The sequence below is a fragment of the Rutidosis leptorrhynchoides genome, chromosome 2 (genome assembly GCF_046630445.1).
Source record: "Rutidosis leptorrhynchoides isolate AG116_Rl617_1_P2 chromosome 2, CSIRO_AGI_Rlap_v1, whole genome shotgun sequence".
Taxonomy (NCBI): domain Eukaryota; kingdom Viridiplantae; phylum Streptophyta; class Magnoliopsida; order Asterales; family Asteraceae; genus Rutidosis; species Rutidosis leptorrhynchoides.
Window position 1 is genome coordinate 339,895,919 of NC_092334.1, and position 72,089 is coordinate 339,968,007.

Here is a 72,089-nt window from a genome sequence, read left to right on the forward strand (position 1 = left end):
TGTTTACACACGACCATTACATAATGGTTTACAATACAAATATGTTACAACAAAATAAGTTTCTTGAATGCAGTTTTTACACAATATCATACAAACATGGACTCCAAATCTCGTCCTTATTTAAGTATGCGACAGCGGAAGCTCTTAATAATCACCTGAGAATAAACATGCTTAAAACGTCAACAAAAATGTTGGTGAGTTATAGGTTTAACCTATATATATCAAATCATAATAATAGACCACAAGATTTCATATTTCAATACACATCCCATACATAGAGATAAAAGTCATTCATATGGTGAACACCTGGTAACCGACATTAACAAGATGCATATATAAGAATATCCCCATCATTCCGGGACACCCTTCGAATATGATATAAATTTCGAAGTACTAAAGCATCCGGTACTTTGGATGGGGCTTGTTGGGCCCGATAGATCTATCTTTAGGATTCGCGTCAATTAGGGTGTCTGTTCCCTAATTCTTAGATTACCAGACTTAATAAAAAGGGGCATATTCGATTTCGATAATTCAACCATAGAATGTAGTTTCACGTACTTGTGTCTATTTTGTAAAACATTTATAAAACCTGCATGTATTCTCATCCCAAAAATATTAGATTTTAAAAGTGGGACTAGAACTCACTTTCACAGATTTTTACTTCGTCGGGAAGTAAGACTTGGCCACTGGTTGATTCACGAACCTATAACAATATATACATATATATCAAAGTATGTTCAAAATATATTTACAACACTTTTAATATATTTTGATGTTTTAAGTTTATTAAGTCGGCTGTCCTCGTTAGTAACCTACAACTAGTTGTCCACAATTAGATGTACAGAAATAAATCGATAAATATTATCTTGAATCAATCCACGACCCAGTGTATACGTATCTCAGTATTGATCACAACTCAAACTATATATATTTTGGAATCAACCTCAACCCTGTATAGCTAACTCCAACATTCACATATAGAGTGTCTATGGTTGTTCCGAAATATATATAGATGTGTCGACATGATAGGTCGAAACATTGTATACGTGTCTATGATATCTCAAGATTACATAATATACAATACAAGTTGATTAAGCTATGGTTGGAATAGATTTGTTACCAATTTTCACGTAGCTAAAATGAGAAAAATTATCCAATCTTGTTTTACCCATAACTTCTTCATTTTAAATCCGTTTTGAGTGAATCAAATTGCTATGGTTTCATATTGAACTCTATTTTATGAATCTAAACAGAAAAAGTATAGGTTTATAGTCGGAAAAATAAGTTACAAGTCGTTTTTGTAAAGGTAGTCATTTCAGTCGAAAGAACGACGTCTAGATGACCATTTTAGAAAACATACTTCCACTTTGAGTTTAACCATAATTTTTGGATATAGTTTCATGTTCATAATAAAAATCATTTTCTCAGAATAACAACTTTTAAATCAAAGTTTATCATAGTTTTTAATTAACTAACCCAAAACAGCCCGCGGTGTTACTACGACGGCGTAAATCCGGCTTTACGGTGTTTTTCGTGTTTCCGGGTTTTAAATCATTAAGTTAGCATATCATATAGATATAGAACATGTGTTTAGTTGATTTTAAAGTCAATTTAGAAGGATTAACTTTTGTTTGCGAACAAGTTTAGAATTAACTAAACTATGTTCTAGTGATTACAAGTTTAAACCTTCGAATAAGATAGCTTTATATGTATGAATCGAATGATGTTATGAACCTCATTACTACCTTAAGTTCCTTGGATAAACCTACTGGAAAAGAGAAAAATGGATCTAGCTTCAACGGATCCTTGGATGGCTCGAAGTTCTTGAAGCAGAATCATGACACGAAAACAAGTTCAAGTAAGATCATCACTTGAAATAAGATTGTTATAGTTATAGAAATTGAACCAAAGTTTGAATATGATTATTACCTTGTATTAGAATGATAACCTACTGTAAGAAACAAAGATTTCTTGAGGTTGGATGATCACCTTACAATATTGGAAGTGAGCTAGCAAACTTGAAAGTATTCTTGATTTTATGTAACTAGAACTTGTAGAATTTATGAAGAACACTTAGAACTTGAAGATAGAACTTGAGAGAGATTAATTAGATGAAGAAAATTGAAGAATGAAAGTGTTTGTAGGTGTTTTTGGTCATTGGTGTATGGATTAGATATAAAGGATATGTAATTTTGTTTTCATGTAAATAAGTCATGAATGATTACTCATATTTTTGTAATTTTATGAGATATTTCATGCTAGTTGCCAAATGATGGTTCCCACATGTGTTAGGTGACTCACATGGGCTGCTAAGAGCTAATCATTGGAGTGTATATACCAATAGTACATACATCTAAAAGCTGTGTATTGTACGAGTACGAATACGGGTGCATACGAGTAGAATTGTTGATGAAACTAAACGAGGATGTAATTGTAAGCATTTTTGTTAAGTAGAAGTATTTTGATAAGTGTATTGAAGTCTTTCAAAAGTGTATAAATACATATTAAAACACTACATGTATATACATTTTAACTGAGTCGTTAAGTCATCGTTAGTCGTTACATGTAAGTGTTGTTTTGAAACCTTTAGGTTAACGATCTTGTTAAATGTTGTTAACCCAATGTTTATAATATCAAATGAGATTTTAAATTATTATATTATCATGATATTATCATGTATGAATATCTCTTAATATGATATATATACATTAAATGTCTTTACAACGATAATCGTTACATATATGTCTCGTTTAAAAATCATTAAGTTAGTAGTCTTGTTTTTACATATGTAGTTCATTGTTAATATACTTAATGATATGTTTACTTATCATAGTATCATGTTAACTATATATATATCCATATATATGTCATCATATAGTTTTTACAAGTTTTAACGTTCGTGAATCACCGGTCAACTTGGGTGGTCAATTGTCTATATGAAACATATTTCAATTAATCAAGTCTTAACAAGTTTGATTGCTTAACATGTTGGAAACATTTAATCATGTAAATATCAATCTCAATTAATATATATAAACATGGAAAATTTCGGGTCACTACAATATGTACCTAGTAAGACGTTGTTATAACGATAATCGTTATATATATCGTTTTCGAGTTTCTTAAATTAATAGTCTCATTTTTATGTATATAACTCATTGTTAAAATACCTAATGAGATATATACTTATAATAAAATCATGTTAACTATATATATAACCATATATATGTCATCGTATAGTTTTTATAAGTTTTAACGTTCGTGAATCACCGGTCAACTTGGGTGGTCAATTCTCTATATGAAACCTATTTCAATTAATCAAGTCTTAACAAGTTTGATTGCTTAACATGTTGGAAACACTTAATCATGTAAATAACAATTTCATTTAATATATATATAAACATGAAAAAGTTCGGGTCACTACAGTACCTACCCGTTAAATAAATTTCGTCCCGAAATTTTAAACAGTTGGAGCTGTTGATGTATCTTCTGGAAATAAATGCGGGTATTTCTTCTTCATCTGATCTTCACGCTCCCAGGTGAACTCGGGTCCTCTACGAGCATTCCATCGAACCTTAACAATCGGTATCTTGTTTTGTTTTAGTCTCTTAACCTCTCGATCCATTATTTCGACGGGTTCTTCAATGAATTGAAGTTTTTCATTGATTTGGATTTCGTCCAACGGAATAGTGAGATCTTCTTTAGCAAAACATTTCTTCAAATTTGAGACGTGGAAAGTGTTATGTACAGCCGCAAGTTGTTGAGGTAGCTCCAGTTGGTAAGCTACTGGTCCGACACGATCTATAATCTTGAATGGTCCAATGTACCTTGGATTTAGTTTCCCCCGTTTACCAAATCGAACAACGCCTTTCCAAGGTGAAACCTTAAGCATGACCATTTCTCCAATTTCAAACTCTATATCTTTTCTTTTACTGTCCGCGTAGCTCTTTTGTCGACTCTGGGCGGTTTTCAATCTTTGTTGAATTTGGATGATTTTCTCGGTAGTTTCTTGTATTATCTCCGGACCCGTAATCTGTCTATCCCCCACTTCACTCCAACAAATCGGAGACCTGCACTTTCTACCATAAAGTGCTTCAAACGGCGCCATCTCAATGCTTGAATGGTAGCTGTTGTTGTAGGAAAATTCTGCTAACGGTAGATGTCGATCCCAACTGTTTCCGAAATCAATAACACAAGCTCGTAGTATGCCTTCAAGCGTTTGTATCGTCCTTTCGATCTGTCCATCAGTTTGTGGATGATAGGCAGTACTCATGTCTAGACGAGTTCCCAATGCTTACTGTAATGTCTGCCAGAATCTTGAAATAAATCTGCCATCCCTATCAGAGATAATAGAGATTGGTATTCCATGTCTGGAGACGACTTCCTTCAAATACAGTCGTGCTAACTTCTCCATCTTGTCATCTTCTCTTATTGGCAGGAAGTGTGCTGACTTGGTGAGACAATCAACTATTACCCAAATAGTATCATAACCACTTGCAGTCCTTGGCAATTTAGTAATGAAATCCATGGTAATGTTTTCCCATTTCCATTCCGGGATTTCAGGTTGTTGTAGTAGACCTGATGGTTTCTGATGTTCAGCTTTGACCTTAGAACACGTCAAATATTCTCCTACATATTTAGCAATATCGGCTTTCATACCGGGCCACCAAAAATGTTTCTTAAGATCCTTGTACATCTTCCCCGTTCCAGGATGTATTGAGTATCTGGTTTTATGAGCTTCTCTAAGTACCATTTCTCTCATATCTCCAAATTTTGGTACCCAAATTCTTTCAACCCTATACCGGGTTCCGTCTTCCCGAATATTAAGATGATTCTCCGATCCTTTGGGTATTTCATCCTTTAAATTTCCCTCTTTTAAAACTCCTTGTTGCGCCTCCTTTATTTGAGTAGTAATGTTAGTGTGAATCATTATATTCATAGATTTTACTCGAATGGGTTCTCTGTCCTTTCTGCTCAAGGCGTCGGCTACCACATTTGCCATCCCCGGGTGGTAACGAATCTCAAAGTCGTAATCATTCAACAATTTAATCCACCTACGCTGCCTCATATTCAGTTGTTTCTGATTAAATATGTGTTGAAGACTTTTGTGGTCGGTATATATAATACTTTTGACCCCATTTAAGTAGTGCCTCCAAGTCTTTAATGCAAAAACAACCGCGCCTAATTCCAAATCATGCGTCGTATAATTTTGCTCGTGAATCTTCAATTGTCTTGACGCATAAGCAATCACCTTCGTTCGTTGCATTAATACACAACCGAGACCTTGCTTTGATGCTTCATAATAAATCACAAAATCATCATTCCCTTCAGGCAATGACAATATAGGTGCCGTAGTTAGCTTTTTCTTTAATAACTGAAACGCCTTCTCTTGTTCATCCTTCCATTCAAATTTCTTCCCTTTATGCGTTAATGCAGTCAAGGGTTTTGCTATTTTGGAGAAATCTTGGATGAATCTTCTGTAGTAACCAGCCAATCCTAAAAATTGACGTATATGCTTCGGAGTTTTTGGGGTTTCCCACTTTTTAATGGTTTCGATCTTTGCCGGGTCCACCTGGATACCTTCTTTGTTCACTATATGATCGAGGAATTGAACTTCTTCCAACCAAAATGCACACTTTGAAAACTTAGCGTACAGTTTTTCTTTCCTCAATACTTCTAGCACTTTTCTCAAATGTTCTTCGTGCTCTTGATCATTCTTTGAGTAAATAAGTATGTCATCGATGAAAACAATGACAAATTTGTCAAGATATGGCCCACACACTCGGTTCATAAGGTCCATGAACACAGCTGGTGCGTTAGTCAATCCAAACGGCATAACCATAAACTCGTAATGACCATAACGCGTCCTAAAAGCAGTTTTTGGAATATCATCCTCCTTTACTCGCATTTGATGATATCTAGAACGTAAATCGATCTTCGAATAAACCGACGAGCCTTTTAGTTGATCAAATAAGTCGTCAATTCTCGACAGTGGATAACGGTTTTTGATGGTAAGTTTGTTCAACTCTCTGTAGTCAATACACAACCTAAATGTACCATCTTTCTTCTTGACAAACAAAACAGGAGCTCCCCATGGTGATGTGCTTGGTCGAATGAAACCACGCATTAATAGTTCTTGCAGTTGGCTTTGCAGTTCTTTCATCTCGCTGGGTGCGAGTCTATAAGGAGCACGAGCTATTGGTGCAGCTCCTGGTACAAGATCTATTTGAAATTCAACAGATCGATGTAGATGTAGTCCTGGTAATTCTTTCAGAAATACATCGGGAAATTCTTTTGCGACGGGAACATCATTGATGCTCTTTTCTTCAGTTTTTACTTTCTCGACGTGTGCTAGAACAGCATAGCAACCTTTTCTTATTAGTTTTTGTGCCTTCAAATTACTAATAAGATGTAGCTTCATGTTGCCCTTTTCTCCGTACACCATTAAGGGTTCTCCTTCTTCTCGTACAATGCGAATTGCATTTTTATAACATACGATCTCTGCTTTCACCTTCTTCAGCCAGTCCATGCCAACTATTACATCAAAACTCCCTAACTCTACTGGTATCAAATCAATCTTAAATATTTCGCTACCCAGTTTAATTTCTCGATTCCGGCATATATAATCTGCTGAAATTAATTTACCGTTTGCTAATTCGAGTAAAAATTTACTATCCAATGGCGTCAATGGACAACTTAATTTAGCACAAAAATCTCTACTCATATAGCTTCCATCCGCACCCGAATCAAATAAAACGAAAGCAGATTTATTGTCAATAAGAAACGTACCCGTAACAAGCTCCGGGTCTTCCTGTGCCTCTGCCGCATTAATATTGAAAACTCTTCCACGGCCTTGTCCATTCGTGTTCTCCTGGTTCGGGCAATTTCTAATAATGTGGCCCGGTTTTCCACATTTATAACAAACTACATTGGCATAAATTGCTCCGACACTACTTGCTCCGCCATTACTCGTTTCGACACCATTTGTTCCTTTCGTTCTGTTAACCCCTGGTCCGTAGACCTCACACTTCGCCGCGCTATGACCATTTCTTTTACACTTGTTGCAAAATTTAGTGCAGAACCCCGAGTGATACTTTTCACACCTTTGGCATAGCTGCTTCTGATTGTTGTTGTTGTTGCGGTTATTATTGTTGTTGGGATGATTGTTGTAGTTGTTGTTGTTGTTGTTGTTGTTGTTGTTGTTGGGCCATTTGTTGTAGTTGCGATTGATGTTGCGATTGCTGGGATAGTTGTTGCGATTATTGTTGTAATTGCTGTTGTTGTTGTATTGGTGATTCTTATCACCGTTTTCCTCCCACTTTCTTTTGACTTGCTTCACATTGGCCTCTTCAGCAGTCTGTTCTTTAATTCTTTCTTCAATCTGGTTCACTAGTTTGTGAGCCATTCTACATGCCTGTTGTATGGAGGCCGGCTCGTGTGAACTTATATCTTCTTGGATTCTGTCCGGTAATTCTTTCACAAACGCGTCGATCTTCTCTTCCTCATCTTCGAACGCTCCCGGACACAATAGGCATAATTCTGTGAATCGTCTTTCGTATGTGGTAATATCAAATCCATGAGTTCGTAACCCTCTAAGTTCTGTCTTGAGCTTATTGACCTCGGTTCTGGGACGGTACTTCTCGTTCATCAAGTGCTTGAATGCTGACCACGGTAGTGTGTAAGCATCATCTTGTCCCACTTGCTCTAGATAGGTATTCCACCATGTTAACGCAGAACCTGTGAAGGTATGCGTAGCGTACTTCACTTTGTCCTCTTCAGTACACTTACTTATGGCAAACACCGATTCGACCTTCTTGGTCCACCGCTTCAATCCGATCGGTCCTTCGGTTCCATCAAATTCTAAAGGTTTGCAGGCAGTGAAATCTTTGTAGGTGCATCCTACACGATTCCCTGTACTGCTAGATCCAAGGTTATTGTTGGTATGTAGGCAGCCTGTACTGCGGCTATGTTTGAAGCTAGAAAAGTACGGAATTCCTCTTCATTCATATTCACGGTGTGTCGAGTAGTCGGTGCCATTTCCTTCAAAATAGTCAAATGGAACAAGTTAATCATACAGAATATTAAGAGTAGTTAATAGTATTTCGTAGCATAATATGAACTCATTTATAAAAGCTTTTTCTTCATATTAGCGTTTTATAAGTTTAAATTCGGGTAGTACCTACCCGTTAACTTCATACTTAGTAGCTAATATACAATTCAACTACTACAATTCTATATGAAAAACTGATTATAATAATATTTCGCGTTCAAACTTTTATACAATATTTTACAAACTTACAATACCGCGTATTTTACATAAAGCATGAAATATAGCACACAATAACTTTGATACAAGATAGTTGTGAATATAATTCTAGCTAGTACACAAGTCGTTCAGCAAAGGCAATAAAGACACGTAATTCATACGTCCAGAAACAAGTCATGCATTCTGGTTTTACTAGGACTACTTGAAATGTCCCGTTCTTATTGATTAAAAACGTTCCATATTAATTGATTTCGTTGCGAGGTTTTGACCTCTATATGAGACGTTTTTCAAAGACTGCATTCATTTTTAAACAAACCATAACCTTTATTTCATCAATAAAGGTTTAAAAAGCTTTACGTAGATTATCAAATAATGATAATCTAAAATATCCTGTTTACACACGACCATTACATAATGGTTTACAATACAAATATGTTACAACAAAATAAGTTTCTTGAATGCAGTTTTTACACAATATCATACAAGCATGGACTCCAAATCTTGTCCTTATTTAAGTATGCGACAGCGGAAGCTCTTAATAATCACCTGAGAATAAACATGCTTAAAACGTCAACAAAAATGTTGGTGAGTTATAGGTTTAACCTATATATATCAAATCGTAACAATAGACCACAAGATTTCATATTTCAATACACATCCCATACATAGAGATAAAAATCATTCATATGGTGAACACCTGGTAACCGACAATAACAAGATGCATATATAAGAATATCCCCATCATTCCGGGACACCCTTCGGATATGATATAAATTTCGAAGTACTAAAGCATCCGGTACTTTGGATGGGGTTTGTTAGGCCCAATAGATCTATCTTTAGGATTCGCGTCAATTAGGGTGTCTGTTCCCTAATTCTTAGATTACCAGACTTAATAAAAAGGGGCATATTCGATTTCGATAATTCAACCATAGAATGTAGTTTCACGTACTTGTGTCTATTTTGTAAATCATTTATAAAACCTGCATGTATTCTCATCCCAAAAATATTAGATTTTAAAAGTGGGACTATAACTCACTTTCACAGATTTTTACTTCGTCGGAAAGTAAGACTTGGCCACTGGTTGATTCACGAACCTATAACAATATATACATATATATCAAAGTATGTTCAAAATATATTTACAACACTTTTAATATATTTTGATGTTTTAAGTTTATTAAGTCAGCTGTCCTCGTTAGTAACCTACAACTAGTTGTCCACAGTTAGATGTACAGAAATAAATCGATAAATATTATCTTGAATCAATCCACGACCCAGTGTATACATATCTCAGTATTGATCACAACTCAAACTATATATATTTTGGAATCAACCTCAACCCTGTATAGCTAACTCCAACATTCACATATAGAGTGTCTATGGTTGTTCCGAAATATATATAGATGTGTCGACATGATAGGTCGAAACATTGTATACGTGTCTATGGTATCTCAAGATTACATAATATATAATACAAGTTGATTAAGTTATGGTTGGAATAGATTTGTTACCAATTTTCACGTAGCTAAAATGAGAAAAATTATCCAATCTTGTTTTACCCATAACTTCTTCATTTTAAATCCGTTTTGAGTGAATCAAATTGCTATGGTTTCATATTGAACTCTATTTTATGAATCTAAACAAAAAAAGTATAGGTTTCTAGTCGGAAAAATAAGTTACAAGTCGTTTTTGTAAAGGTAGTCATTTCAGTCGAAAGAACGACGTCTAGATGACCATTTTAGAAAACATACTTCCACTTTGAGTTTAACCATAATTTTTGGATATAGTTTCATGTTCATAATAAAAATCATTTTCTCAGAATAACAACTTTTAAATCAAAGTTTATCATAGTTTTTAATTAACTAACCCAAAATAGCCCGCGGTGTTACTACGACGGCGTAAATTCGGTTTTACGGTGTTTTTCGTGTTTCCAGGTTTTAAATCATTAAGTTAGCATATCATATAGATATAGAACATGTGTTTAGTTGATTTTAAAAGTCAAGTTAGAAGGATTAACTTTTGTTTGCGAACAAGTTTAGAATTAACTAAACTATGTTCTAGTGATTACAAGTTTAAACCTTCGAATAAGATAGCTTTATATGTATGAATCGAATGATGTTATGAACATCATTACTACCTTAAGTTCCTTGGATGAACCTACTGGAAAAGTGAAAAATGGATCTAGCTTCAATGGATCCTTGGATGGCTCAAAGTTCTTGAAGCAAAATCATGACACGAAAACAAGTTCAAGTAAGATCATCACTTGAAATAAGATTGTTATAGTTATAGAAATTGAACCAAAGTTTGAATATGATTATTACCTTGTATTAGAATGATAACCTACTGTAAGAAACAAAGATTTCTTGAGGTTGGATGATCACCTTACAAGATTGGAAGTGAGCTAGCAAACTTGAAAGTATTCTTGATTTTATGAAACTAGAACTTTTGGAATTTATGAAGAACACTTAGAACTTGAAGATAGAACTTGAGAGAGTTCAATTAGATGAAGAAAATTGAAGAATGAAAGTGTTTGTAGGTGTTTTTGGTCGTTGGTGTATGGATTAGATATAAAGGATATGTAATTTTGTTTTCATGTAAATAAGTCATGAATGATTACTCATATTTTTGTAATCTTATGAGATATTTCATGCTAGTTGCCAAATGATGGTTCCCACATGTGTTAGGTGACTCACATGGGCTGCTAAGAGCTGATCATTGGAGTGTATATACCAATAGTACATACATCTAAAAGCTGTGTATTGTACGAGTACGAATACGGGTGCATACGAGTAGAATTGTTGATGAAACTGAACGAGAATGTAATTGTAAGCATTTTTGTTAAGTAGAAGTATTTTGATAAGTGTATTGAAGTCTTTAAAAAGTGTATAAATACATATTAAAACACTACATGTATATACATTTTAACTGAGTCGTTAAGTCATCGTTAGTCGTTACATGTAAGTGTTGTTTTGAAACCTTTAGGTTAACGATCTTGTTAAATGTTGTTAACCCAATGTTTATAATATCAAAAGAGATTTTAAATTATTATATTATCATGATATTATGATGTACGAATATCTCTTAATATGATATATATACATTAAATGTCGTTCCAACGATAAACGTTACATATATGTCTCGTTTCAAAATCATTAAGTTAGTAGTCTTGTTTTTACATATGTAGTTCATTGTTAATATAATTAATGATATGTTTACTTATCATAATATCATGTTAACTATATATATAACCATATATATGTCATCATATAGTTTTTTACAAGTTTTAACGTTCGTGAATCACCGGTCAACTTGGGTGGTCAATTGTCTATATGAAACCTATTTCAATTAATCAAGTCTTAACAAGTTTGATTGCTTAACATGTTGGAAACATTTAATCATGTAAACATCAATCTCAATTAATATATATAAACATGGAAAAGTTCGGGTCACTACAGTACCTACCCGTTAAATAAATTTCGTCCCGAAATTTTAAGCTGTTGAAGGTGTTGACGAATCTTCTGGAAATAGATGCGGGTATTTCTTCTTCATCTGATCTTCACGCTCCCAGGTGAACTCGGGTCCTCTACGAGCATTCCATCGAACCTTAACAATTGGTATCTTGTTTTGCTTAAGTCTTTTAACCTCACGATCCATTATTTCGACGGGTTCTTCGATGAATTGGAGTTTTTCGTTGATTTGGATTTCATCTAACGGAATAGTGAGATCTTCTTTAGCAAAACATTTCTTCAAATTCGAGACGTGGAAAGTGTTATGTACAGCCGCGAGTTGTTGAGGTAACTCAAGTCGGTAAGCTACTGGTCCGACACGATCAATAATCTTGAATGGTCCAATATACCTTGGATTTAATTTCCCTCGTTTACCAAATCGAACAACGCCTTTCCAAGGTGAAACTTTAAGCATGACCATCTCTCCATTTTCAAATTCTATATCTTTTCTTTTAATGTCAGCGTAGCTCTTTTGTCGACTTTGGGCGGTTTTCAACCGTTGTTGAATTTGGATGATCTTCTCGGTAGTTTCTTGTATAATCACCGGACCCGTAATCTGTCTATCCCCCACCTCACTCCAACAAATCGGAGACCTGCACTTTCTACCATAAAGTGCTTCAAACGGCGCCATCTCAATGCTTGAATGGTAGCTGTTGTTGTAGGAAAATTCTGCTAACGGTAGATGTCGATCCCAACTGTTTCCGAAATCAATAACACATGCTCGTAGCATGTCTTCAAGCGTTTGTATCGTCCTTTCGCTCTGCCCATCAGTTTGTGGATGATAGGCAGTACTCATGTCTAGACGAGTTCCTAATGCTTGCTGTAATGTCTGCCAGAATCTTGAAATAAATCTGCCATCCCTATCAGAGATAATAGAGATTGGTATTCCATGTCTGGAGACGACTTCCTTCAAATACAGTCGTGCTAACTTCTCCATCTTGTCATCTTCTCTTATTGGTAGGAAGTGTGCTGATTTGGTGAGACGATCAACTATTACCCAAATAGTATCAAAACCACTTGCAGTCCTTGGCAATTTAGTGATGAAATCCATGGTAATGTTTTCCCATTTCCATTCCGGGATTTCGGGTTGTTGAAGTAGACCTGATGGTTTCTGATGCTCAGCTTTGACCTTAGAACACGTCAAACATTCTCCTACGTATTTAGCAACATCGGCTTTCATACCCGGCCACCAAAAATGTTTCTTGAGATCCTTGTACATCTTCCCCGTTCCAGGATGTATTGAGTATCTGGTTTTATGAGCTTCTCTAAGTACCATTTCTCTCATATCTCCAAATTCTGGTACCCAAATCCTTTCAGCCCTATACCGGGTTCCGTCTTCCCGAATATTAAGATGCTTCTCCGATCCTTTGGGTATTTCATCCTTTAAATTTCCCTCTTTTAAAACTCCTTGTTGCGCCTCCTTTATTTGAGTAGTAATGTTATTATGAATCATTATATTCATAGATTTTACTCGAATGGGTTCTCTATCCTTCCTGCTCAAGGCATCGGCTACCACATTTGCCTTCCCCGGGTGGTAACGAATCTCAAAATTGTAATCATTCAATAATTCAATCCACCTACGCTGCCTCATATTCAGTTGTTTCTGATTAAATATGTGTTGAAGACTTTTGTGGTCGGTATATATAATACTTTTGACCCCATATAAGTAGTGCCTCCAAGTCTTTAATGCAAAAACAACCGCGCCTAATTCCAAATCATGCGTCGTATAATTTTGTTCGTGAATCTTCAATTGTCTAGACGCATAAGCAATCACCTTCGTTCGTTGCATTAATACACAACCGAGACCTTGCTTTGATGCGTCACAATAAATCACAAAATCATCATTCCCTTCAGGCAATGACAATATAGGTGCCGTAGTTAGCTTTTTCTTCAATAACTGAAACGCTCTCTCTTGTTCATCATTCCATTCAAATTTCTTCCCTTTATGCGTTAATGCAGTCAAGGGTTTTGCTATTCTGGAAAAGTCTTGGATGAACCTTCTGTAGTAACCAGCTAGTCCTAAAAACTGGCGTATGTGTTTCGGAGTTTTCGGGGTTTCCCACTTTTCAACAGTTTCTATCTTTGCCGAATCCACCTTAATACCTTCTTTGTTCACTATGTGACCGAGGAATTGAACTTCTTCCAACCAAAATGCACACTTTGAAAACTTAGCGTACAATTCTTCCTTCCTCAATACTTCTAACACCTTTCTCAAATGTTCACCGTGTTCTTGGTCATTCTTTGAGTAAATAAGTATGTCATCAATGAAAACAATGACAAACTTGTCAAGGTATGGTCCACACACTCGGTTCATAAGGTCCATGAACACAGCTGGTGCATTAGTTAAACCAAACGGCATGACCATAAACTCGTAATGACCGTAACGTGTTCTGAAAGCAGTCTTTGGAATATCATCTTCTTTCACCCGCATTTGATGATACCCGGAACGTAAGTCAATCTTTGAATAAACAGACGAGCCTTGTAGTTGATCAAATAAGTCGTCGATTCTCGGTAGTGGGTAGCGGTTCTTGATGGTAAGTTTGTTCAACTCTCGGTAGTCGATACACAACCTGAATGTACCATCTTTCTTCTTGACAAACAAAACAGGAGCTCCCCACGGTGATGTGCTTGGTCGAATGAAACCACGCTCTAAAAGTTCTTGTAATTGGCTTTGCAGTTCTTTCATCTCGCTGGGTGCGAGTCTGTAAGGAGCACGAGCTATTGGTGCAGCTCCTGGTACAAGATCTATTTGAAATTCAACGGATCGATGTGGGGGTAATCCCGGTAATTCTTTCGGAAATACATCGGGAAATTCTTTTGCAATGGGAACATCATTGATGCTCTTTTCTTCAGTTTGTACTTTCTCGACGTGTGCTAGAACAGCATAGCAACCTTTTCTTATTAGTTTTTGTGCCTTCAAATTACTAATAAGATGTAGCTTCGTGTTGCCCTTTTCTCCGTACACCATTAAGGGTTTTCCTTTTTCTCGTATAATGCGAATTGCATTTTTGTAACAAACGATCTCCGCTTTCACTTCTTTCAACCAGTCCATACCGATTATCACATCAAAACTCCCTAACTCTACTGGTATCAAATCAATCTTAAATGTTTCGCTAACCAGTTTAATTTCTCGATTCCGACATATATTATCTGCTGAAATTAATTTACCATTTGCTAATTCGAGTAAAAATTTACTATCCAAAGGCGTCAATGGACAACTTAATTTAGCACAAAAATCTCTACTCATATAGCTTCTATCCGCACCCGAATCAAATAAAACGTAAGCAGATTTATTGTCAATAAGAAACGTACCCGCAACAAGCTCCGGGTCTTCCTGTGCCTCTACCGTATTAATATTGAAAACTCTTCCACGGCCTTGTCCATTCGTGTTCTCCTGGTTCGGGCAATTTCTAATAATGTGGCCTGGTTTTCCACATTTATAACAAACTACATTGGCATAACTTGCTCCGACACTACTTGCTCCGCCATTACTCGTTCCGACACCATTTGTTCCTTTCGTTCTATTAACCCCTGGTCCGTAGACCTCACACTTCGCCGCGCTATGACCATTTCTTTTATACTTGTTGCAAAATTTGGTGCAGAACCCCGAGTGATTCTTTTCACACCTTTGGCATAGTTGCTTCTGATTGTTGTTGTTGTTGCGGTTATTATTGTTGTTGGGATGATTGTTGTAGTTGCTGTTGTTGTTGTTGTTGTTGTTGTTGTTGTTGTTGGGCCGTTTGTTGTAGTTGCGATTGATGTTGCGATTGTTGGGATAATTGTTGCGATTATTGTTGTAATTGCTGTTGTTGTTGTATTGGTGATTCTTATCACCGTTTTCCTCCCACTTTCTTTTGACTTGCTTCACATTGGCCTCTTCAGCAGTCTGTTCTTTAATTCTTTCTTCAATCTGGTTCACTAGTTTGTGAGCCATTCTACATGCCTGTTGTATGGAGGCGGGCTCGTGTGAACTTATATCTTCTTGGATTCTTTCCGGTAATCCTTTCACAAACGCGTCGATCTTCTCTTCCTCATCTTCGAATGCTCCCGGACACAATAGGCACAATTCTGTGAATCGTCTTTCGTACGTGGTAATATCAAATCCTTGGGTTCGTAACCCTCTAAGTTCTGTCTTGAGCTTATTGACCTCGGTTCTGGGACGGTACTTCTCGTTCATCAAGTGCTTGAATGCTGACCACGGTAGTGCGTACGCATCATCTTGTCCCACTTGCTCTAGATAGGTATTCCACCATGTTAACGCAGAACCTGTGAAGGTATGTGTAGCGTACTTCACTTTGTCCTATTCAGTACACTTACTTATGGCAAACACCGATTCAACCTTCTCGGTCCACCGTTTCAATCCGATCGGTCCTTCGGTTCCATCAAATTCCAAAGGTTTGCAGGCAGTGAATTCTTTGTAGGTGCATCCTACACAATTTCCTGTACTGCTAGATCCAAGGTTATTGTTGGTATGTAGCGCAGCCTGTACTGCGGCTATGTTTGAAGCTAGAAAAGTACGGAATTCCTCTTCATTCATATTCACGGTGTGTCGAGTAGTCGGTGCCATTTCCTTCAAAATAGTTAAATGGAACAAGTTAATCATACAGAATATTAAGAGTAGTTAATAGTATTTCGTAGCATAATATGAACTCATTTATAAAAGCTTTTTCTTCATATTAGCGTTTTATAAGTTTAAATTCAGGTAGTACCTACCCGTTAAGTTCATACTTAGTAGCTAATATACAATTCAACTACTACAATTCTATATGAAAAACTGATTATAATAATATTTCGCGTTCAAACTTTTATACAATATTTTACAAACTTACAATACCGCTTATTTTACATAAAGCATGAAATATAGCACACAATAACTTTGATACAAGATAGTTGTGAAGACAATTCTAGCTAGTACACAAGTCGTTCAGCAAAGGCAATAAAGACACGTAATTCATACGTCCAGAAACAAGTCATGCATTCTGGTTTTACTAGGACTACTTCCCATCCTTGGTCTTGTGCAACATAACCGTTATGGCCGTTGATAAGACAGCGTGTTGTAACGTCATCAAAGGGACGAGGGTTACGTAATGTCCAACAGTCCCGTAATAATCTAAAAACCTCATTTCTTACCCCAATTACCGACTCCTTCACTTGTGGAAACGTTTTGTTTAATAGTTGTAGCCCGATGTTCTTGTTCTCACTTTGGTGAGAAGCGAACATTACTAATCCGTAAGCATAACATGCTTCTTTATGTTGCATGTTAGCCGCTTTTTCTAAATCACGAAGTCCAATATTCGGATATATTGAGTCAAAATAATTTCTTAACCCGTTGCGTAAAATAGCATTTGGGTTCCCCGCAATATATGCGTCAAAGTAAACACATCGTAACTTATGGGTTTCCCAATGTGATATCCCCCATCTTTCAAACGAAAGTCTCTTATAAACCAAGACATTCTTGGAACGTTCTTCGAATGTCTTACAAACTGATCTCGCCTTAAATAGTTGTGCCGAAGAATTCTGGCCGACTCTAGACAAGATTTCATCAATCATGTCTCCGGGTAGGTCTCTTAAAATATTGGGTTGTCTATCCATTTTGTGTTTTTAAACTGTAAAATAGACAAGAGTTAGATTCATAAAAAAAAATACTTATTAATACAAGCAATTTTTACATATATCATAAAGCATAAGAACACTATATTCCATATATTACACCACACGAATACAACTATCTTATTCCGACTCGCTCGTTTCTTCTTCTTCGGTTTTGGTTCGTTTTGCCAAGTTTCTAGGGATATATGATGTTCCCCTAATACGAGCCGTCGTTGTCCACATTGGTTTAGAAAAACCTGGTGGTTTAGAGGTTCCCGGGTCATTGTTACAACTTAAGGACTTCGGGGGTTGACGATACATATAAAGTTCATCGGGGTTGGAATTAGATTTCTCTATTTTTATGCCCTTTCCCTTATTATTTTCTTTTGCCTTTTTAAATTCAGTTGGGGTAATTTCTATAACATCATCGGAATTCTCGTCGGAATCCGATTCATCGGAGAATTGGTAATCCTCCCAATATTTTGCTTCCTTGGCGGAAACACCATTGACCATAATTAACTTTGGTCGGTTGGTTGAGGATTTTCTTTTACTTAACCGTTTTATTATTTCCCCCACCGGTTCTATTTCTTCATCCGGTTCTGATTCTTCTTCCGGTTCCGATTCTTCTTCTGGTTCCGACTCTTCTTCCGGTTCCTCTTCGGGAACTTGTGAATCAGTCCACAAATCATTCCAATTTACATTTGACTCTTCATTATTATTAGGTGAGTCAATGGGACTTGTTCTAGAGGTAGACATCTATCACATAATATCAAACACGTTAAGAGATTAATATATCACATAATATTCATATGTTAAAAATATATAGTTTCCAACAAAAATGTTAAGCAATCATTTTTAAAGAAAACACGGTCGAAGTCCAGACTCACTAATGCATCCTAACAAACTCGATAAGACACACTAATGCAAATTTTCTGGTTCTCTAAGACCAACGCTCGGATACCAACTGAAATGTCCCGTTCTTATTGATTAAAAACGTTCCATATTAATTGATTTCGTTGCGAGGTTTTGACCTCTATATGAGACGTTTTTCAAAGACTGCATTCATTTTTAAACAAACCATAACCTTTATTTCATCAATAAAGGTTTAAAAAGCTTTACGTAGATTATCAAATAATGATAATCTAAAATATCCTGTTTACACACGACCATTACATAATGGTTTACAATACAAATATGTTACAACAAAATAAGTTTCTTGAATGCAGTTTTTACACAATATCATACAAGCATGGACTCCAAATCTTGTCCTTATTTAAGTATGCGACAGCGGAAGCTCTTAATAATCACCTGAGAATAAACATGCTTAAAACGTCAACAAAAATGTTGGTGAGTTATAGGTTTAACCTATATATATCAAATCGTAACAATAGACCACAAGATTTCATATTTCAATACACATCCCATACATAGAGATAAAAATCATTCATATGGTGAACACCTGGTAACCGACAATAACAAGATGCATATATAAGAATATCCCCATCATTCCGGGACACCCTTCGGATATGATATAAATTTCGAAGTACTAAAGCATCCGGTACTTTGGATGGGGTTTGTTAGGCCCAATAGATCTATCTTTAGGATTCGCGTCAATTAGGGTGTCTGTTCCCTAATTCTTAGATTACCAGACTTAATAAAAAGGGGCATATTCGATTTCGATAATTCAACCATAGAATGTAGTTTCACGTACTTGTGTCTATTTTGTAAATCATTTATAAAACCTGCATGTATTCTCATCCCAAAAATATTAGATTTTAAAAGTGGGACTATAACTCACTTTCACAGATTTTTACTTCGTCGGAAAGTAAGACTTGGCCACTGGTTGATTCACGAACCTATAACAATATATACATATATATCAAAGTATGTTCAAAATATATTTACAACACTTTTAATATATTTTGATGTTTTAAGTTTATTAAGTCAGCTGTCCTCGTTAGTAACCTACAACTAGTTGTCCACAGTTAGATGTACAGAAATAAATCGATAAATATTATCTTGAATCAATCCACGACCCAGTGTATACGTATCTCAGTATTGATCACAACTCAAACTATATATATTTTGGAATCAACCTCAACCCTGTATAGCTAACTCCAACATTCACATATAGAGTGTCTATGGTTGTTCCGAAATATATATAGATGTGTCGACATGATAGGTCGAAACATTGTATACGTGTCTATGGTATCTCAAGATTACATAATATATAATACAAGTTGATTAAGTTATGGTTGGAATAGATTTGTTACCAATTTTCACGTAGCTAAAATGAGAAAAATTATCCAATCTTGTTTTACCCATAACTTCTTCATTTTAAATCCGTTTTGAGTGAATCAAATTGCTATGGTTTCATATTGAACTCTATTTTATGAATCTAAACAAAAAAAGTATAGGTTTCTAGTCGGAAAAATAAGTTACAAGTCGTTTTTGTAAAGGTAGTCATTTCAGTCGAAAGAACGACGTCTAGATGACCATTTTAGAAAACATACTTCCACTTTGAGTTTAACCATAATTTTTGGATATAGTTTCATGTTCATAATAAAAATCATTTTCTCAGAATAACAACTTTTAAATCAAAGTTTATCATAGTTTTTAATTAACTAACCCAAAATAGCCCGCGGTGTTACTACGACGGCGTAAATTCGGTTTTACGGTGTTTTTCTTGTTTCCAGGTTTTAAATCATTAAGTTAGCATATCATATAGATATAGAACATGTGTTTAGTTGATTTTAAAAGTCAAGTTAGAAGGATTAACTTTTGTTTGCGAACAAGTTTAGAATTAACTAAACTATGTTCTAGTGATTACAAGTTTAAACCTTCGAATAAGATAGCTTTATATGTATGAATCGAAAGATGTTATGAACATTATTACTACCTTAAGTTCCTTGGATGAACCTACTGGAAAAGTGAAAAATGGATCTAGCTTCAATGGATCCTTGGATGGCTCAAAGTTCTTGAAGCAAAATCATGACACGAAAACAAGTTCAAGTAAGATCATCACTTGAAATAAGATTGTTATAGTTATAGAAATTGAACCAAAGTTTGAATATGATTATTACCTTGTATTAGAATGATAACCTACTGTAAGAAACAAAGATTTCTTGAGGTTGGATGATCACCTTACAAGATTGGAAGTGAGCTAGCAAACTTGAAAGTATTCTTGATTTTATGAAACTAGAACTTTTGGAATTTATGAAGAACACTTAGAACATGAAGATAGAACTTGAGAGAGTTCAATTAGATGAAGAAAATTGAAGAATGAAAGTGTTTGTAGGTGTTTTTGGTCGTTGGTGTATGGATTAGATATAAAGGATATGTAATTTTGTTTTCATGTAAATAAGTCATGAATGATTACTCATATTTTTGTAATCTTATGAGATATTTCATGCTAGTTGCCAAATGATGGTTCCCACATGTGTTAGGTGACTCACATGGGCTGCTAAGAGCTGATCATTGGAGTGTATATACCAATAGTACATACATCTAAAAGCTGTGTATTGTACGAGTACGAATACGGGTGTATACGAGTAGAATTGTTGATGAAACTGAACGAGAATGTAATTATAAGCATTTTTGTTAAGTAGAAGTATTTTGATAAGTGTATTGAAGTCTTTCAAAAGTGTATAAATACATATTAAAACACTACATGTATATACATTTTAACTGAGTCGTTAAGTCATCGTTAGTCGTTACATGTAAGTGTTGTTTTGAAACCTTTAGGTTAACGATCTTGTTAAATGTTGTTAACCCAATGTTTATAATATCAAAAGAGATTTTAAATTATTATATTATCATGATATTATGATGTACGAATATCTCTTAATATGATATATATACATTAAATGTCGTTCCAACGATAAACGTTACATATATGTCTCGTTTCAAAATCATTAAGTTAGTAGTCTTGTTTTTACATATGTAGTTCATTGTTAATATAATTAATGATATGTTTACTTATCATAATATCATGTTAACTATATATATAACCATATATATGTCATCATATAGTTTTTTACAAGTTTTAACGTTCGTGAATCACCGGTCAACTTGGGTGGTCAATTGTCTATATGAAACCTATTTCAATTAATCAAGTCTTAACAAGTTTGATTGCTTAACATGTTGGAAACATTTAATCATGTAAACATCAATCTCAATTAATATATATAAACATGGAAAAGTTCGGGTCACTACACTACTTCCCATCCTTGGTCTTATGGAACGTAACCGTTATGGCCGTTGATAAGACTGCGTGTTGTAACGTCGTCAAAGGGACGAGGGTTACGTAATGACCAACAGTCTAGTAATAACCTAAAAACCACATTTCTTACGCCAATTACCGACTCCGTCACTTGTGGGAACGTTTTGTTTAATAGTTGTAGCCCGGTGTTCTTTTTCTCACTTTGGTGAGAAGCGAACATTACTAACCCGTAAGCATAACATGCTTCTTTATGTTGCATGTTAGCCGCTTTTTCTAAATCACGAAGTCCTATATTCGGATACATTGAGTCAAAATAATTTCTTAACTCGTTGCGTAAAATAGCATTTGGGTTCCCCGCAATATATGCGTCAAAGTAAACACATCGTAACTTATGGGTTTCCCAATGTGATATCCCCCATCTTTCAAACGAAAGTCTCTTATAAACCAAGACATTCTTGGAACGTTCTTCGAATGTCTTACAAACTGATTTCGCCGTAAATAGTTGTGCCGAAGAATTCTGACCGACTTTAGACAATATTTCATCAATCATGTCTCCGGGTAGGTCTCTTAAAATATTGGGTTTTTTATCCATTTTGTGTTTTTATACTGTAAAATAGACAAGAGTTAGATTCATAAAAAAAAATACTTATTAATACAAGCAATTTTTACATATATCATAAAGCATAAGCACACTATATTACATATATTACACCACACGAATACAACTATCCTATTATGACTCGCTCGTTTCTTCTTCTTCGATTTTGGTTCGTTTTGCCAAGTTTCTAGGGATATATGATGCTCCCCTAATACGAGCTGTCGTTTTCCACAACGGTTTAGAAAAACCTGGTGGTTTAGAGGTTCCCGGGTCATTGTTACAACTTAAGGGCTTCGGGGGTTGACGATACATATAAAGTTCATCGGGGTTGGAATTAGATTTCTCTATTTTTATGCCCTTTCCCTTATTATTTTCTTTTGCCTTTTTAAATTCAGTTGGGGTAATTTCTATAACATCATCGGAATTCTCGTCGGAATCCGATTCATCGGAGAATTGGTAATCCTCCCAATATTTTGCTTCCTTGACGGAAACACCATTGACCATAATTAACCTTGGTCGGTTGGTTGAGGATTTTCTTTTACTTAACCGTTTTATTATTTCCCCCACCGGTTCTATTTCCTCCTCCGGTTCCTCCTCTTCCGGTTCTGATTCTTCTTCCTGTTCTGATTATTTTTCCGGTTCTTCTTCGGGAACTTGTAAATCAGTCCAATATATATTCGACTCTTCGTTATTATTAGGTGAGTCAATGGGATTTGTGCTAGACGTAGACATCTATCACACAATATCAAACATGTTAAGAGATTAATATATCACATAATATATACATGTTAATAATATATAGTTTCCAACAAAAATGTTAAGCAATCATTTTTAAAGAAAACACGGTCGAAGTCCAGACTCACTAATGCATCCTAACAAACTCGATAAGAGACACTAATCGAAATTTTCCGGTTCTCTAAGACCAACGCTCGGATACCAACTGAAATGTCCCGTTCTTATTGATTAAAAACGTTCCATATTAATTGATTTCGTTGCGAGGTTTTGACCTCTATATGAGATGTTTTTCAAAGACTGCATTCATTTTTAAAACAAACCATAACCTTTATTTCATAAATAAAGGTTTAAAAAGCTTTACGTAGATTATCAAATAATGATAATCTAAAATATCCTGTTTACACACGACCATTACATAATGGTTTACAATACAAATATGTTACATCGAAATCAGTTTCTTGAATGCAGTTTTTACACAATATCATACAAACATGGACTTCAAATCTTGTCCTTATTTTAGTATGCAACAGCGGAAGCTCTTAGTATTCACCTGAGAATAAACATGCTTTAAACGTCAACAAAAATGTTGGTGAGTTATAGGTTTAACCTATATATATCAAATCGTAACAATAGACCACAAGATTTCATATTTCAATACACATCCCATACATAGAGATAAAAATCATTCATATGGTGAACACCTGGTAATCGACATTAACAAGATGCATATTTAAGTATAGGTTTATATTCGGAAAATTAAGTTACAAGTCGTTTTTGTAAAGGTAGTCATTTCAGTCGAAAGAACGACGTCTAGATGACCATTTTAGAAAACATACTTCCACTTTGAGTTTAACCATAATTTTTGGATATAGTTTCATGTTCATAATAAAAATCATTTTCCCAGAATAACAACTTTTAAATCAAAGTTTATCATAGTTTTTAATTAACTAACCCAAAACAGCCCGCGGTGTTACTACGACGGCGTAAATCCGATTTTACGGTGTTTTTCGTGTTTCCAGATTTTAAATCATTAAGTTAGCATATCATATAGATATAGAACATGTGTTTAGTTGATTTTACAAGTCAAGTTAGAAGTATTAACTTTTATTTGCGAACAAGTTTAGAATTAACTAAACTATATTCTAGTGATTACAAGTTTAAACCTTCGAATAAGATAGCTTTATGTGTATGAATTGAATGATGTTATGAACATCATTACTACCTCAAGTTCCTTAGATATACCTACTGTAAATGATAAAAATAGATCTAGCTTCAAAGGATCCTTGGATGGCTTGAAAGTTCTTGAAGCAGAATCATGACACGAAAACAATTTCAAGTAAGATTTCCACTCGAAATAAGATTTTTATAGTTATAGAAATTGAATTAAAGTTTGAAAATGATTATTACCTTGTATTAGAAAGATAACCTACTGTAATTAACAAAGGTTTCTTGATCTTGGATGATTACTTGGAATGGATTTAGAAAACTTGGAAGTAAACTTGCAATCTTGGAAGTATTCTTGATTTTATGAAACTAGAACTTTTGGAATTTATGAAGAACACTTAGAACTTGAAGATAGAACTTGAGAGAGATCAATTAGATGAAGAAAATTGAAGAATGAAAGTGTTTGTAGGTGTTTTTGGTCGTTGGTGTATGGATTAGATATAAAGGATATGTAATTTTGTTTTCATGTAAATAAGTCATGAATGATTACTCATATTTTTGTAATTTTATGAGATATTTCATGCTAGTTGCCAAATGATGGTTCCCACATGTGTTAGGTGACTCACATGGGCTGCTAAGAGCTGATCATTGGAGTGTATATACCAATAGTACATACATCTAAAAGCTGTGTATTGTACGAGTACGAATACGGGTGCATACGAGTAGAATTGTTGATGAAACTGAACGAGAATGTAATTGTAAGCATTTTTGTTAAGTAGAAGTATTTTGATAAGTGTCTTGAAGTCTTTCAAAAGTGTATGAATACATATTAAAACACTTCATGTATATACATTTTAACTGAGTCGTTAAGTCATCGTTAGTCGTTACATGTAAATGTTGTTTTGAAACCTTTAGGTTAACGATCTTGTTGAATGTTGTTAACCCATTGTTTATTATAACAAATGAGATGTTAAATTGTTATATTATCATGATATTATGATATATAATATATCTTAGTATGATATATATACAGTTAAATGTCGTTACAACGATAATCGTTACATATATGTCTCGTTTCGAAATCATTAAGTTAGTAGTCTTATTTTTACATATGTATTTCATTGTTAATACACTTAATAATATATTTACTTATCATTTAACATAATTAACCAAGTGTATCAATATCTTAATATGATTCATATGTACCTAGTAAGACGTTGTTATAACGATAATCGTTATATATATCGTTTTCGAGTTTCTTAAATTAATAGTCTCATTTTTATGTATATAACTCATTGTTAAAATACCTAATGAGATACATACTTATAATAAAATCATGTTAACTATATATATAACCATATATATGTCATCGTATAGTTTTTACAAGTTTTAACATTCGTGAATCACCGGTCAACTTGGGTGGTCAATTGTCTATATGAAACCTATTTCAATTAATCAAGTCTTAACAAGTTTGATTCCTTAACATGTTGGAAACACTTAATCATGTAAATAACAATTTCATTTAATATATATATAAACATGGAAAAGTTCGGGTCACTACACGTAAAGCTTTTTAAACCTTTATTTATAAAATAAAGGTTATGGTTTGTTTTAAAAATGAATGCAGTCTTTGAAAAACGTCTCATATAGAGGTCAAAACCTCGCAACGAAATCAATTAATATGGAACGTTTTTAATCAATAAGAACGGGACATTTCAGTTGGTATCCGAGCGTTGATCTTAGAGAACCAGAATCTCGCATTAGTGTGTCTTATCGAGTTTGTTAGGATGCATTAGTGAGTCTGGACTTCGACCGTATTTACTTGGAAAAAAAAAAGATTGCTTAACAAATTTTGTTGGAAACTATATATTTTTAACATGTGAATATTATGTGATATATTAATCTCTTAATGTGTTTGATATTATGTGATAGATGTTTACCTCTAGAACTAGTCCCATTGACTCACCTAATAATAATGAAGAGTCAAATGTAAATTGAAATGATTCGTGGACTGATTCACAAGTTCCCGTAGAAGAACAAGAAGAAGAGTCGGAACCGGAAGAAGAATTGAAACCGGAAGAAGAATCGGAACCGAAAGAAGAACCAGTGGGGTAAATAATAAAACGGTTAAGTAGAAGAAAATCCTCAACCAACCGACCAAAGTTAATTATGGTCAACGGTGTTTCCGCCAAGGAAGCAAAATATTGGGAGGATTACCAATTCTCCGATGAATCGGATCCCGACGAGGATTCCGATGATGTTATAGAAATTACTCCAACTGAATTTAAAAAAGCAAAAGAGAACAATAAGGGAAAGGGCATAAAATAGAGAAATCTGATTCTAACCCCGATGAACTTTATATGTATCGTCAACACCCGTATTTCTTAAGTTGTAACAATAACCCGGGAACCTCTAAACCACCAGGTTTTTCTAGACCAATGTGGAAAACGACGGCTCGTATTAGGGGAACATCATATATCCCTAAAAACTTAGCAAAAAGAACCAAGTTCGAAAAAGAAGAAACGAGTGAGTCGGAATAAGATAGTTGTATTTGTGCGGTGTAATATATCTAATATAGTGTGCTTATGCTTTAGGATATATGTAAAAATTGCTTGTATTAATAAGTATCTTTTATGAATCTAACTCTTGTCTATTTTACAGTATAAAAACACAAAATGGATAGACAACCCAATATTTTAGAAGACTTACCCCGGAGACATTGTCTAGAGTCGGTCAGAATTCCTCGGCACAACTATTTATGGCAAAATCAGTTTGTAAGACATTCGAAGAATGTTCCAAGAATGCCTTGGTTTATAAAAGGTTTTCGTTTGAAAGATGGGGGATATCACATTGGGAAACCCATAAGTTACGATGTGTTTACTTTGACGCATATATTGCGGGGAATCCAAATGCTATTTTACGCAACGGCTTAAGAAATTATTTTGACTCAATGTGTCCGAATATAGGACTTCATGATTTAGAAAAAGTGGCTAACATGCAACATAAAGAAGCATGTTTTGCTTATGGGTTAGTAATGTTAGCTTCTCACCAAAGTGAGAAAAAGAACATCGGGCTACAACTATTAAACAAAACGTTCCCACAAGTGACGGAGTCGGTAATTGGGGTAAGAAATGAGGTTTTTAGGTTATTACGAGACTGCTGGTCATTACGTAACCTTCGCCCTTTTGACGACGTTACAACACGTTGTCATACTATCGGTCACAACGGTTACGTTCTGCAAGACCATGGATGGGAAGTGGTATTAGTAAAACCAGAATGCATGACTTGTTTCTGGAAGTATGAATTACGTGTCTTTGTTGCCTTTGCTGAACGCCTTATTTATTAACTAGAATTATCTTCGCAACTACTTTGTATCAAAGTTTTATGTGCTATATTTCATGCTATATGTAAAATAGCGGTATTTTAAGTTTGCAAGTTATTGTATAAAGGTTTGAATATGATATATTTTTTTTTTGTTGTGATTAGTTTTTCATATAGAATTGTAGTAGTTGAAATGGTATGTTAGCTACTAAGTATGAACTTAACGGGTAGGTACTACCCGAATTAAAGAGTATAAAACGCTAATATGAAGAAAGAGCTTATAAGTTCATATTACGCTACGAAATACTATTGACTACTCTTGATATTCTATATGATTAACTCGTTTCATTTGACTATTTTGAAGGAAATGGCACCGACTACTCGACACACCTTTAATATGAGTGAAGAGGAATTTCGTGCCTTTCTTGCTTCAAACATAGCCGCAGTACAGGCTGCGCTACATACCAACAATAACCTTGGATCTAGCAGTACAGAAAATCGTGTAGGATGCACCTACAAAGAATTCACTGCCTGCAAACCTTTGGAATTTGATGGAACCGAAGGACCGATCGGATTGAAACGGTGGAGCGAGAAGGTCGAATCGGTGTTTGCCATAAGTAAGTGTACTGAAGAGGACAAAGTGAAGTACGCTACACATACCTTCACAGGTTCTGCGTTAACATGGTGGAATACCTATCTAGAACAAGTGGGACAAGATGATGCTTACGCACTACCGTGGTCAGCATTCAAGCACTTGATGAACGAGAAGTACCGTCCCAAAACCGAGGTCAATAAGCTCAAGATAGAACTTAGAGGGTTACGAACCCAAGGATTTGATATTACCACGTACGAAAGACGATTCACAGAATTGTGCTTATTATGTCCGGGAGCGTTCAAAGATGAGGAAGAGAAGATCGACGCGTTTGTGAAAGGATTACCGGAAAGAATCCAAGAAGATATAAGTTCACACGAGCCCGCCTCCATACAACAGGCATGTAGAATGGCTCACAAACTAGTGAACCAGATTGAAGAAAGAATTAAAGAACAGACTGCTGAAGAGGCCAATGTGAAGCAAGTCAAAAGAAAGTGGGAGGAAAATGGTGATAAGAATCACCAATACAACAACAACAGCAATTACAACAATAATCGCAACAACTATCCCAACAATCGCAACATCAATCACAACTACAACAAACGGCCCAACAACAACAACAACAACAACAACAACAACAACAACAACAACAACAACAACAACAACAACAACAACAACAACAACAACAACAACAACAACAACAACAACAACAACAATCATCCCAACAACAATAATAACCGCAACAACAGCAATCAGAAGCAGCTATGCCAAAGGTGTGAAAAGTATCACTCAGGGTTCTGCACCAAATTTTGCAACAAGTGTAAAAGAAATGGTCATAGCTCAACGAAGTGTAAGGTCTACGGACCAGGGGTTAACAGAACGAAATGAACAAATGGTGTCGGAATGAGTAATGTCGGAGCACGTAGTGTCGGAGCAAGTTATGCCAATGTAGTTTGTTATAAAAGTGGAAAACCGGGCCACATTATTAGAAATTGCCCGAACCAGGAGAACACGAATGGACAAGTCCGCAGAAGAGTTTTCAATATTAATGCGGCAGAGGCACAGGAAGACCCGGAGCTTGTTACGGGTACGTTTCTTATTGACAATAAATCTGCTTACGTTTTATTTGATTCGGGTGCGGATAGAAGCTATATGAGTAGAGATTTTTGTGCTAAATTAAGTTGCCTATTGACGCCTTTGGATAGTAAATTTTTACTCGAATTAGCAAATGGTAAATTAATTTCAGCAGATAATATATGTCGGAAACGAGAAATTAAACTGGTTAGCGAAACATTTAAGATTGACTTGATACCAGTAGAGTTAGGGAGTTTTGATGTGATAATCGGTATGGACTGGTTGAAAGAAGTGAAAGTAGAGATCGGTTGTTACAAAAATACAATTCGCATTATACGAGAAAAAGGAAAACCCTTAATGGTGTACGGAGAAAAGGGCAACACGAAGCTACATCTTATTAGTAATTTGAAGGAACAAAAACTAATAAGAAAAGGTTGCTAGGCTGTTCTAGCACACGTCGAGAAAGTACAAACTGAAGAAAAGAGCATCAATGATGTTCCCGTCGCAAAAGAATTTCCCGATGTATTTCCGAAAGAATTACCGGGATTACCCCCACATCGATCCTTTGAATTTCAAATAGATCTTGTACCAGGAGCTGCACCAATAGCTCGTGCTCCTTATAGACTCGCACCCAGCGAGATGAAAGAATTGCAAAGTCAATTACAAGAACTTTTAGAACGTGGTTTCATTCGACCAAGCACATCACTGTGGGGAGCTCCTGTTTTGTTTGTCAAGAAGAAAGATGGTACATTCAGGTTGTGTATCGACTATCGAGACTTGATCAAACTTACCATCAAGAATCGCTACCCACTACCGAGAATCGACGACTTATTTGATCAACTACAAGGCTCGTCTGTTTATTCAAAGATTGACTTACGTTCCGGGTATCATCAAATGCGGGTGAAAGAAGATGATATTCCAAAGACTGCTTTTAGGACGCGTTATGGTCATTACGATTTTATGGTTATGCCGTTTGGATTGACTAACGCACCAGCTGTGTTCATGGACCTTATGAACCGAGTGTGTGGACCATACCTTGACAACTTTGTCATTGTTTTCATTGATGACATACTTATTTACTCAAAGAATGACCAAGAACACGGTGAACATTTGAGAAAGGTGTTAGAAGTATTGAGGAAGGAAGAATTGTACGCTAAGTTTTCAAAGTGTGCATTTTGGTTGGAAGAAGTTCAATTCCTCGGTCACATAATGAACAAAGAAGGTATTAAGGTGGATCCGGCAAAGATAGAAACTATTGAAAAGTGGGAAACCCCGAAAACTCCGAAACACATACGCCAGTTTTTAGGACTTGCTGGTTACTACAGAAGGTTCATCCAAGACTTTTTCAGAATAGCAAAACCCTTGACTGCATTAACACATAAAGGGAAGAAATTTGAATGGAAGGATGAACAAGAGAAAGCGTTCCAGTTATTGAAGAAAAAGCTAACTACGGCACCTATATTGTCATTGCCTGAAGGGAATGATGATTTTGTGATTTATTGAGACGCATCAAAGCAAGGTCTCGGTTGTGTATTAATGCAACGAACAAAGGTGATTGCTTATGCGTCTAGACAATTGAAGATTCACGAAAAAAATTATACGACGCATGATTTGGAATTAGGCGCGGTTGTTTTTGCATTAAAGACTTGGAGGCACTACTTATATGGGGTCAAAAGTATTATATATACCGACCACAAAAGTCTTCAACACATATTTAATCAGAAACAACTGAATATGAGGCAGCGTAGGTGGATTAAATTGTTGAATGATTACGACTTTGAGATTCGTTACCACCCGGGGAAGGCAAATGTGGTAGCCGACACCTTGAGCAGGAAGGACAGAGAACCCATTCGAGTAAAATCTATGAATATAATGATTCACAATAACCTTACTACTTAAATAAAGGAGGCGCAATAAGGAGTTTTAAAAAAGGAAAATTTAAAGGATGAAATACCCAAAGGATCGGAGAAGCATCTTAATATTCGGGAAGACGGAACCCGATATAGGGCTGAATGGATTTTGGTACCAAAATTTGGAGATATGAGAGAAATGGTACTTAGAGAAGCTCATAAAACCAGATACTCAATACATCCTGGAACGGGGAAGATGTACAAGGATCTCAAGAAACATTTTTGGTGGCCGGGTATGAAAGCCGATGTTGCTAAATACGTAGGAGAATGTTTGACGTGTTCTAAGATCAAAGCTGAGCATCAGAAACCATCAGGTCTACTTCAACAACCCGAAATCCCGGAATGGAAATGGGAAAACATTACCATGGATTTCATCACTAAATTGCCAAGGACTGCAAGTGGTTTTGTTACTATTTGGGTAATAGTTGATCGTCTCACCAAATCAGCACACTTCCTGCCAATAAGAGAAGATGACAAGATGGAGAAGTTAGAACGACTGTATTTGAAGGAAGTCGTCTCCAGACATGGAATACTAATCTCTATTATCTCTGATAGGGATGGCAGATTTATTTCAAGATTCTGGCAGACATTACAGCAACCATTAGGAACTCGTCTAGACATGAGTACTACCTATCATCCACAAACTGATGGGCAGAGCAAAAGAACGATACAAACGCTTGAAGACATGCTACGAGCATGTGTTATTGATTTTGGAAACAGTTGGGATCGACATCTACCGTTAGCAGAATTTTCCTACAACAACAGCTACCATTCAAGCATTGAGATGACGTCGTTTGAAGCACTTTATGGTCGAAAGTGCAGGTCTCCGATTTGTTGGAGTAAAGTGGGGGATAGACAGATTACGGGTCCGGAGATAATACAAGAAACTACCGAGAAGATCATCCAAATTTAACAACGGTTGAAAACCGCCCAAAGTTGACAAAAGAGCTACGCTGACATTAAAAGAAAAGATATAGAATTTGAAATTGGAGAGATGGTCATGCTTAAAGTTGCACCTTGGAAAGGCGTTGTTTGTAGTGACCCAAACTTTTCCATGTTTATATATATATATATTAAATGAAATTGTTATTTATATGATTAAGTGTTTCCAACATGTTAAGCAATCAAACTTGTTAAGACTTGATTAATTGAAATAGGTTTTATATAGACAATTGAACACCCAAGTTGACCGGTGATTCACGAACGTTAAAACTTGTAAAAACTATACGATGACATATATATGGTTATATATATAGTTAACATGATTTTATTATAAGTATGTATCTCATTAGGTATTTTAACAATGAGTTATATACATAAAAATGAGACTATTAATTTAAGAAACTCGAAAACGATATATATAACGATTATCGTTATAACAACGTCTTACTAGGTACATATGAATCATATTAAGATATTGATACACTTGGTTAATTATGTTAAATGATAAGTAAATATATTATTAAGTGTATTAACAATGAAATACATATGTAAAAATAAGACTACTAACTTAATGATTTCGAAACGAGACATATATGTAACGATTATCGTTGTAACGACATTTAACTGTATATATATCATACTAAGATATATTATATATCATAATATCATGATAATATAACAATTTAATATCTCATTTGTTATAATAAACCATGGGTTAACAACATTCAACAAGATCGTTAACCTAAAGGTTTCAAAACAACATTTACATGTAACGACTAACGATGACTTAACGACTCAGTTAAAATGTATATACATGTAGTCTTTTAATATGTATTCATACACTTTTGAAAGACTTCAAGACACTTATCAAAATACTTCTACTTAACAAAAATGCTTACAATTACATCCTCGTTCAGTTTCATCAACAATTCTACTCGTATGCACCCGTATTCGTACTCGTACAATACACAGCTTTTAGATGTATGTACTATTGGTATATACACTCCAATGATCAGCTCTTAGCAGCCCATGTGAGTCACCTAACACATGTGGGAACCATCATTTGGCAACTAGCATGAAATATCTCATAAAATTACAAAAATATGAGTAATCATTCATGACTTATTTACATGAAAAAAAAATTACATATCCTTTATATCTAATCCATACACCAACGACCAAAAACACCTACAAACACTTTCATTCTTCAATTTTATTCATCTAATTGATCTCTCTCAAGTTCTATCTTCAAGTTCTAAGTGTTCTTCATAAATTCCAAAAGTTCTAGTTTCATAAAATCAAGAATACTTCCAAGATTGCAAGTTTACTTCCAAGTTTTCTAAATCCATTCCAAGTAATCATCCAAGATCAAGAAACCTTTGTTACTTACAGTAGGTTATCTTTCTAATACAAGGTAATAATCATATTCAAACTTTAATTCAATTTCTATAACTATAACAATCTTATTTCGAGTGGAAATCTTACTTGAAATTGTTTTCGTGTCATGATTCTGCTTCAAGAACTTTCAAGCCATCCAAGGATCCTTTGAAGCTAGATCTGTTTTTCTCATTTCCAGTAGGTTTATCCAAGGAACTTGAGATAGTAATGATGTTCATAACATCATTCTATTCATACATATAAAGCTATCTTATTCGAAGGTTTAAACTTGTAATCACTAGAACATAGTTTAGTTAATTCTAAACTTGTTCGCAAATAAAAGTTAATCCTTCTAACTTGAATTTTAAAATCAACTAAACACATTTTCTATATCTATATGATATGCTAACTTAATGATTTAAAACCTGGAAACACGAAAAACACCGTAAAATCGGATTTACGCCGTCGTAGTAACACCACGGGCTGTTTTGGGTTAGTTAATTAAAAACTATGATAAACTTTGATTTGAAAGTTGTTATTCTGGGAAAATGATTTTTATTATGAACATGAAACTATATCAAAAAATTATGGTTAAACTCAAAGTGGAAGTATGTTTTCTAAAATGGTCATCTAGACGTCGTTCTTTCGACTGAAATGACTACCTTTAAAAAATGACTTGTAACTTATTTTTCCGACTATAAACCTATACTTTTTCTGTTTAGATTCATAAAATAGAGTACAATATGAAACCATAGCAATTTTATTCACTCAAAACGGATTTAAAATGAAGAAGTTATGGGTAAAACAAGATTGGATAATTTTTCTCATTTTAGCTACGTGAAAATTGGTAACAAATCTATTCCAACCATAACTTAATCAACTTGTATTATATATTATGTAATCTTGAGATACCTTAGACACGTATACAATGTTTCGACCTATCATGTCGACACATCTATATATATTTCGGAACAACCATAGACACTCTATATGTGAATGTTGGAGTTAGCTATACAGGGTTGAGGTTGATTCCAAAATATATATAGTTTGAGTTGTGATCAATACTGAGATACGTATACACTGGGTCGTGGATTGATTCAAGATAATATTTTTCAATTTATTTATGTACATCTAACTGTGGACAACTAGTTGTAGGTTACTAACGAGGACAGCTGACTTAATAAACTTAAAACATCAAAATATATTAAAAGTGTTGTAAATATATTTTGAACATACTTTGATATATATGTATATATTGTTATAGGTTCGTGAATCAACCAGTGGTCAAGTCTTACTTCCTGACGAAGTAAAAATCTGTAAAAGTGAGTTATAGTCCCACTTTTAAAATCTAATATTTTTGGGATGAGAATACATGCAGGTTTTATAAATGATTTACAAAATAGACACAAGTACGTGAAACTACATTCTATGGTTGAATTATCGAAATCGAATATGCCCCTTTTTATTAAGACTGGTAATCTAAGAATTAGGGAATAGACACCCTAATTGACGCGAATCCTAAATATAGATCTATTGGGCCTAACAAACCCCATCCAAAGTACCGGATGCTTTAGTACTTTGAAATTTATATCATATCCGAAGGGTGTCCCGGAATGATGGGGATATTCTTATATATGCATCTTGTTAATGTCGGTTACCAGGTGTTCACCATATGAATGATTTTTATCTCTATGTATGGGACGTGTATTGAAATATGAAATCTTGTGGTCTATTGTTACGATTTGATATATATAGGTTAAACCTATAACTCACCAACATTTTTGTTGACGTTTAAAGCATGTTTATTCTCAGGTGAATACTAAGAGCTTCCGCTGTTAATACTAAAATAAGAACAAGATTTGGAGTCCATGTTTGTATGATATTGTGTAAAAACTGCATTCAAGAAACTGATTTCGATGTAACATATTTGTATTGTAAACCATTATGTAATGGTCGTATGTAAACAGGATATTTTAGATTATCATTATTTGATAATCTACGTAAAGCTTTTTAAACCTTTATTTATGAAATAAAGGTTATGGTTTGTTTTAAAAATGAATGCAGTCTTTGAAAAACGTCTCATATAGAGGTCAAAACCTCGCAACAAAATCAATTAATATGGAACGTTTTTAATCAATAAGAACGGGACATTTAAGTTGGTATCCGAGCGTTGGTCTTAGAGAACTAGAAAATTTGCATTAGTGTGTCTTATCGAGTTTGTTAGGATGCATTAGTGAGTCTGGACTTCGACCGTGTTTTCTTTAAAAATGATTGCTTAAAATTTTTGTTGGAAACTATATATTATTAACATGTATATATTATGTGATATATTAATCTCTTAACATGTTTGATATTGTGTGATAGATGTCTACCTCTAGCACAAATCCCATTGACTCACCTAATAATAACGAAGAGTTGAATATATATTGGACTGATTCACAAGTTCCCGAAGAAGAACCGGAAGAAGAATCAGAACCGGAAGAAGAATCAGAACCGGAGGAGGAGGAAATAGAACCGGTGGGGGAAATAATAAAACGGTTAAGTAAAAGAAAATTCTCAACCAACCGACCAAGGTTAATTATGGTCAATGGTGTTTCCGCCAAGGAAGAAAAATATTGGGAGGATTACCAATTCTCCGATGAATCGGATTCCGACGAGAATTCCGATGATGTTATAGAAATTACCCCAACTGAATTTAAAAAGGTAAAAGAAAATAACAAGGGAAAGGGCATAAAAATAGAGAAATCTAATTCCAACCCCGATGAACTTTATATGTATCGTCAACCCCCGAAGCCCTTAAGTTGCATCAATGACCCGGGAACCTCTAAACCACCAGGTTTTTCTAAATTGTTGTGGAAAACGACAGCTCGTATTAGGGGAACATCATATATCCCTAGAAACTTGGCAAAACGAACCAAAACTGAAGAAGAAGAAACGAGTGAGTCGGAATAAGATAGTTGTATTCGTGTGGTGTAATATATGTAATATAGTGTGCTTATGCTTTATGATATATGTAAAAATTACTTGTATTAATAAGTATTTTTTTTATAAATCTAACTCTTGTCTATTTTACAGTATAAAAACACAAAATGGATAGACAACCCAATATTTTAAGAGACCTACCCGGAGACTTGATTGATGAAATCTTGTCTAGAGTCGGTCAGAATTCTTCGGCACAACTATTTACGGCGAAATCAGTTTGTAAGACATTCGAAGAACGTTTCAAGAATGTCTTGGTTTATAAGAGACTTTCGTTTGAAAGATGGGGGATATCACATTGGGAAACCCATAAGTTACGATGTGTTTAATTTGACGCATATATTGCGGGGAACCCAAATGCTATTTTACGCAACAGGTTAAGAAATTATTTTGACTCAATGTATCTGAATATAGGACTTCATGATTTAGAAAAAGCGGCTAACATGCAACATAAAGAAGCATGCTTTGCTTACGGGTTAGTAATGTTCGCTTCTCACCAAAGTGAGAAAAAGAACATCGGGCTACAACTATTAAACAAAACGTTCCCACAAGTGACGGAGTCGGTAATTGGGGTAAGAAATGAGGTTTTTAGGTTATTACGAGACTGTTGGTCATTACGTAACCCTCGTCCCTTTGACGACGTTACAACACGCTGTCTTATCAATGGCCATAACGGTTATGTTCCACAAGACCAAGGATGGGAAGTAGTCCTAGTAAAACCAGAATGCATGACTTGTTTCCGGACGTATGAATTACGTGTCTTTATTGCCTTTGCTGAACGACTTGTGTACTAGCTAGAATTATCTTCACAACTATCTTGTATCAAAGTTATTGTGTGCTATATTTCATGCTTTATGTAAAATAAGCGGTATTGTAAGTTTGTAAAATATTGTATAAAATTTTGAACGCGAAATATTATTATAATCAGTTTTTCATATAGAATTGTAGTAGTTGAATTGTATATTAGCTACTAAGTATGAACTTAACGGGTAGGTACTACCCGAATTTAAACTTATAAAACGCTAATATGAAGAAAAAGCTTTTATAAATGAGTTCATATTATGCTACGAAATACTATTAACTACTCTTAATATTCTGTATGATTAACTTGTTCCATTTGACTATTTTGAAGGAAATGGCACCGACTACTCGACACACCGTGAAAATGAATGAAGAGAAATTCCGTACTTTTCTAGCTTCAAATATAGCCGCAGTACAGGTTGAGCTACATACCAACAATAACCTTAGATCTAGCAGTACAGGAAATCGTGTAGGATGCACCTACAAAGAATTCACTGCCTGCAAACCTTTGGAATTTAATGGAACCGAAGGACCGATCGGATTGAAACGGTGGACCGAGAAGGTCGAATCGGTGTTTGCCATAAGTAAGTGTACTGAAGAGGACAAAGTAAAGTACGCTACGCATACCTTCACAGGTTCTGCGTTAACATGGTGGAATACCTATCTAGAGCAAGTGGGACAAGATGATGCGTACGCACTACCGTGGTCAGCAATCAAGCACTTGATGAACGAGAAGTACCGTCCCAGAACCAAGGTCAACAAGCTCAAGACAGAACTTAGAGGGTTACGAACCCAAGGATTTGATATTACCACGTACGAAAGACGATTCACAGAATTATGCCTATTGTGTCCGGGAGCGTTCGAAGATGAGGAAGAGAAGATCGACGCGTTTGTGAAAGGATTACCGGAAAGAATCCAAGAAGATATAAGTTCACACGAGCCCGCCTCCATAAAACAGGCATGTAGAATGGCTCACAAACTAGTGAACCAGATTGAGGAAAGAATTAAAGAACAGACGGCTGAAGAGGCCAATGTGAAGCAAGTCAAAAGAAAGTGGGAGGAAAACGGTGATAAGAATCACCAATACAACAACAACAACAGCAATTACAATAATAATCGCAACAATTATCCCAACAATCGCAACTACAACAAATGGCCCAACAACAACAACAACAAAAACAACAACAACAACAACAACAACAACCGCAACTACAACAATCATCCCAACAACAATAACAAACGCAACAACAACAACAATCAGAAGCAGCTATGCCAAAGGTGTGAAAAGTATCACTCGGGGTTCTGCACCAAATTTTGCAACAAGTAAAAGAAATGGTCATAGCGCGGCGAAGTGTGAGGTCTACGGACCAGGGGTTAACAGAACGAAAGGAACAAATGGTGTCAGAACGAGTAATGGTGGAGCAAGTAGTGTCGGAGCAAGTTATGCCAATGTAGTTTGTTATAAATGTGGAAAACCGGGCCACATTATTAGAAATTGCCCGAACCAGGAGAACACGAATGGACAAGGCCGCGGAAGAGTTTTCAATATTAATGCGGCAGAGGCACAGGAAGACCCGGAGCTTGTTACGGGTACGTTTCTTATTGACAATAAATCTGCTTACGTTTTATTTGATTCGGGTGCGGATAGAAGCAATATGAGTAGAGATTTTTGTGCTAAATTAAGTTGTCCATTGACACCGTTAGATAGTAAATTTTTACTCGAATTAGCAAACGGTAAATTAATTTCAGCAGATAATATATGCCGGAATCGAGAAATTAAACTGGGTAGCTAAATATTTAAGATTGATTTGATACCAGTAGAGTTAAGGAGTTTTGATGTATTGGCATGGACTGGCTGAAGAAGGTGAAAGCCGAGATCGTATGTTATAAAAATGCAATTCGCATTGTACGAGAAGAAGGAGAACCCTTAATGGTGTACGGAGAAAAGGGCAACATGAAGCTACATCTTATTAGTAATTTGAAGGCACAAAAACTAATAAGAAAAGGTTGATATGCTGTTCTAGCACACGTCGAGAAAGTACAAACTGAAGAAAAGAGTATCAATGTGTTCCCGTCGCAAAAGAATTTCCCGATGTATTTCCGAAAGAATTACCGGGACTACCTCCACATCGATCTGTTGAATTTCAAATAGATCTTGTACCAGGAGCTGCACCAATAGCTCGTGCTCCTTATAGACTCGCACCCAGTGAGATGAAAGAACTGCAAAGCCAACTGCAAGAACTATTAGAACGTGGTTTCATTCGACCAAGCACATCACCATGGGGAGCTCCTGTTTTGTTTGTCAAGAAGAAGGATGGTACATTTAGGTTGTGTATTGACTACAGAGAGTTGAACAAACTTATCATCAAAAACCGTTATCCACTGCCGAGAATTGACGACTTATTTGATCAACTACAAGGCTCGTCGGTTTATTCGAAGATCGATTTACGTTCTGGATATCATCAAATGCGAGTAAAGGAGGATGATATTCCAAAAACTGCTTTTAGGACGCGTTATGGTCATTACGAGTTTATGGTTATGCCGTTTGGATTGACTAACGCACCAGCTGTGTTCATGGACCTTATGAACCGAGTGTGTGGGCTATATCTTGACAAGTTTGTCATTGTTTTCATCGATGACATACTTATTTACTCAAAGAATGATTAAGAGCACGAAGAACATTTGAGAAAAGTGCTAGAAGTATTGAGGAAAGAAAAACTGTACGCTAAGTTTTCAAAGTGTGCATTTTGGTTGGAAGAAGTTCAATTCCTCGGTTACATAGTGAACAAAGAAGGTATCCAGATGGACCCGGCAAAGATCGAAACCGTTGAAAAGTGGGAAACCCCAAAAACTCTAAAGCATATACGTCAATTTTTAGGATTGGCTGGTTACTACAGAAGATTCATCCAAGATTTCTCCAAAATAGCAAAACCCTTGACTGCATTAACGCATAAAGGGAAGAAATTTGAATGGAAGGATGAACAAGAGGAGGCGTTTCAATTATTGAAGAAAAAGCTAACTACGGCACCTATATTGTCATTGCCTGAAGGGAATGATGATTTTGTGATTTATTGTGACGCATCAAAGCAAGGTCTCGGTTGTGTATTAATGCAACGAACGAAGGTGATTGCTTATGCGTCTAGACAATTGAAGATTCACGAGCAAAATTATACGTCGCATGATTTGGAATTAGGCGCGGTTGTTTTTACATTAAAGACTTGGAGGCACTACTTATATGGGGTCAAAAGTATTATATATACCGACCACAAAAATCTTCAACACATATTTAATCAGAAACAACTGAATATGAGGCAGCGTAGGTGGATTGAATTGTTGAATGATTATGACTTTGAGATTCGTTACCACCCGGGGAAGGCAAATGTGGTAGCCGACGCCTTGAGCAGAAAGGACAGAGAACCCATTCGAGTAAAATCTATGAATATAATGATTCACACTAACCTTACTACTCAAATAAAGGAGGCGCAACAAGGAGTTTTAAAAGAGGGAAATTTAAAGGATGAAATACCCAAAGGATCGGAGAAGCATCTTAATATTCGGGAAGACGGAACCAGGTATAGGGCTGAAAGAATTTGGGTACCAAAATTTGGAGATATGAGAGAAATGGTACTTAGAGAAGCTCATAAAACCAGATACTCAATACATCCTGGAACGGGGAAGATGTACAAGGATCTTAAGAAACATTTTTGGTGGCCAGGTATGAAAACCGATATTGCTAAATTTGTAGGAGAATGTTTGACGTGTTCTAAGGTCAAAGCTGAACATCAGAAACCATCAGGTCTACTACAACAACCTGAAATCCCGGAATGGAAATGGGAAAACATTACCATGGATTTCATTACTAAATTGCCAAGGACTGCAAGTGGTTATGATACTATTTGGGTAATAGTTGATCGTCTCACCAAGTCAGCAAACTTCCTGCCAATAAGAGAAGATGACAAGATGGAGAAGTTAGCACGACTGTATTTGAAGGAAGTCGTCTCCAGACATGGAATACCAATCTCCATTATCTCTGATAGGGATGGCAGATTTATTTCAAGATTCTGGCAGACATTACAGCAAGCATTGGGAACTCGTCTAGACATGAGTACTGCCTATCATCCACAAACTGATGGGCAGAGCAAAAGGACGATACAAAAGCTTGAATACATGCTACGAGCTTGTGTTATTGATTTCGGAAACAGTTGGGATCGACATCTACTGTTAGCAGAATTTTCCTACAACAATAGCTACCATTCAAGCATTGAGATGGCACCGTTTGAAGCACTTTATGGTAGAAAGTGCAGGTCTCCGATTTGTTGGAGTGAAGTGGGGGATAGACAGATTACGGGTCCGGAGATAATACAAGAAACTACCGAGAAAATCATCCAAATTCAACAAAGATTGAAAACCGCCCAGAGTCGACAAAAGAGCTACGCGGACAGTAAAAGAAAAGATATAGAGTTTGAAATTGGAGAAATGGTCATGCTTAAGGTTTCACCTTGGAAAGGCGTTGTTCGATTTGGTAAACGGGGGAAACTAAATTCAAGGTACATTGGACCATTCAAGATTATAGATTGTGTCGGACCAGTAGCTTACCAACTGGAGCTACCTCAACAACTCGCGGCTGTACATAACACTTTCCACGTCTCAAATTTGAAGAAATGTTTTGCTAAAGAAGATCTCACTATTCCGTTGGACAAAATCCAAATCAATGAAAAACTTCAATTCATTGAAGAACCCGTCGAAATAATGGATCGTGAGGTTAAGAGACTTAAACAAAACAAGATACCGATTGTTAAGGTTCGATGAAATGCTCGTAGAGGACCCGAGTTCACCTGGGAGCGTGAAGATCAGATGAAGAAGAAATACCCGCATTTATTTCCAAAGATACGTCAACACCTCCAACTGCTTAAAATTTCGGGACGAAATTTATTTAACGGGTAGGTACTGTAGTGACCCGAACTTTTCCATGTTTATATATATATTAAATGAAATTGTTATTTACATGATTAAGTGTTTCCAACATGTTAAGCAATCAAACTTGTTAAGACTTGATTAATTGGAATAGGTTTCATATAGACAATTGACCACCCAAGTTGACCGGTGATTCACGAACGTTAAAACTTGTAAAAACTATACGATGACATATATATGGTTATATATATAGTTAACATGATTTTATTATAAGTATGTATCTCATTAGGTATTTTAACAATGAGTTATATACATAAAAATGAGACTATTAATTTAAGAAACTCGAAAACGATATATATAACGATTATCGTTATAACAACGTCTTACTAGGTACATATGAATCATATTAAGATATTGATACACTTGGTTAATTATGTTAAATGATAAATAAATATATTATTAAGTGTATTAACAATGAAATACATATGTAAAAATAAGACTACTAACTTAATGATTTGGAAACGAGACATATATGTAACGATTATCGTTGTAATGACATTTAACTGTATATATATCATACTAAGATATATTATATATCATAATATCATGATAATATAACAATTTAATATCTCATTTGTTATAATAAACAATGGGTTAACAACATTCAACAAGATCGTTAACCTAAAGGTTTCAAAACAACATTTACATGTAACGACTAACGATGACTTAACGACTCAGTTAAAATGTATATACATGTAGTGTTTTAATATGTATTCATACACTTTTGAAAGACTTCAAGACACTTATCAAAATACTTCTACTTAACAAAAATGCTTAGAATTACATTCTCGTTCAGTTTCATCAACAATTCTACTCGTATGCACCCGTATTCGTACTTGTACAATACACAGCTTTTAGATGTATGTACTATTGGTATATACACTCCAATGATCAGCTCTTAGTAGCCCATGTGAGTCACCTAACACATGTGGGAACCATCATTTGGCAACTAGCATGAAATATCTCATAAAATTACAAAAATATGAGTAATCATTCATGACTTATTTACATGAAAACAAAATTACATATCCTTTATATCTAATCCATGCACCAACGACCAAAAACACCTACAAACACTTTCATTCTTCAATTTTCTTCATCTAATTGATCTCTCTCAAGTTCTATCTTCAAGTTCTAAGTGTTCTTCATAAATTCCAAAAGTTCTAGTTTCATAAAATCAAGAATACTTCCAAGATTGCAAGTTTACTTCCAAGTTTTCTAAATCCATTCCAAGTAATCATCCAAGATCAAGAAACCTTTGTTAATTATAGTAGGTTATCTTTCTAATACAAGGTAATAATCATATTCAAACTTTAATTCAATTTCTATAACTATAACAATATTATTTCGAGTGGAAATCTTACTTGAAATTGTTTTCGTGTCATGATTCTGCTTCAAGAACTTTCAAGCCATCCAAGGATCCTTTGAAGCTAGATCCATTTTTTTCATTTCCAGTAGGTTTATCCAAGGAACTTGAGGTAGTAATGATGTTCATAACATCATTCGATTCATACATATAAAGCTATCTTATTCGAAGGTTTAAACTTGTAATCACTAGAACATAGTTTAGTTAATTCTAAACTTGTTCGCAAATAAAAGTTAATCCTTCTAACTTGAATTTTAAAATCAACTAAACACATGTTCTATATCTATATGATATGCTAACTTAATGATTTAAAACCTGGAAACACGAAAAACACTGTAAAATCGGATTTACGCCGTCGTAGTAACACCGCGGGCTGTTTTGGGTTAGTTAATTAAAAACTATGATAAACTTTGATTTAAAAGTTGTTATTCTGGGAAAATTATTTTTATTATGAACGTGAAACTATATCCAAAAATTATGGTTAAACTCAAAGTGGAAGTATGTTTTCTAAAATGGTCATCTAGACGTCGTTCTTTCGACTGAAATGACTACCTTTACAAAAATGACTTGTAACTTATTTTTCTGACAATAAACCTATAATTTTTCTGTTTAGATTCATAAAATAGAGTTCAATATGAAACCATAGCAATTTGATTCACTCAAAACGGATTTAAAATGAAGAAGTTATGGGTAAAACAAGATTGGATAATTTTTCTCATTTTAGCTACTTGAAAATTGGTAACAAATCTATTCCAACCATAACTTAATCAACTTGTATTGTATATTATGTAATCTTGAGATACCATAGACAAGTATACAATGTTTTGACCTATCATTTCGACACATCTATATATATTTCGGAACAACCATAGACACTCTATATGTGAATGTTGGAGTTAGCTATACAGGATTGAGGTTGATTCCAAAATATATATAGTTTGAGTTATGATCAATACTGAGATACGTATACACTGGGTCGTGGATTGATTCAAGATAATATTTATCGATTTATTTCTGTACATCTAACTGTGGACAACTAGTTGTAGGTTACTAACGAGGACAGCTGACTTAATAAACTTAAAACATAAAAATATATTAAAAGTGTTGTAAATATATTTTGAACATACTTTGATATATATGTATATATTGTTATAGGTTCGTGAATCAACCAGTGGCCAAGTCTTACTTCCCGACGAAGTAAAAATCTGTGAAAGTGAGTTATAGTCCCACTTTTAAAATCTAATATTTTTGGGATGAGAATACATGCAGGTTTTATAAATGATTTACAAAATAGACACAAGTACGTGAAACTACATTCTATGGTTGAATTATCGAAATCGAATATGCCCCTTTTTATTAAGTCTGGTAATCTAAGAATTAGGGAACAGACACCCTAACTGACGCGAATCCTAAAGATAGATCTATTGGGCCTAACAAACCCCATCCAAAGTACCGAATGCTTTAGTACTTCAAAATTTATATCATATCCGAAGGGTGTCCCGGAATGATGGGGGATATTCTTATATATGCATCTTGTTAATGTCGGTTACCAGGTGTTCACCATATGAATGATTTTTATCTCTATGTATGGGATGCGTATTGAAATATGAAATCTTGTGGTCTATTGTTACGATTTGATATATATAGGTTAAACCTATAACTCACCAACATTTTTGTTGACGTTTAAAGCATGTTTATTCTCAGGTGAATACTAAGAGCTTCCGCTGTTGCATACTAAAATAAGGATAAGATTTGGAGTCCATGTTTGTATGATATTGTGTAAAAACTGCATTCAAGAAACTGATTTCGATGTAACATATTTGTATTGTAAACCATTATGTAATGGTCGTATGTAAACAGGATATTTTAGATTATCATTATTTGATAATCTACGTAAAGCTTTTTAAACCTTTATTTATGAAATAAAGGTTATGGTTTGTTTTAAAAATGAATGCAGTCTTTGAAAAACGTCTCATATAGAGGTCAAAACCTCGCAACGAAATCAATTAATATGGAACATTTTTAATCAATAAGAATGGGACATTTCATTTTTCGATTTGGTAAACGAGGGAAATTAAATCCAAGGTATATTGGACCATTCAAGATTATTGATCGTGTCGGACCAGTAGCTTACCGACTTGAGTTACCTCAACAACTCGCGGCTGTACATAACACTTTCCACGTCTCGAATTTGAAGAAATGTTTTGCTAAAGAAGATCTCACAATTCCGTTAGATGAAATCCAAATCAACGAAAAACTTCAATTTATCGAAGAACCTGTCGAAATAATGGATCGTGAGGTTAAAAGACTTAAGCAAAACAAGATACCAATTGTTAAGGTTCGATGGAATGCTCGTAGAGGACCCGAGTTCACCTGGGAACGAGAAGATCAGATAAAGAAGAAATTCCCGTACTTATTTCCAGAAGATACGTCAACACCTCCAACTGCTTAAAATTTCGGGACGAAATTTATTTAACGGGTAGGTACTGTAGTGACCCAAACTTTTCCATGTTTATATATATTAAATGAAATTGTTATTTACATGATTAAGTGTTTCCAACATGTTAAGCAATCAAACTTGTTAAGACTTGATTAATTGAAATAGGTTTCATATAGACAATTGACTACCCAAGTTGACCGGTGATTCATGAACGTTAAAACTTGTAAAAACTATATGATGACATATATATGGTTATATATATAGTTAACATGATATTATGATAAGTAAACATATCATTAAGTATATTAACAATGAACTACATATGTAAAAACAAGACTACTAACTTAATGATTTTGAAACGAGACATATATGTAACGATTATCGTTGTAACGACATTTAATGTATATATATCATATTAAGAGATATTCGTACATCATAATATCATGATAATATAATAATTTAAAATCTCTTTTGATATTATAAACATTGGGTTAACAACATTTAACAAGATCGTTAACCTAAAGGTTTCAAAACAACACTTACATGTAACGACTAACGATGACTTAACGACTCAGTTAAAATGTATATACATGTAGTGTTTAAATATGTATTCATACACTTTTGAAAGACTTCAAGACACTTATCAAAATACTTCTACTTAACAAAAATGCTTACAATTACATCATCGTTCAGTTTCATCAACAATTCTACTCGTATGCACCCGTATTCGTACTCGTACAATACACAGCTTTTAGATGTATGTACTATTGGTATATTGATAATGCTAAAAACGAACATATATTTCATAGCATTATTCCTCACGAAAGACAAGCTTTTAGTTGCAATTGTTCTATTTACAAGTGATATTCGTTTAAATAATAAAAGGTGAAGACAAAAGACAGATTCGACGAATTGAAGACGCAAACGACCAAAAAGCTCAAAAGTACAAAAGACAATCAAAGAGGTTACAATTATTGATAAGAAACGTCTCGAAATTACAAGAGTTCAAGATTCAAAACGCAAAGTACAAGATATTAAATTGTACACAAGGACGTTCGAAAATCCGGAACCGGGACCAGAGTCAACTCTCAACGCTCGACGCAACGGACTAAAAATTACAAGTTAACTATGCACATAAATATAATATAATATTTAAATAATTCTTATAATTATTTAAATATATTATATTTATTTAAAACCGTTGGTAAACAAAGAGTCAAACTCCTCTGAGCTGTAATTTCAAACTCCGCGACTCGCGGAGTTTGAAGGCAAAATTGGCCGCGAGTCGCGGACCCCCTAAATGAGAAACTGCCTATAAAGCCAACCGAATTCTGAGCATTTTTCATCATCTTTTTCTTCTTCTCTCATAATACTACGTAAATATTTATATTTATATTTTAATTTTAATTTTAATTTTAATTATAATTCTAATAATAAGGGTATGTTAGCGAATATTGTAAGGGTGTAAGTCGAAATTCTGTCCGTGTAACGCTACGCTATTTTTAATCATTGTAAGTTATGTTCAACCTTTTTATATTAATGTCTCGTAGCTAAGTTATTATTATGCTTATTTAATCCGAAGTAATCATGATGTTGGGCTAATTACTAAAATTGAGTAATTGGGCTTTGTACCATAATTGGGGTTTGGACAAAAGAACGACACTTGTGGAAATTAGACTATGGGCTATTAATGGGCTTTATATTTGTTTAACTAAATGATAGTTTGTTAATGCTAATATAAAGATTTACAATTGGGCGTCCCTATAAATTACCATATACACTCAATCGGACACGATGGGCGGGGTATTTTTATGTACGAATAATCGTTCATTTAACCGGACACGGGAATAGATTAATAGTCACTAGAATAATTAAAACAGGGGTGAAATTATGTACAAGGACACTTGGTATAATTGATAACAAAATATTAAAACCTTGGGTTACACTCAGTCGACATCCTGGTGTAATTATTAAACAAAGTATTAAAATCTTGTTACAGTTTAAGTCCCCAATTAGTGGAATATTTAACTTCGGGTATAAGGATAATTTGACGAGGATACTCGCACTTTATATTTATGACTGATGGACTGTTATGGACAAAAACCAGACGGACATATTAAATAATCCAAGACAAAGGACAATTAACCCGTGGGCATAAAACTAAAATCAACACGTCAAACATCATGATTACGGAAGTTTAAATAAGCATAATTCTTTTATTTCATATTTAATTTCCTTTATTTTATATTTAATTGCACTTCTAATTATCGCATTTTTATTGTTATTGTATTTAATTGCACTTTTAATTATCGTACTTTTTAATTATCGCAAGTTTATTTTATCGCACTTTTATTATTCGCAATTTCATTATCGTTATTTACTTTATGCTTTAATTTAAGTCTTGTATTTATTTTTAATATTTTACATTTGGTTTTAACTGCGACTAAAGTTTTAAAATCGACAAACCGGTCATTAAACGGTAAAAACTCCCCTTTATAATAATAATATTACTTATATATATATATATTTGTATTTTTATAAAAGTAAACTAATATAGCGTTAAGCTTTGTTTAAAGAGATTCTCTGTGGAACGAACCGGACTTACTAAAAACTACACTACTGTACGATTAGGTACACTGCCTATAAGTGTTGTAGCAAGGTTTAAGTATATCCATTCTCTAAATAAATAAATATCTTGTGTAAAATTGTATCGTATTTAATAGTATTTCCTGCTAAAATTAATAGCTATTTTATATACACCTCGCACGACATCAAACTATTTTTGGCTCCGCTGCCGGGGAGTCTCTTAAAAGCCGGAAGCGCAACGCTAATATAAAAAAAAAATTTATGTATTTTTAAGATTTTGTTAAATATTTAAGTTTTATAAAGTTTCTTTATTTTTATATAAGTTTTATTTAAGTATTTTGTTTTTATTTAAAAACATAAAAAAAATATATATATCAATCTAGTTTTAAGATTTTTATTTATAAAATTATAAAGTAATTCTATTTTTATTTAAGTTTTAAATATAAGTTTTTATTATACACATATTTGTTTTTATAAACAGAAAAAATTAAAAACAGAAAATAAAAAAAATTAAATAAAGAAAAACGCGTTGAATTTAAATAAGCTGTCAGTTGAAAACTGGAACCCCGTGACTCGCGGGGTTTGATGCCTTGATTACCGCAACTCGCGGAGTTTCTCTGACACCGACAGAAAACCTAAACTGAAATTAATTACGGGTAATTAATTATTATTATTATTATTAACCCTAATTATTATTATTATTATAATTAGTTTTATTTTAAGTTTTACTTTTTATTTAATTTGTTTAATTTAGTTAAATTAGTTTAATTAAATTGTAAAATTAGTAGTTTTATTAAATAAATAATATAAAAATAATATTTTTATAAAAATTGTACTTTTTACAACTTTTTGTATATTTTTATATTTTGTCCCTTTTTAATCGTTTTAGCGTAATATTTGTATATTTAGCTCATATTTAGTTTTAAACTTAGTTTTTGCCATAGTTATTTTTACTTCTAGATTTTTAGGATTTGCCGTAGAATTCCTTAAGTGCTTTTTCTTTAGACTAAGATTTAGGTACTTTAGAATTTTGTGACGCCTTTTTAAGTTTTAGTTTCTTTTTAAGTTATTTTCATTTGCGATATAGTTTTACTTGTAAGCTTTAATATTTTTAGACGACTTTTACCTATGTATCAATTATCATTCCAATTAGTAATCTCAATTTGCGATTATAATTTTAAGTTAGTTGTAGTAATAAGGTTAGGTTAGTCAAGTATTTTTAAGTTTTATAAGTTTCTTTTATTTTTCCGTCACCTTTTATCTTTCTTTCTTATTTTTCTTTTTCTAGTTTTTTTCCGACGAACTCTTTTTCTTTCTTATTTCTCGCTATTCTTGTTTTAGGACATAGATTTTTATTCTACTTCTTATCTAAATTTCTTAAAATTACGAAAATTTATTTTAAGTGGTTAAATTGATAGACATCAAAATTTTCTGGTTCGTAGTAATAGTTGGATTTGTACGTGGACCGGGTTATTGGAGCCAAACAGTCCTCAATTATATTGAGACCAAACGAATCCTGCCCCTCTGCTGCATCTTTTGGCTATTCGAAACGTGGGCAAAATCAGAAAAGTCTATTGGTTGGATAACTTATTATAATTTTTCTTTCCTTTTAAAAACTAATAGGATATTCAGTGAATGCACCGAGCAAGACGATCACCACCTTTTGTACGTTCACCACCTGTAACTAGATCAAGACATTTAGCAAATATAACCGCCGTTGATTTTTCTTTAGAATCGTCATCCAGTCGACCAAGTACTTCAGTTCAAAATTCCGATAATCCATTTTTTGAACCCGACATCACAATTGAGAATCCGGAGAATATTCAGGAATGGTTCGTAGATCCTGAACCACTAAACTTTCCTCCGGAACCACCAATCATTCAAACAGAGATTCTTGAGGAGCGAACCATTAAATCAGAATCCTCTAGTGATACGATTCAACAAATTCAATTATGGAGAATCTGGAACCTTTAAGTATGGAAGACCGAATGAGAGCTAAACGCACTGGCCAAGGTCACGCAATTACTCATCCAGACATTAATGCGCCAGATTATGAAATCAAAGGACAAATTCTACACATGGTGACTAATCAATGCCAATTTAGTGGTGCGCCGAAGGAAGATCTAAATGAACATCTACGTACCTTTAATAGGATCTGCACACTATTTAAAATCCGAGAAGTGGAGGATGAACAGATATATCTCATGTTATTTCCCTGGAATTTAAAGGGAGAAGCCAAAGATTGGTTGGAATCGTTACCTGAAGGGGCGATTGATACATGGGATGTTTTAGTTGACAAATTTCTTAAACAATTCTTTCCTGCATCTAAAGCCGTAAGACTTCAAGCAGAAATTGTTACGTTCACACAGAAACCGAATGAAACTCTATATGAGGCGTGGACAAGATATGGAAAGTTGTTAAGAGGATGTCCGCAACATGGTTTAGACACCTGTCAAATAGTACAAATATTCTACCAAGGATGCGACATCACTACAAGGAAAGACATAGATATAGCAGCTGGTGGTTCTATTATGAAGAAAACCGAAACTGATGCTTACAAAATTATTGATAACACTGCTTCCCACTCACATGAGTGGCACCAAGAAAAAGACATCGTTAGATCATCTAAAGCAGCTAGAGCCGATTATAGCCATGACTTAGATTCCATTTCCGCAAAGATAGATGCTGTGGAGAGACGAATGGAAAAGATGACTAAAGATATTCACTCAATACGAATTAGTTGTGAGCAGTGTGGAGGACCACATTTGACAAAAGATTGTCTCAGTATTGAATTAACAATGGAACAAAGAGAGAATATTTCATACATAAACCAAAGGCCTGGAAATAATTATCAGAATAATTATCAACCGCCAAGACCGATTTACAATCAAAACCAGAATTATAACCGAAATATTCCATACAACAACCAACAAGGTCCTAGCAATCAACAAGTATCCAATAATACTTACAATCAGCAAAGACCTAATTTTCAAAACAAGCCACCACAACAAACCGATGATAAAAAGCCAAATTTAGAAGATATGATGACGAAGCTAGTTGAAACTCAAACGCAGTTTTTCACATCTCAAAAACAAACTAATGAACAAAATGCTCAAGCATTTAGAAATCAACAAGCTTCTATTCAAAATCTAGAACAATAAGTAAGTAACCTAGCAAGGTTAATAGGTGAAAGAAAACCAGGAAGTCTACCTAGTGATACAAATGCTAACCCCCGAAATGAAATAGCTAAAGCCATTACCACAAGAAGTGGTACAACACTTAAACCACCGGAAATACCTGTAACTTCTGATGAAACTATTCCTACTCCACAAGAACCACAACCTGATCAAGATAAGGAAAAAGAACCGGTATTTGAAAAGGTTAATGAAGATAACACAGTTAAGGCTAAACCTTATGTTAAACCATACCAACCACCACTTCCTTACCCGAGTAAAATGAAGAAAGAGAAACTTGAAGCCGAGCAATCCAAATTCTTGGATATGTTTAAACAGATAAATGTAAATCTTCCTTTCATTGATGTGATTTCAGGAATGCCTAGATATGCTAAATTCTTGAAAGATCTAATTTCAAATAGAAAGAAAATGGAAGAACTCTCGGCTGTTACTATGAATGCTAATTGTTCAGCAGTGCTATTGAATAAGATACCAGAAAAACTATCTGATCCAGGAAGTTTCACAATTCCATGTTTTCTGGGTAGTCTTAGTTCAATAGAAACATTGGCAGACTTAGGTGCTAGTATAAATCTAATGCCGTATTCACTATACGCTAAACTAGACCTTGGAGAATTGAAACCAACAAGAATAAGCATACAACTAGCCGATAGATCAATAAAATATCCTAGAGGGATAATGGAGAACATGCTAGTTAAAGTTGGTACTTTAGTATTTCCAGTAGATTTTGTTGTTCTGGACATGGAAGAAGATTCTCAAGTTCCTCTCATATTAGGAAGACCATTCTTAAACACGGCTAAAGCAATGATAGACGTGTTCGGTAAGAAACTGACCCTAAGTATAGAGGATGAGAGTGTTACCTTTTCAGTTGATAGAGCAATGCAATAACCACAATCTGCAGATGATACATGTTATTATATTCAAACTATAGATGCACATGCAGAATTATTAGAAGAATTTCCAGAATTACAAGGAACAGGAGAATGTTCTTTAGGAGAAGGTAATGAACCAATTGATGAAGCTGAAATGTTAGCTACACTTATAGCTAATGGATATGAACCAACAACAGAAGAAATTTAAATGCTAAAAGAAGAAGACAGATATCGATACAAATCATCGATAGAAGAACCTCCGAAATTAGAGTTAAAGCCACTTCCAAACCATTTGGAATACGCTTATTTACATGGTGAATCTGAATTACCTGTAATAATATCGTCTTCTCTTACTGAAAATGAGAAATCACAACTCATTTCTGTGTTGAAAGCTCATAAACCAGCCATTGCATGGAAGATTCATGATATTAAAGGAATAAGTCCTTCGTATTGCACACATAAAATCCTTATAGAAGAAGGTCATAAAATGTATGTGCAACACCAACGAAGACTAAATCCTAATATGCAAGATGTAGTTAAGAAAGAGATTATTAAACTGCTAGATGCAGGTCTAATTTATCCAATTTCTGATAGTCCATGGGTAAGCCCAGTTCAATGCGTACCTAAGAAGGGTGGCATGACTGTCATTACAAATGAGAAAAATGAGCTTATTCCTACTAGGACTGTAATAGGATGGCGTGTATGTATTGATTATAGAAAATTAAATGACGCCACCAGAAAAGATCACTTTCCCTTACCTTTCATAGATCAAATGTTGGAAAGATTAGCCGGAAATAGTTACTATTGTTTTCTAGATGGATTTTCCGGATATTTTCAAATTCCAATAGCACCAGAAGATCAAGAGAAAACCACATTCACGTGCCCTTATGGTACTTTTGCTTACAAACGCATGCCATTTGGACTTTGCAACGCCCCTGCAACCTTTCAAAGGTGTATGATGGCGATTTTTCACGACATGATAGAAGAATGCATGGAAGTATTCATGGATGACTTTTCAGTCTTCGGTGATACATTTAAATCATGTCTAGTTAATCTGGAACGAATGCTAATTAGATGCGAACAATCAAATCTAGTACTTAATTGGGAGAAATGCCATTTCATGGTTAAAGAAGGCATCGTTCTTGGTCATAAAATTTCAAAAGAAGGAATTGAAGTGGATAGAGCTAAAGTAGATGTAATTGCTAAACTTCCACATCCCACCAATGTTAGAGGAGTTAGTAGTTTTCTAGGGCATGCCGGTTTTTACCGACGTTTCATAAAAGATTTTTCTAAAATTGCCACTCCTATGAATAAACTCCTAGAAAAGGATGCTCCATTCATCTTTTCAGATGAATGTATCAAATCTTTTAATATTCTTAAAGAGAAACTCACTAATGCGCCAATCATGATAACACCAAATTGGAATCTACCATTTGAACTAATGTGCGATGCAAGTGATTTTGCAATGGGAGCCGTTTTAGGACAAAGGATTGAAAAACGATTTCAACCTATATATTATGCTAGTAAGACGTTACAAGGAGCACAAACGAACTATACAACTACTGAAAAAGAACTCCTTGCTATTGTCTTTGCTTTTGACAAATTTCGATCATATCTCGTTCTAGCAAAAACGGTGGTCTATACCGACCATTCTGCTCTTAGATACCTATTTTCAAAACAAGATGCTAAACCAAGATTAATCCGTTAGATCTTACTCTTACAAGAGTTTGATATTGAAATCCGAGATAAAAGAGGAGCAGAAAATCTCGCCGCTGATCATCTTTCTCGTCTTGAAAATCCTGAGTTAGAAGTTCTAAATGAATCGGCCATACAAGACAACTTTCCTAATGAATATCTATTGAAGATAGATTATAAAGAAATTCCATGGTTTGCAGACTATGCAAACTACTTAGTTTGTGGATTCCTTGAAAAAGGATTATCGTACCAAAAACGAAAGAAATTCTTCAGTGATATAAAACACTATTTTTGGGAAGATCCACATCTGTTTAAAAGTTGTCCAGATGGAATAATACGCCGATGTGTATTTGGAGATGAAGCTAGTAAAATTTTAAACCATTGTCACACAGGACCAACTGGAGGGCATTATGGGCCTCAACTAACAGCAAAAAAAGTTTATGATGCTGGATTCTATTGGACTACAATTTACAAAGACGCACACCTTCTTTGCAAATCCTGTGATGCTTGTCAAAGGGCCGGAAAAATAAGTCAACGTGATGAAATGCCACAAAATGTCATCCAAGTATGTGAAGTATTTGACATTTGGGGTATTGACTTTATAGGTCCATTTTCAAAATCACATAATAATCTATATATACTCGTAGCCATTGATTATGTATCTAAATGGGCGGAAGCACAAGCTCTCCCAACTAACGATGCACGAGTTGTAGTCAACTTTTTAAAACGTATTTTTGCAAGGTTTGGAACACCGAAAGCTTTAATAAGTGATCGGGGTACTCATTTCTGTAATAATCAACTTGAGAAAGTTCTTAAAAGATATGGAGTAACTCATAAAATCTCCACAGCATATCATCCACAAACAAGTGGACAAGTTGAAAATACCAACCGAGCCTTAAAACGTATTCTAGAGAAAACCGTAGGATCAAATCCGAAGGAATGGTCCATTAAATTGGAGGATGCACTCTGGGCTTTTAGAACAGCCTACAAAACTCCAATTGGAACCACACCTTTTAGACTTGTTTATGGAAAAGCATGTCATCTTCCAGTAGAAATTGAACACAAAGCATTTTGGGCTTTGAAAACATGTAATCTTGATTTACATGAAGCTGGACGTTTACGATTAAGTCAACTAAATGAATTAGAAGAATTAAGACATGAAGCATATGAAAATTCGTTAATCTATAAAGAAAGAACGAAGAAATGGCATGATAAAAGAATCAGAAGTTCAAAAGAATTTAAAGAAGGAGACAGAGTTCTTCTTTTCAATTCACGATTCAAGCTATTTCCTGGAAAATTGAAATCAAGATGGTCTGGACCATTCATAGTCAAAAGAGTTTTTCCATACGGAACGATAGAATTAATAAATTCAAATGGGATTGAATTTAAAGTTAATGGTCACAGAGATAAACATTACATACATGGTCCGATGGAAGTCGACAACGAAGTTAATCACAATTTCAACACCACAGCTAACTAAGTGTGGGGAGAATCAAGTCTTTAAAGGATAATATGTATTTCTGTTAGAGTTAGATTGTCTGTTTTCGTGTAGTTCTCGAAAATAGAACCCGAATGGTCTTTCCCTAGCAGACCCTAAAGAACTAGTCTTCTCCCCCCATTCTGAATTTTTTATTTTTTTAGGTTTTTACAAAATGAAGACTGCCTGTGAACTAAACCATGGTCTAATGCTACACGCTTTGATCACTAAATGAAATAATGACATACTACCGAGTGAAATAGTATCAGTAATCAGAGAAAGAATGGACGAAGTTAGAAAAGAATCCAGATGCGAAGATAATAAGTTACAATTTGGTAAAGAAAAATCAAAATTCGCAGCGAAAAGAAGAGCACGACACCTAGAAATATGTCACAAATGCGGAAAATGGTCACATGGAGGTAAATGTTCAAATAATCAAACCTATTCAAATACCGAATTTGTTACTTTATGCAGAGACGGACCGTTCATATGTTTAGAAGAAAAGACACTGAATGCTCGAGGTTACGCCTATGTAGCCTTGGAAAACCAATTAAACCGACTATCTTATGAATGGGATAGATCATATAACTAAGAAATCTATTTCACAGGTAAGTCTGTACAGTTTTTATTTTATTTTATTTTTAACCTTTTGATAATAAACGCTAATTTGTTCGCTAAAAAGTATTAAATTGGTATTGAATAAAATTAGGTTTGGCGACCGAAATTATTGATATCATTCAAAAATTTATTATATCACTGCGAAATTTAACGTTTATTCTTAAGGTATAAATATCTTTAATCAATCAACCCAAAATATTTCAAAAATTCGTCATGAGTTAAATTAGGTCTTGGAACCGAAATTACTTTACCGAAAAGAGGGGCGCATATTTTTGATAATATTTGATTGATTAAAGTGGGATAAAAAGCCAAAAAGATTTTTAATTTTATTTTTACCATTTTTTTAAAATTAATATATAAATCTTAAATTAATATTGTAAACTTTGTAAAAACAATATATTTAAAATTGTAATTATTTGAAAAATTAATATAAGTTTGATGTGAATTTATAATATGAATTTTTAAATTAAGTTGGTGTGAATTTTTAATTTTTAAAATATGAATTTTTAATTTTATGTATTTCAAATTTTAAGTTTGGTGTGAATTTTTAATATTAATTTTGAATTTTATAAAACAAAAATTTACTTTATCTCATTAAGTTAAAAATATGATTTTTAAAATTCGTCGTAAGTTGAAGACTAGGTCTTTGAACAGAAATTGCTTTACCCGAGGGAGGGACGAGAACTTTTATTATCATTATTTTTAATCTTATTGAATTAAAATATGCCAAAAACATTGAAAAAAAAACTCAAAAATCTTAGCTTTTAAAACAATCGCTACAAAAAGACAAATTTTAAAATTTTATCGAGGGACGGACTAGGACATCGATCCGAAACGACCTCGTCCTAAATAATAAGGGAAACAAAATTTTAAAATTAAGTACTTAATTGTTTTATAAGTTATTGATTATAAAAAAAAAAAAAAATAGCAAACTCCGCGACTCGCGGAGTTTGGAGGTTTAATCCCCGCGAGTCGCGGGAGGACCAATTTACAGAAAAAAAAATATAACGCAAGAACTGATCAGTCCAACCCACAACACAAAACACATACTGCGAAATACTGCTCGAAAATACACGAAAAACACCCCCAAAAATCACAATTTTTAACCGTTAATCATCAAATCTTTTACTAAAATCATGTTGCGAAGGATGCTATCTAGGAATTACTCAAGAAAAACGATAAATTTCTACACCTAAACACCATTTAATCCGAAATTAGTGTTCTTAAGCAATTTTTTCCCCAATTTGATTTTGATGCTTTTTAGTGTAATTATGCTTAAATTGTTTATGTATTATGCTTGTATAACCTAGATTGATGCTATTTAACATGATTAGAAGCCTTAAACTTCAAAATTTGAGTAATCTAGGGTTTGTGTTCTTGAGCAAATTTGGGGCTTTTTGATATAAACAGGTTATGGCCGATTTTTGTCATGAATTGTTGCTAAATTAAGTAGTGTAACATGTTTAGGTAGTTAAATGATCCAAACTTTGAGCCTAAACATGATTTTGAGAATTAAAGTGGACTTTTTCAAAGTCTAAAATTCATGAACTTGATTTTTGAGAGATAATGCCATTTGAGACTTGTTTAATTGCTAGTAATGATTATTTTGACATGTTATTTGAGTTAAATGCTTATGAACTTGGCGAACATTTTCATATATACTTATTTGAAAAAGTGTAGATTTGATAAAAATGTGAAAATGAGCTTAAGTTTGATATAAATTGATCATGTCATTGTAATTATTTTGATTGATGATTTTGCTGACACTAATGCATATTTGGATGCACAAAAATTGTGTTTGATGTGTTTTGCAGACTGAAAGGGGTGAATCTTCATCCCAAGCTCGCAATGCTCCTGCTGAGAATGCGAAACAACAGGAGGTGGATAACTACTACAAGCAGGATATACCGCATCCAGTCATGACATTTTCTGATATGCACTTGGAAGAGTTGCACCCGAACCTGAGATTTGACAGACTTTGGATAGATTATCCAAAATATCAAAGGGGTTTGCATACTTTTCATTCTAAGGTTGTTGAGGTACCGAGGGTCATAGAATGGGGACCCTTAGAAGCTGTAGAATTGGCCGGACCAATTAGGGAATTACTTGTACAGAGGTATGGTAATTCTACTTTTAATGACTGGGTACGTTTATTCACCATGCGTAGACCTGTATATAAAGTATGGTGTGAAGAATTGTTGTGTAGTATAGAGTTGAATGATCGGGTAGCTAGTTTAACCGATCGTTCTTTTATTAGATTTTTGTTAGGCGGTTCGATGCGCCACATGTCTTTACTAGACATGGCTCAGGCTTTACGTATATATACACCTGAGGAATTAGCATCTGCCGATTGTAGAGGGTTGATACTAAATGGTAGAAAGATAGATGAAAATTTTGATACACACGGTGTGTGAAGTCAAATGACAAGCCATCACCATTTCAAAGGGGGAAATTACTCTTATTTGGATATAGATAGAGCCGAATTAAGAGTAATTCATAGGTTTTTAGCTAATTCGATTACACAAAGGGGTAAGAACAAGGAAAAAGTAAATGAACAGGATTTGTTTTACCATATGTGTATTCGAGACCCGCAAAGCGCTGTAAGTATACCGTATTGTGTAGGTTATTATTTATCAGCTATGGTTCGGGGGATGAGACCGCATAGCATAATAGGAGGTGGTATTTTTATTACTTTGATTGGTGAATATCTCGGTGTGGATATAAGTCGGGGGGGGATTATTAGTAGAAGAACCAGAACCCCGCGATACTATAGGTTTAAATGTATACCATGGTGCGAAAGTTTTGAAGAGGCGAAATAACGCCGCAGTACCATACCATGGTAGACATCTACAGGTTGAGAGAAACCAACAGCAAGGTAATGTAGGAGGGGGAAATGAGATGCAAGAAATGCAAAGGTTTATAGCTTCACAGGAGTACGAAAATGCTAGACAGAGAGCATTTGAAGATTGGCAAGTTCATCAGAACCAAATCATAGCTCATTGCCAACATATAGGTAGAAACTATATTCCTACACCGAAACCCATCTTCCCTCCCTGGTCTATAGAGATGCAACCACCTTATCCTACATATAACCCTGCCGAAGCATTCTATAGCACCTATGGTTATGCTTGGAACCCCTATTGGTACCAGTATCATCCCTAGTATACTTAGTTTTATTTATTTTGTAATTTGTAATGATTGATACGTTTAATACTTTTGTTAATATTGTAATAGTTTTTATAATTGTCTAACTTTTATTCTTAGATTTTAATAATTTTTGAATGTGGGGTAATATACCAAACTTCAAAAATATGTATATATGTTTGCAGTTTATCTTATGTACACAACAGGGTAAAACAACACATTTTCAAAGACTGGCATTAAGTTCAGCAAAAGCAACTAATTTTGACGACAAGATGCAAAATATATGTGAAATAACAACAAGACGGAATGAACAAATGATGTGCACCATTTATCATTCAGTAAACAAACGCCAATATATTTGGAAACTTTGGTAAAAATTTAATCATTTTCACACAAATCACCCTCAATAATTTAAATTATTACTGATTTCTTGCAAATGAGGGCATTGCAAGATCTTAAGTGTGGGAAGAGGTTAAATTCTTTCGAATTTTAAAATTTTTTACTTTATACACTTGGTTACCATTATCAAAATTTTCAATTAAATGAACTCAAAATCATGTTTATACATATTTATGAACGATAAAACTAGGTTTTAACACTGAAATTATTGTTACCTCGGAAAGGACATAAATTGAGAAACAAACTAAAATGTTAAAATTTATTTAAAATGGAATAGAGGACGATAAAAAGGAAAATAAAAGCCAAGTGTGGGATTATTTACCAAGTTATCTTAAACATATGTCACATATATCTGTAACAAATAACTGAAAATACTTTTGCTTTGGACTAAACTAAACTGTTTTACCCGATGAAAGAAAAGAAAGATGGATCTACACGATGAATCAATTCCATCATTAAAAGGAAGTAAAGTCTTCCGAAAAAGACACGCGCTTCTTGATTTAGGTCATGAAGTTGTCGTCCAGACCAGCTGTAGGTTGACGAAAAATCTAGAAAAGTCATCACTAAAATCAGCAGGAAATCCACGGACCTCAACATTAAACAGGGTCGCCAAGTGGTCAGATTTATCCTAACCATGAGAAGGATTTATCTTGTACAATGGGGGGGCACCATGCAAATTAGCCGGATAAGACTAATGAATCAGATCCCCAGAAAGGATAATCTCCTTAAAGATTAAAAATCAGCTTTTAAGACTGATATTACTCAATCCTTGAGATTGACCTTAAAGATTGAGAATTACAAACTCATGGAATTCAATGATATCTAAACTCGAGCTTGAACGAGAAAATATTTTGATCAAAAATTACAAACCGATTTGTTTTCTGAAAACCCTATTTTCAATGCGTTCATTACCATTGAACGTAAAATCCTAGGAATTCACCTGGAATTCATTAGGTCACCTGAACCAAATCGGGTGTCAACCGTAAGAACGGTGGTTGCATAGTGGTCAAAGACAGGACCTTGAACCATACTGAAAAATTATAAGGGTGAGCTTTACTATTGCTCCTACCAAGGATAGTAATTGCGTCCGACACGTTATAGACCATAATTAAAAGCATGTCAGGGGACATTGCCTTAACAGTTGCTTGTTCAACGCTTTCCTTTACAACCGGACGGTAGTTTACCGAAAGGTAATATACGGGACAAGTAAACTGGACGTGTTGCTTTCCAAATACAAGGTTAGCAAGTGGGTGACACAAAACCATAAGTTTTGAGCTACAATTTTCAAATCTGAAACCCACCAAACCCACAAAAATATTTTGCAAACACCGGTAAAGGGTTATTTCGGAAAACTTATCTAGGGAAAAAACTAGATTTAATTTTTAAAAGATCAAATGTTTTCATAAAGATCCAATTTCCTTAATGGATCTAAATTTTTATAGTCATGTGGGACTGTAAACCATATCGTTACTACCATTGTTTATACCACCATATAGAAATCACTGATGTACAAAGTGTGAAGAATAAAGAAGTGATTCTAGTATTTCAAGATGATATTGCTTGAGGACAAGCAACGCTCAAGTGTGGGAATATTTGATAATGCTAAAAACGAACATATATTTCATAGCATTATTCCTCAAGAAAGACAAGCTTTTAGTTGCAATTGTTCTATTTACAAGTGATATTCGTTTAAATAATAAAAGGTGAAGACAAAAGACAGATTCGACGAATTGAAGACGCAAACGACCAAAAAGCTCAAAAGTACAAAAGACAATCAAAGAGGTTCCAATTATTGATAAGAAACGTCTCGAAATTACAAGAGTACAAGATTCAAAACGCAAAGTACAAGATATTAAATTGTACGCAAGGACGTTCGAAAATCCGGAACCAGGACCAGAGTCAACTCTCAACGCTCGACGCAACGGACTAAAAATTACAAGTTAACTATGCACATAAATATAATATAATATTTAAATAATTCTTATAATTATTTAAATATATTATATTTATTTAAAACCGTCGGTAAACAAAGAGCCAAACTCCTCTGAGCTGTAATTTCAAACTCCGCGACTCGCGGAGTTTGAAGGCAAAATTGGCCGCGAGTCGCGGACCCTCAAAATGAGAAACTGCCTATAAAGCCAACCGAATTCTGAGCATTTTTCATCATCTTTTTCTTCTTCTCTCATAATACTACGTAAATATTTATATTTATATATTAATTTTAATTTTAATTTTAATTATAATTCTAATAATAAGGGTATGTTAGCGAATATTGTAAGGGTGTAAGTCGAAATTCTGTATGTGTAACGCTACGCTATTTTTAATCATTGTAAGTTATGTTCAGCCTTTTTATATTAATGTCTCGTAGCTAAGTTATTATTATGCTTATTTAATCCGAAGTAATCATGATGTTGGGTTAATTACTAAAATTGGGTAATTGGGCTTTGTACCATAATTGGGGTTTGGACAAAAGAACGACACTTGTGGAAATTAGACTATGGGCTATTAATGGGCTTTATATTTGTTTAACTAAATGATAATTTGTTAATGTTAATATAAAGATTTACAATTGGGCGTCCCTATAAATTAACATATACACTCAATCGGACACGATGGGCGGGGTATTTTTATGTACGAATAATCGTTCATTTAACCGGACACGGGAATGGATTAATAGTCACTAGAATAATTAAAACAGGGGTGAAATTATGTATAAGGACACTTGGTATAATTGATAACAAAATATTAAAACCTTGGGTTACACTCAGTCGACATCCTGGTGTAATTATTAAACAAAGTATTAAAATCTTGTTACAGTTTAAGTCCCCAATTAGTGGAATATTTAACTTCGGGTATAAGGATAATTTGACGAGGATACTCGCACTTTATATTTATGACTGATGGACTGTTATGGACAAAAACCAGACGGACATATTAAATAATCCAGGACAAAGGACAATTAACCCATGGGCATAAAACTAAAATCAACACGTCAAACATCATGATTACGGAAGTTTAAATAAGCATAATTCTTTTATTTCATATTTAATTTCCTTTATTTTATATTTAATTGCACTTCTAATTATCGCATTTTTATTGTTATTGTATTTAATTGCACTTTTAATTATCGTACTTTTTAATTATCGCAAGTTTATTTTATCGCACTTTTATTATTCGCAATTTCATTATCGTTATTTACTTTATGCTTTAATTTAAGTCTTGTATTTATTTTTAATATTTTACATTTGGTTTTAACTGCGACTAAAGTTTTAAAATCGACAAACCGGTCATTAAACGGTAAAAACCCCCCTTTATAATAATAATATTACTTATATATATATATATTTGTATTTTTATAAAAGTAAACTAATATAGCGTTAAGCTTTGTTTAAAAAGATTCCCTGTGGAACGAACCGGACTTACTAAAAACTACACTACTGTACGATTAGGTACACTGCCTATAAGTGTTGTAGCAAGGTTTAAGTATATCCATTCTCTAAATAAATAAATATCTTGTGTAAAATTGTATCGTATTTAATAGTATTTCCTGCTAAAATTAATAGCTATTTTATATACACCTCGCACGACATCATATATACACTCCAATGATCAGCTCTTAGTAGCCCATGTGAGTCACCTAACATATGTGGGAACCATCATTTGGCAACTAGCATGAAATATCTCATAAAATTACAAAAATATGAGTAATCATTCATGACTTATTTACATGAAAACAAAATTACATATCCTTTATATCTAATCCATACACCAACGACTAAAAACACCTACAAACACTTTCATTATTCAATTTTCTTCATCTAATTAATCTCTCTCAAGTTCTATCTTCAAGTTCTAAGTGTTCTTCATAAATTCTAAAAGTTCTAGTTTCATAAAATCAAGAATACTTCCAAGATTGCAAGTTACTTCTAAGTTTTCTAAATCCATTCCAAGTAATCATCTAAGATCAAGAAACCTTTGTTACTTACAGTACATTATCTTTCTAATACAAGGTAATAATCATATTCAAACTTTAATTCAATTTCTATAACTATAACAATCTTATTTCGAGTGGAAATTTTACTTGAAATTGTTTTCGTGTCATGATTCTGCTTCAAGAACTTTCAAGCCATCCAAGGATCCTTTGAAGCTAGATCCATTTTTTTCATTTCCAGTAGGTTTATTCAAGGAACTTGAGGTAGTAATGATGTTCATAATAACATTCGATTCATACATAAAAAGCTGTCTTATTCAACGTTATAAACTTGTAATCACTAGAACATAGTTTAGTTAATTCTAAACTTGTTCGCAAATAAAGTTAATCCTTCTAACTAGACTTTTAAAATCAACTAAACACATGTTATATATCTATATGATATGATAACTTAATGATTTAAAATCCGGAAACATGATAAACACCATAAAACTGGATATATGCCGTCGTAGTAAAACCGGGGGCTGTTTTGGTTGGGATAATTAAAAGCTAAGAAGAACTTTGATTTAAAAGCTATACTTCTGGAAAAATAATTTTTCTTATGAACATGAAACTATATCCAAAAATCATGCTTAAACTCAAAGTGAAAGTATGTTTTTCAAAATGGTCATCAAGATGTCGTTCTTTCGACGGAAATGACTACCTCTTTCAAAAACGACTTGTAACTTGTATTTCCCACTATAAACTTATACTTTTTCTGTTTAGATTCATAAATTTAAGTTCAATACGAAACCGTGGCCACTGGAATCACTCAAAACGGATTAGAAACGAAGAAATGGCGAGTAAAACAAGATTGATAAAAACTACTCATTTTACCTATGTGAAAGTTAGTAATAAATCTATTCCAACCATAACCTAATCAACTTATATTGTATATTATGTAATCTTGAGATACCATAGACACGTATACAATGTTTCGACCTATCATGTCGACCCATATATATATATATATATATATATATATATATATATATATATATATATATATATATATATATATATATATATATATATATATATATATATATATATATATATATTACGGAACAACCATAGACACTCTATATGTGAATGTTGAGGTTGATTCCAAAATATATATATAGTTTGAGTTGTGATCAATACTGAGATACGTATACACTGGGTCGTGGATTGATTCAAGATAATATTTATCGATTTATTTCTGTACATCTAACTGTGGACAACTAGTTGTAGGTTACTAACGAGGACAGCTGACTTAATAAACTTAAAACATCAAAATGTATTAAAAGTTTTGTAAATATATTTTGAACATACTTTGATATATATGTATATATTGTTATAGGTTTGTGAATCAACCAGTGGCCAAGTCTTACTTCCCGACGAAGTAAAAATCTGTGAAAGTGAGTTATAGTCCCACTTTTAAAATCTAATATTTTTGGGATGAGAATACATGCAGGTTTTATAAATAATTTACAAAATAGACACAAGTACGTGAAACTACATTCTATGGTTGAATTATCGAAATCGAATATGCCCCTTTTTATTAAGTCTGGTAATCTAAGAATTAGGGAACAGACACCCTAATTGACGCGAATCCTAAAGATAGATCTATTGGGCCTAACAAACCCCATCCAAAGTACCGGATGCTTTAGTACTTCGAAATTTATATCATATCCGAAGGGTGTCCCGGAATAATGGGGATATTCTTATATATGCATCTTGTTAATGTCGGTTACCAGGTGTTCACCATATGAATGATTTTTATCTCTATGTATGGGATGTGTATTGAAATATGAAATCTTGTGGTCTATTGTTACGATTTGATATATATAGGTTAAACCTATAACTCACCAACATTTTTGTTGACGTTTAAAGCATGTTTATTCTCAGGTGAATACTAAGAGCTTCCGCTGTAGCATACTAAAATAAGGACAAGATTTGGAGTCCATGTTTGTATGATATTGTGTAAAAACTGCATTCAAGAAATTTAACTCGCGGCGAACGGGAAGATACGGGCTGTGTGAAGATACGGGCTGTCATAGGGGTTGGGGGAGTTTTTTATTTTAATTAAGTAAATTGACGTTTTATCCCCCTAGAGTTCAGGGTAGTTTATGTAAGGTGTGGATAGTTGAAGGGGGTTTTGTGCATTTTTTGGAGTGAAGTTTGGTCAATTGTCGTTTTGACCATTTTTTGGGTGGGGTTGGGGGTCAAACGACCAAAATCTCCACGACTATTAGTATATAGGGGTAATAAGGAACAATGTTTTTGGAACAAAAAATAATAATAAGGTGGACAATATTTTTAAAATAAAAGAAGTATTATATTATCTTGTTATTTTATTTCATTAATATTCTTCTTTTTAAAGAAAATATTATGTATATATTGGATTAGGATTATCTCTAGTAATTTGAATTACCTGATATATAAGGCGACATGATATGTGAGAAAAAAAATTGGAAGATTAATTACTATAATTTTAATTCTTGTTATTTATTTTTCTCATCACTCACAATAATCATACTTAATCAATCAATTAATTTATAATCTGATAGAATCTCAATCTATTAATATTTATAAATTTATATATACATTAAATATAGTAAACAAATAAATATGTGATATCCCAAAAGTTTAACTATTTTACATTCCTAACCCCCAAACAAGGGGTCAAAAGATAAATATATAATTTTAATAAAAAAAACTTAAAATAACTTCACCCAAATTCTAAACGGGACGTATCTTCTCGCTCGCCATACATTAAATTTTTCCTACATCACCATTCAATTCGAAATAATTTTACGAACACAACGTAACTAACTATACGCGAAACGGACTTACTTTAAAAAACGCTAAATATTTCGGGTTTTTCATACATATACACACACGTATAATAAACAACCCAAACTAACTACATCATATCGACGGATGCGTTCCCTTTTTTAAGCAATCTTCCGGAAGTAAAAAACGCGCTAACCATTATGTATACTATGTAAGAACTACGTGTATTCAAATACACCCGTAGTAATGCGTTTTTAAATCTGTAAATACATAACGCTACATTAAACATGAATATGCAGCTCGAAAGACGCCGCTGCATCGCGCGGACAACAATTTCTAGTTACCTTTATATGTAACTAATGACGTACGTCACGCCACGCTATGTCGCGTCACGTGCAACTGATGTTAAAGCGAAGGGGTACGAAATAGTTATTATTATTTTTAATACGAAATACGTTACAAATTACACAAGTTTTTATTATTTATAGATGAGATATACCTAAACCTTGCTACAACACTATAGGCAGTGTACCTAATCGTAGAGTAGTATAGTTTTTAGTAAGTTCGGTTCGTTCTACAGGGAGACGACCTATTTTACACTATATTTTTAAACAATTATATTTGTACAATATATATATAATTATATATAATAATATATAAAAGGGGGTTTTACCGTTTAATGACCGGTTTGTCGATTTTAAAACCTTAGTCGCAGTTAAAACCTAATGTAAAATATTAAAAATAAATATAACTTAATTTAAAGCGTAAAGTAAATAACAATAATGAAATTGCGATAAATAAAGTGCGATAAAATAAAATTTTGATAATTAAAAAGTACGATAATTAAAAGTGCAATTAAATACAATGACAATAAATAAAAATGTGATAATTAGAAGTGCAATTAAATATGAAAATAAAGGAATTATGCTTATTTAAACTTCCGTAATCATGATGTTTGACGCGTTGATTTTAGTTTTATGCCCATGGGTTAATTGTCCTTTGTCTAGGATTATTTAATATGTCCGTCTGGTTTTTGTCCATAACAGTCCATCAGTCATAAATATAAAGTGCGAGTATCCTCGTCAAATTATCCTTATACCCGAAGTCAAATATTCCAACTAATTGGGGACTTAAACTGTAACAAGGTTTTAATACTTTGTTTAATAATTACATCAGGTTATCGACTGTGTGTAACCCAAGGTTTTAATACTTTGTTATCAATTATGCCAAGTGTCCTTGTACATAATTTCACCCCTGTTTTAATAATTACATAGACTATTAATCCATTCCCGTGTCCGGTTAAATGAACGATTATTCGTACATATAAATATCCCGCCCATCGTGTCCGATCGAGTGTATATGGTTATTTATAGGTATGTCCAATTGTAAATCTTTATATTAAAATTAACAAACTATCATTTAGTTAAACAAATATAAAGCCCATTAATAGCCCATAGTCTAATTTCAACAAGTGTCGTTCTTTTGTCCAAATCCCAATTATGGTATAAAGCCCAATTACCCAATTTTAGTATTTAGCCCAACATCATGATTACTTCGGCTCAAATAAGCATAATAATAACTTAAGTACGAGACATTAATTTAAAAAGGAGAACATAGCTTACATTGATTATTTATCGCGTAGTGTTACACGGACAGAGCTTCGACTTTAAAACCCGTAAAATAACCTTTGCATAACCCAAAACTAATCTAATATAAAACTACACTATACTATATATATATATATATATATATATATATATATATATATATATATATATATATATATATATATATATATATATATATATATATATATATATATATATATATATATATATATATATATATATTATTATTATTACAGAGGAGTAATATTATTATTATTATGTTATAGAGTCGAGCAGAAAGGCTGGCTATTTAAAGATGTGGTCTGATCCTGAGGCTCATGCGATCACATGGGTTCTCAGTGTTAATCTCATGCGATCACATGGCCAGCCTGGCCATGCCCAATTGCTTTGTTTGCTAGCTTGTCGACGTTATATTTAATTATATAATATAATATATATAATTTTATATAATTATATATATATTATAATATATTCTTGTGCATAGTAGACTCATAATTTTTGGTCCGTTGCGTCGGGCGTTGATAGTTGGCTCAGGTCTCGGTTCCGGATTTTTGAACGTCCTTTCGTATAATTTAATATCTTGTACTTTTGTCATTTTTAGACGTTTCTCATCAATAAATTGAACCACTTGGATTGTATCTTGTACATTTGAGCTTTTTGGTCATTTGCGTCTTCAAATCGTCGTTTTCGCCTTTTGTCTTCGCACTTATTTAATATAAACGATTACAACTTAAAATAGGACAATTACAACTAAATAATTTACATATTGGGAGGATATTACTACTAAATATATGTTCATTTGGAGCACTATCAAATATCCCCACACTTGAACATTGCTTATCCTCAAGCAATACAGAACTTGAAATTAAATCACACAAATCACTTCTTTATTCTTCACACTTTATACATTAGTGATTTTGATACGGCGGTATAAACAATGATAGTAACGATGTGGTTTACAGTCCCACATGACTATAAAAATTTAGATCCTTAAGGAAATTGGATCTTTATGAAAACATTTGATCTTTTGAAAATTCATTCTAGCTTTTACCCTAGATAAGTTTTCCGGAATACCCCTTCACCGGTGTTTGCAAAATATTTTTGTGGGTTTTGTAGGTTTCAGATTTGAAAATTTTAGCTCAAAACTTATGGTTTTGTGTCACCCACTTGCTAACCTTGTATTGGGAAAGCAACACGTCCAGTATACTTGTCCCGTATATTACCTTTCGGCAAACTACCGTCCGGTTGTAAATGAAAGCGATGAACAAGAAACTGTTAAGGCAATGTCTAATGACATGCATTTGTTCATGGTCTAAAACATGTAGGATGCAATTACTATCCTTTGTAGGAGCAATAGTAAAGATCACCCTATAATTTTTTTTCGGTCTGGCACAAGGTGCTGTCTTCGACCATGCTATGCAACCACCGTTCTTACGGTTGACACCTGAATTGGTTCAGGTGACCTAATGAATTCTAGGTGAATTCCTAGGATTTTACGTTCAATGGTAATGAACGCATTAAAAATGGGTTTTCAGAAAACAAATCGGTTTTAATTTGATCAAAATATTTTCTCGTTCAAGCTCGAGTTTAGATATCATCGAATTTCATGAGTTTGTAATTCTCAATCTTTAAGGTCAATCTCTAGGATTGAGTAATATCAGTCTTAAAAGCTGATTTTTAATCTTTAAGGAGATTATCCTTTCTGAGGATCTGATTCATTAGTCTTATCAAGCTAATTTGCACGGCGCCCTCCCCATTTTACGAGACAGATCCTCTCATGGTTAGGATAAGTCTGACCACTTGGCGACCCTGTTTGATGATGAGGTCCGTGGATTTCCTGGTGATTTTAGAGATGACTTTTCTAGATTTTTCGTCAACCTACAGCTGGTCTGGACGACAACTTCTTGACTAAATCAAGAAGCGCGTGTCTTTTTCGGAAGACTTTACTTCGAGACAATGATGGAATTGATTCATCGTGTAGATCCATCTTTTCTTTTATCTTTATTATAATATTGCGGGTAAAACAGTCAATTTAGTCCAAAACAAAAGCACCTGCAATAACTTTACAAAAACATGTGATAGATAGTTTTTTTTAATTGAATAACTTGGTACATTCTCCCCACACTTAGTTTCTTTCTTTGCCTTTTTATTCTCCTTTATTCCATTTTAAATGAATTCAAGTGTTTTAGGGTGTTTCTCAATTTTATGTCCTTTCCGAGGTAACGATAATTTCGGTATTAACACCTAGTTTTCATCGTTCATAAATATGTATAAAGATGATTTTGAATTCATTTAGTTGAAATTTTTTTAAAATTTTCTTAAAATTTAGAAAATAAACCAAGTGCAAACCCGAGAGAATTTATAACCCTTCCCCACACTTGAGATCATGCAATGCCCTCATTTGCATGAAATCAGACTATAATTATAAATTCATGAGGGTGATTAGTGTAGAAAAGTGATTGAAAATACCCAGTTTGTAATTACAAAACTCGACGAATGATAGATGGTGCACCTCATCGTTCATTCCTTCTTGTTTTATCATACATGTTTTTCTTCAAAAACGGTTGCTTTTCTGAACTGTTTTCTAATCTTTGAAAATGCGTCTTTTACCGTAGCTTATTATGCATGTTTATTAACGAGTTATGCACTAACCCGAACACCGAATTTAACGTTAAGTGGGGTTAGACTTCCCCACACTTAGCTGACGACATTTGAAGTCGGTAGAATAAGTTCCACGAATTAGAATAGTGAGCCAGTTATTTACATCTCGGGTGGTGTATAATATATCAATGGGTTTAAAGTTTAGAACCACTCGATCGTCACTACTTAATTCTTTTTTAAGTGTAGCTTTTAGTAAATGGATACGTCTCTTTTCTGGTTCTTGGTCAAATGGATCGATATACACCGACATACATATTTCTATAGGGTGGACAATTCCTAACATTTCCTTTCGTTCATTCTCGGGATCAAGGTTTTCACCTCTATTACCCAATTGGGTGAAATTCGAGGTGTCAATATCTATTACAGCTTGTAGTTCATCTTTGGTAGATGACTCGTCTATTGAGAATATTGGGTTGGAAGGTTGTGGAATGGTGAATTTCGGGATCGAAGAAAATTCTTCTTCATTAATAGTACTTATTGATCTCACCATTTTGGTCTCGGGGGTAAAATTTTCAACGTTATCGTTTTCCCAAAAGTACCAATTTGTCACCCTTACTTCTTCTTCATTCATTGATTGATCGATGATTTTGTCGATAGAGGCTAATGTGTCGATATGTTGTGAAATTGGTAAAACTGAATAAAAAGTATCATCGGGATAATTGGTGATTTCAGAGCTCTCGAATTCATCAAAATTCGACGATATGAGATTTTCTTGTACATGACTCCTCAGATCAACAGGTGCGTAATCTGATAGAGTTTCAGCTTGCCTATTTACAAACTCTCTCATTTGTTCATTTTGAGCATCAAGTTCTTCGAGTTTGATTTTCATATAATCTAAAGAATTTTCAGACACATAATTTTCCTCATCTTCTGGTTGTGGAGTTTGGAAATATTCTTGGGAATAATCCCAATTTGAATTGTATTCTTCATTATCGTTCCCTTCAGGTTCCATGGGTTCATAATTTTCCATAGGAACGTAATAATAACATTCCCATGTTGAGTGATAATCTCCACAGATTTCACAACCAGTTATTGTTTCGTCATTCGTGATCCAAGATTGACCGAATGAATTTTCATCAACACCCGTTTGAGAGTATTGATTAAATTGATTTCGGATATCATAAAGAGTTTCCAAAATATTCTCGAGATTTTCCATAATGCGCTTATTACCAAATTTTAGCTACAATGTGGTGCATTTACTTAATTATCCTATT